Raw genomic sequence first — 60948 nt, 5'->3', positions numbered from 1 at the left:
GATAATTTTCTTTTGCTTTCTGAGTTTTTTATATGGAGCCGAGGTCAGGGGAATGTTTCCTTTTAAGAGGTTTAAGGAGAGCTCGCACAGAGACTGAAGAAAGTCTGATGAACAATGGTCGAGAATATCTTGACGTTTCCGAAGCGTGGCGTGACATGAAGCACATAGTAAAGCCGCGTTTCTTTTTAAACGACATGCTGGATCAGGACTTGGATTTAGGTAGATAGATGATGGGCCACTGATGGGGGAGTCTGTATTGTTCTGGGCAGCTGGGTATGAGACTGATGATTAAAAACCTGATGATCTTTGGTAGCATCTTCAAAACTTTCTAATTGAAAGGCTTTTCATCTGGGAAACATTTGTTGAGCCAATATATTTATCTGTAATCTGTCTTGAGGGTTTTTAAACAGTACCAGATAATTACCGTTTAAACTGATGGTGCGGCTGTGTTTACCTTGATGGAAAAGATTTTGAGTCAGCATTATGACGGACAATGTCTGCATTGTGTAAAAATTCTGACTACATCGGGATGGTCAGAGGCCTGCAAAATAACATTGTCCAAAATAATCAAATGATTTTGATCAGGGGGAAACAGATTTTCATCATCAAATGAAGGAGGCAGGTCCTTAACAAATTGAATCTTTTTCTTCTTCTTTTGCAGTTCAGCATACAACAGTTGAAACAATGTAAAAATCTATACAATGTTATCATGCAGTATATCCATCACATGATTATGTTATGGTGCATGATTTGAAAACTCAAATGCAGAACACAAGAAAGTGGTACTAGCAACAGTTTTTATTATATACTGCAAGCAATCACTGGGGGATTTGAGCTCTTCCAGAGTGGCAAGGCTCCGGGGATCGAGACGGGGAATGTAGATTTTGGCTTGGCTTGTGTAGCGGGGCAGGCAGAACAGGGAGGCAGCTTTGCAGACAAGGGAGAGAACACAGAGGCCACGACCAATGGCAGGGAATGACCATGGGCCTAAAGCAGGCAGCGGTCAAAAACAGGGAACAAGTCCAACGAGCAAACAAATCCGACAGGGAGCAGGTAAAAATTCAAAAGTCCACAATACAGGCAAGGTCAAAGGAAACAAAGTCAGTCCAACAAAACTTATAGGTAACCAAAAGCCAGGACGTGTGACACGGGACCAAAGCACAACCAAAATGCACATGACAAAGGCAACAACCCAACAATGTACAAAGGAAAATCCCGGACTAAATACACTGAGGTAAGGGAGACAACGAAACACAGGTGCAAACAATCAAGGTGGGGCCAATACTCTAAACTGGAAGGAAAGCAAACAAAGACAGGAAGTAAATCCACAAGACACGAGGAGAGGAGAACACTACAATATAAAACAGGAAACAGGACAAAACATCAAACTATGACAGATTACAGTTTTCCAAAACAGACTTTACTAAATAAGTCTTGCCACAGCCACTCGGTCCTGTGACCAGACAAGAAAAAGACACTTTCAGTCTGGGGTCAAAGTCAATTTCTTCGGATGAAAAAATGTTCTCCTCAATAACCAAAAGGCAATCCTGAACCAGGAGGAGCTAATCCAGCTCCTTAGACTTTGTCGCATGAGTTAGATGACGAGACGGAGCTACGGCAACAGACAGCATGCACGTTGGCGCATGCACACTACTTGTGTGTAATGTGTGTTGTGTGATGGCCTGTCAGACCACAGTTTTACCACTTTGCATTTCGTCAATGTACAACAGAAGTGCACATTTGTGTTGGTCAGCAATATAATGTGTTCATGTTATCACTAGTCTGTAATAGATTGTATTTTCCTTCATATTTAAACATCAGTCCAGTCGTTCAAATAATATGATGACATATGCATACAGTATTTATGGATGGTTTAAATTCCAATAGCAGGTAACTATTGCTTTTGTCAGATGAAACTGGGTGTTAGTAGATTAGAGCATTTTGCACATGCAAAGCCTCTGTCTGCTAAGATAAAGATAACTAAAGCTCTCCAACATATTTATTTTTGAGTGTATGTACGCATGCATAGCCTACTGATAGCATAAATAATGTAAACACTGGAAACATATTTCCAGAAGAAGAATACCAATTGATAATATACTGAATTATTACAGAGACTTAGTTCCAGCTGAATACCTCAACATTTATGTAGGTAAACTACTAAACTAACCCTTGTAAATGACAATATAGTATTCATCACAACCTAGTAAACAGCTTATTTGCTGGTGCACAGATGTTTCATCACTTAATGTGGGGGTGGTTTAGAGATTACAAAGAAAGCTAAGGTAAAGTTAACATAAGTGCTACACATGACTTTCTGCCTTTTGCTCATCAGTTTATGCCTGCTATTGTTTGCTCTAGGGATGGCAGTGTCAGTCAGTGGGTCAACCACTTTGGTCCAGACTGAAATATCTATATATAATAACTATTGGATGGATTGTGATCAAATGTGGTTCAGACATTCATGTTTCCCTCTGGATGAATTGTAATAATTTTAGTGATCCTCTGACTTTTCATCTAGTGCCATATGCCATAATTGAATAAATGACTATGCTTTGTGTTTAGGGCTAATTAGCAGATGTTAGCACACTAATGTGCAAAACTAAGATGTTGAACATGGTAAACATTACACTTGCTAAGCATCAGCAAGTTAGCATTGTCACTATGAACATTATGATTTTCATAGTGACAATGATTAGGCTATGATTAGGCTAAGATTAGGCTATGCTATTGCATGCTGATGTTAACATAGCCTAATCTTGCTATCTGATACTAAATGTGTTACAAAAAAATGTAAGGCCTTACTATATTAACTGCAATATGACGACTGAAACTACATTTCAATTTTTTTTTACTTTTTTATTTTTTCTACCCTTGCACAACTTAAGTACATGAAGTTTTACATATGAATGTAACAGTGACAATGACAAGATACTGATAATGACAATGGTACAACCCAGATCAAAAACTTGCTGCTCACACTTGGCTTTTCTTTATCTTTTGTTACAACGGCAGCCAACACTTAGTCGCACATTCTCATGTCTGCTTTGTTTTCCCTACCATATACTGACTCTCCTGTCAGCTTGACCCCTTTTTGTATAAATTTGCTTGTTTTCATCTGCCTGCCTGGTTTTGACTTTTGTTTTTGACTAGGGCTGCACAATTAATTCATATATTATCGAAATCGCAATATGGCCAAGTGCAATGTCCAAATCGCAGAAGCAGCAGTTTTTTGATAAAGGTAAAATGTGTGACAAAACAGCATTATAATGAAATACTGCAGCGCTGCAGAGATGCCCTGGCATACAAATCTTGTTCTTCAGATCTAAGAAAATGTTTGTTGGGTACAGACCCCAACAAATGTCACATCATGATGCAAAAATGATCATTCCCATTAATTGTGAATTATATTGCAATTGCAATATCTAAAAATAATCGCAATATTTTTGACCACAAGTAAAGGTTTACTTATCCTCTGTCTCTGAGTCGTGCATCTGGGTTCAAAGCTGTTTCTATGCTAAGTCATTACATCTTTTGAGAATTATCTTATTTTGTGCTTACTGAATTCTTATCTGTTTCACACATATGCCTCTAAAGGAAATTAAGCCAAAATCTATATAAGACAAGTAAACCCAGGGTCAAGAGAAGAAGAGCAGAAGCAGATGACAAAAGATGAAAAAAGATATTTGAAACTCAGAAGTAACACAGAACTGTGTATAGGATATTTAGAACAAACATATTTAGCTATCAATAGGAAAGTAAATATTTGATCTGTGGTCATTTTGTTAGTGACACAAATGTGAGAATTTGAAATAAAACGTCCACTGTATTTTGATATTATGGAGAGTAGTAATATTATATATTATATAGATAATATTATAAAGAGTACGATCTAGACCTGCTCTATAGGAAAAGTGCAATGAGATAACTTGTTATGAATTGGCACTATAGAAATAAATTGAAATTGAATAGATGTGAGAAAATCCACAACTTAGTAAGGGAGCTGGGTTAGAAAATTTTAAAAGTATGAGGAAAATATGACCTCCTAAATGATGTATATTTCTGTATTGTTCTTTTCCTACACACAGAATACTTTGTGTTAATTCTCCTCAGTTGCCTTCCAATTATTTGCTGGCCCTGCTCACACTATCTACATGTGGCCTGACAAAACAAAGGGAAGAAAGATTTTTACCTACATAATTACTTACACAGACATGCTTTTGGACAGTGGTCTCACTGATATTGCTACTGTGTTTAAAAAATAATTTTGCTATCTTCTGGTAACCTATTATTACTTAAAACATACATACAATGCATGATGAAAGCATGTGCAGCTTTACTTCTAACAGCAACTGCAGTGCAGTGGTACAGAACAGTGTTTGTTGGGCCTGATGTTCAGGCGGCCACTGGAGTGAGTGGAAACTCAACCTGTATTTGGACAGTTAACTGTGGCATCACTTTAGACAGCCACCAGGGTGCCTCAGTGTCCTCCCTGGTGTTCTACAAGCTACATTTAAAAAAAAAGAAAACTAGAAAAATGAATACCATTTGTTTTACGTTATCACTGCATCCTTTTTTTCAACAGCAATGTAAAATGAGTAAGTACACTCAAATCTGTAGAACTGAGGGTCAGCATGTGAATAATAATACTGTGGAAGATTTAGAAAAGAGGAGACTAAATCTCCGAAGTTTCAATAAGGTGGGTGAAATATTAAGAAATTAATAGAACGACAAGGCCAGTGAACATAACACTTTAATTCAAAGTTAGGATGAAAAATGTGTCAGATATACAAACCATGTTTTGGGTCAAATGAAGTATTCACTCAAAGCATCAGAGTTAGTCATCCATTTTCACTCACATTTTATTATTATCATTCTTCTTATTATTTCATTTTAACTGTATGGTAATTTTTTGAAGTTGTCAGAGTGAACTGGAATGCAGTACATTGAAAGGTGTCAATGTTTGGCCCCTCGTGTGATATACATCTGTGGTGGCAAGTAACTAGGTACATTTAATCAAATACTGTACCTAGGTACAATTTTGAGGTACTTGTACTTTATTTGAGTATTTCAATTTTCTGCCAATCCAGAAGAGAATTTAAAATCCTTATCCTCACCTACAAAGCTCTTATTGGTCAGGCACCATCATATCTTAAAGATCTCATAATACCATTTTACCCAACTAGAACACTGCGCTCCCAGGATGTAGGGTTACTTGTGGTTCATAGAGTCTCCAAAAGTAGAATGGGAGCCAGAGCCTTCAATTATCAAGCTCCTCTTCTGTGGAATCACATCTCAATTTGGGTTCAGGAGGCAGACTCCATCTCCACATTTAAGAGTAGGCTTAAGACTCTCCTCTTTGATAAAGCTTATAGTTAGGGCTGGCTTGGGTGAGCTCTGAACCATCCCTTAGTTATACTGCTATAGGCCAAGACTGCCGGGAGACTTCCCATGATGCACCTCTTTCCTCTCTCCTTCTCTCACTCACCATCTGTATGCATTCTTATCCCATTACTGCATGTTACTAACTTGACATCTGTCTGCCGTTGTTCTGTGCTTTCTCGTCTCTCTCCTCTCTCCTTCTGTCACATTCAGCAGGTATTTCCGCCTCCGGAGCTGCAGAGACTGGATCTGTGGTTGTGAGCCATTTGTTGCCCGTGTTCCTGCACGACAACTGCTACTACAGTTGTTATTATTATTGGCTCTGTTACTAATACTGTCATTATTATTCCTATAGCTGTCACTCCTATTATTATTAATTTATTAAAATCAACACTACAATTACATTTCTACTATTTTAAAAATTCTATGTGGTATTTTCATTTGCATCTCTCTCTACAAACCTCTCTTTCTCTCTCTTTCTCTCTCTGTCCTTCAGAGCAGCAAATAATATAATCAAAATTAGCTCCACCTTTACCAGCAACATTAAAGTGATGAACACATAATGCATAATTACAATCCAATAACTTAATATATATTATTCTGAAATGGGCCATTTTACTCCTTTTATTTTTAAGGAGTCTTTCACTTCTGGTACTTTAAGCAAATTTTGATGCTGATAGTTTTGTATTTTTACTTAAGTAAAAACTTTTAATTTTAAGCACTTTGTAGTAGTACTTGTACTGATAAATGTGGTAATTGCTTTATTTTCAACATTCTAGTCTGTAATACAGGCCTGTGTGTCAGAGTTGTGAAGTGGAGAATATTGTGTTGCACTGGCAGCCTTTAGCTCAGGCTTAATTGATGGCCCATCAAGGGGAGGGGCACTCCCCCTCTCAGCTGCACTTGCACTGCTGCCATCAGAGCAGTGTTACTGGACAAACGTGGCAGGACCCTGGAGAGATTTAGAAGAAGAATTGAGAGACTCAGACTTCACCATAGTCGATGTGGAAGGCGGCTTCCCCAAGAAGTTTCAGTGCAGGTAAGATTTTATGATGTCTTGCTCTTGAGTTTTGCTTCCACATATCAGCTAACTGTACAATATTATTTTGCCAGGACGAAACTTATCAGACTTAAAACTTTTGGAATAATTGTCAAATAAAGCCAAGTTATAGTAAATTTTAAGTAGAAATTACCCTTAAATGCCTGTGGTTCATAGGAAGTGCTTTTGTGGTGTCCTTAAGTATCACATGTTATAATTGTTAATTATGTGTGTGAAATTTTGGGACATTTCACTGTGTATTTATAACTGTGGAAAAAGAGTGTTATAATGCAACGATTGTGGCAGTAAAGTTTAGCTTCAACTGTGAACAAAACACTTGAGTTAAAATGCTGTTTAAAGATGCGTGAATAATTCGCAATTTATCAGCTACTGTTAAATAGATTTTGTGCCATTCCCATTGCCTCTCTCACTGGCATCCTGGCACAGAGAGATGACCAACAGTTGCCACCATAAAAAAAAAAAAATTGTGGTGTGATTTTTTTAGACCTGACCTAGAAGGAAATGCGATCTTTCAGTTATACTTGTATAGTTATACTATACATGCTGATTACAGTTTGTTCTGAAATTAGTAAGATTTTGCCTGCAGCCTGCAATCGATTTCACAAAGTAACTGAATTAAGCTACAACACTTAACACTTGAACACTTTTTTGGGTACACCTAATACAATACAACTGTGCTGCCATGAAGTCACTTCTGTATAGTTATGTTTCTTTTTTAACACTGTCAAAAATGTGCTAACTAAATTATATGTTGTAGCACTGAGCATAGTTAGTGATGGTGTTGTACTGGATATATTTCTGGTTTTTAATATTCTTACCCCCTTTGTAGTAGGGAGGACAAAAATAGAAACACTTCATTATAATGCAGTCCAGTACAACACCCCCTTTAACTATGACCTCAGTGATAAACAAGAATTGAATTTACACATTTCAGACTATGACAAGAACAACTTAACATGAGCTTTGTAAAGGTAGAGTTTATGGCAGAGCTGTTGTGCTAAATTGCATTTGACTGTACAGGTGTAATAAAGTGGCTACTGAGTGTGTATATCAGTATCTGGAAACAAAGCACAAATAGCACATTGCCTGGTGGGAGACTTGAGATGTCTGGGAATGCATGTTATTCATACAGACCAAACTCACAAAATGCAAATATGCAGACTACAGTGTGTGGACTGTAACTTCTGATGATCTTATGACAGGGTGCCCAATTCAGTTTTTGATTCAGTCATTTATACATTAAATATATGAATGCCTTTTTTAAATGTACTATATAATTAATATATGAAATGTCTTCTCACATGAAAAGATGAAAGCAGCACTAAAGCATCACTGTCTAGCTGTACTCTATAACTTACTATTTACTGTGTCCATTGACTAGAATTTTTTTCTTGAACGGTTTCAGACGATAACATGAAGTAATCATTTCTTCTGTGTTAGGTCCAGGAGGCGATAGCTGTGAGGCCAACACAGGTATGTTACAAAATCTTTCCTCTATCCAGATACAATTTACTGGAATAGTTGGCAGTAGTTGTAAGGAGGAATTTTAAAATAAAACATTATAAACTGAGGACAGATAATACACACAAGGTTCCACATCTTGAGTCCCTAGAAGTTTAGAGATGACGAAAAGAATCAGTTCTTATCCATCATGATTCAATTTAGAAACGTGATTCTGTGTAGAAAGTAATTAATATGATTTACAGTGGGGCAAAAAAGTATTTAGTCAGCCACCAATTTTGCAAGTTCTCCCACTTAAAAAGAGAAAAATTCCTCGGGAAAATAAGTATTTGGTCAATAACAAAAGTTCATTTCAATACTTTGTTATATACCCTCTGGCAATGACAGAGCTCAAATGTTTTCTGTAAGTCTTCACAAGGTTTTCACACACTGTTGCTGGTATTTTGGCCCATTCCTCCATGCAGATCTCCTCTAGAGCAGTGATGTTTTGGGGCTGTCGCTGGGCAACACGGACTTTCAACTCCCTCCAAAGATTTTCTATGGGGTTGAGATCTGGAGACTGGCTAGGCCACTCCAGGAACTTGAAATGCTTCTTACGAAGCCACTCCTTCGTTGTTCAGGCGGTGTGTTTGGGATCATTGTCATACTGAAAGACCCAGCCACGTTTCATCTTCAATGCCCTTGCTAATGGAAGGAGCTTTTCACTCAAAATCTCACAATACATGGCCCCATTCATTCTTTCCTTTACAAAGATCAGTGGCCCTGGTCCCTTTGCAGAAAAACAGCCCCAAAGCATGATGTTTCCACCCCCATGCTTCACAGTAGGTATGGTGTTCTTTGGATGCAACTCAGCATTCTTTCTCCTCCAAACACGACAAGTTGAGTTTTTACCAAAAAGTTCTATTTTGGTTTCATCTGACCATATGGCATTTTCCCAATCCTCTTCTGGATCATCCAAATGCTCTCTAGCAAACTTCAGACGGGCCCGGACATGTACTGGCTTAAGCAGGGGGACACGTCTGGCACTGCAGGATTTTAGTCCCTGGCGGCGTAGTGCGTTACTGATGGTAGCCTTTGTTACTTTGGTCCCAGCTCTCTGCAGGTCATTCACTAGGTCCCCCGTGTGGTTCTGGGATTTTTGCTCACCGTTCTTGTGGTCATTTTGACCCCACGGGGTGAGATCTTGTGTGGAGCCCCAAATTGAGGGAGATTATCAGTGGTCTTGTATGTCTTCCATTTTCTAATACTTGCTCCCACAGTTGATTTCTTCACACCAAGCTGCTTACCTATTGCAGATTCAGTTATCCCAGCTTGGTGCTACCATTTTGTTTCTGGTGTCCTTTGACAGCTCTTTGGTCTTGGCCATAGAGGAGTTTGGAGTGTGACGGTTGTGGACAGGTGTCTTTTATACTGATAACGAGTTCAAACAGGTGCCATTAATACAGGTAACAAGTGGAGGACAGAGGAGCCTCTTAAAGAAGAAGTTACAGGTCTGTGAGAGCCAGAAATCTTGCTTGTTTATAGGTGACCAAATACTTATTTTACCGAGGAATTTACCAATTAATTCATTAAAAATCCTACAATGTGATTTCCTGGATTCTTTCCCCCCATTCTGACTCTCATAGTTGAAGTGTACCTATGATGAAAATTACAGGCCTCTCTCATCTTTTTAAGTGGGAGAACTTGCACAATTGGTGGCTGACTAAATACTTTTTTGCCCCACTGTATCTTGTTCCTGAAGTTCAGGCTGCCGGTTAAATAGATTACTTGTCATGTCAGGTCAGCTACAGTTATGTAGTCTGCAGTGGATGTTGTTGTTATACTGAGCATGAAACTTTTGCAGTGGACTCTAATCAGTGTCTGCTCGTTGTGTACTCACAGATAGTTGCTGATTAAATCAAATTCATATTAAAGTAGAGTCCCGAGCAGTATCTGCAACTTTTTGACCGTGCAGAGGCCAAGGTGTCAGCGGGACTGTAGCCAGTCTGTTGCTGGGTCTTGTCTAATTGCATACATGTAGAGATGATGCATTATTTCATCTCTCTGAGAGGCAGCTAAGGTGTGACAGTCACAATGTGGGTGAAATGGAGAGAAAGTGAGTGACAAAGAAATGGCTTGCTGAAAAATAGGTGGATTCTGTTCAAAGATGTCAGCTGCACCGATTTATTAGTCAACAGGGTGCAAATTAACTTTTTTGTCCACTGGCCAAATGGCTAGGGAATGTTCAAATTTTGCCAGTCACTCAATAGATTACCATTGTTTTTTGGCTTGTAAGTGAAGCAAATCAATCATCCATTTGCATATTTTACCAGCATTTGGCTGGTGCTAATTTTGTGCCCTGTTAGTCAACATTCAATTAAACTCACTTTCTTTACCAGGATAATCCACTCAGTATCAGTACTGTATATCTTATAAACAAACAAAATATTATCAGGATAAAAGACTAATTTGTTTTAATGAATTGCAGAACATGCCATGCTTTGTCAGTGTCAGTTTATGTATTTCAGTGTATTAATAAGTCAAATGGAAATTATGACTGCAGTGTTACATAAAGTAAAAGTATGGAAATTATAACGATAATCTAATCGTAGCACCCTGAATTATGACGGTTAGATTCCTCCTCCTCTTATCACCACTCATATGCAACAACATGGATGACTGGAATGTCCACGTAACCCGATCAAAAAAAGTATCACACTGTTTTGTTACAATACTTCACTCAGAGTGAGTGATATACTCCATCTATAAGATAATGATGGTAAAGTGACTCTTTAAAGTTGTACATGATTGTGGATGTGATGACTGGAAATTGTCTGAAAGCGCTCATGCTATTTTACTTTCACATGACTTTTTCTAATGATGATTATGCTTACATGATGACCCGGGGACTGGCTTGGTGCAGAGCTGAGGACCTTGGGTGGACGACCCGAGGGCTGGCCTTGTGTGGAGCTCACCGCATGAGGTCCGTGACAAAGATCAAAGCCATTTAGATGCCTGACGGAAAGTCGGCAGCGAAGACGGGGACCCCTTGGAGGCCGTAGGCGAAAGCGCAGGCCAGAAAGCCGGCAACAGGGCTGCAGGCCAGGAAGCCGGTGACAGGAAGATTGGTAGAGGAGCGGGCTGGACTAGTGATGTCCGGGAATCCAGAGCCTGACACTCTGGCAGAGACGGAGGGTAATGCTGCTGCAATCCAGCAGACGGTTCCGCGGAGTGCTGTGACCCAGCAGACGGTTCCGTGGCGTGCTGTGACCCAACCGGAAGAGGAGGTGGTTGCAATCCAGCGACGGCTAGGGATTGGTGCTGCTGCGATCCAGCCGGGAAAGGAGGCGACTGCGATTCAGTAGGGAGTCTGGGAGTGCTGTCTGCTGCGATCCAGCAGGGAGTAATGATTGCCGTAGCGCTGGAACTGGAGGCCGCGGCGGCGCTGGAACTGGAGGCCCACGGCAGCGCTGAAACTGGAGATGGCAGTGAAGCTGATGGGTCGTGGAGCAGGCGAGCTGCTGAGCGGCGGTACAGGCGAGCAGCTGGGCAGCTGGGCCTGGGATTTGACCCTGTGGGCTGCTTGTCTAGCACCAATGGACAGAGGCACAGGACGCCGTTGCTATCCACCACTGAATCGAAGAAGGGCGTCGGTCTGGCCCTTGGCATGGTGTAATGGGAGGTGACGGAGTGACAAAGGGAGTGCTGGTATAGTCCTTCGGTATGGATCCGACTTTCTGTTATGGACAGACAGGCAGGAGACACTGATATGGAGACGGATGGGTTATTATTAGGTTAGAGAGGGAGATCGCTGGAGAGGGAGATCACAGGGGATATGCAGAGTTGCATAGGGAGTCCTTGTATTAAACGAGGTCTGACAACTGGCTGAGGTGAGTGCTGGGCTTTTTATGCTGGCTGTGATTAGGAGTTGATGGGGAGCAGGAGTGTGATAGGGAGCAAGTGTGCTTTTTTAACAGACAGTAGAGACTGGCGTATATGTGACAATGAGGTGTCACTTTCTGTTTGCTCTTGTTTTTCAGATGAAAGTTCTGACCTCTTCTCAGAACAAAAAAAAACAGACCTGACCAGAGCGGTGGGGACTCAGATATGGAGGGTAAGTTAAGGACTGTACGAAAATTATTGGGTTAGGAAGGATATTTAATTGTATTATGTTATGATGTAGATACAGTCCAGAGCGCTGCTGTAGGCAAGTGAAAAGTGATGCTCTCTCTGGAGAGATGTCACCAATAACTATAGAGATCCGTGTCTAATCTGTTTCTAGAATCTGACATATTAGTCATACCAACTAGGAAAATTACACCATGAAGTGAGAGGTTTGCTGTCCTCTGTATATGGCCAATGGCATGTAGTTTGGCCAGCATCCTCCTCTCTGACACCACCGACAGAGAGTCCAGCTCCACCCCCACAATGTCACTGGCCTTACGGATCAGTTTGTTGAGTCTGTTAGCGTCCGCTACCCTCAGCCTGCTGCCCCAGCATGCAACAGCATACAGGATAGCACTGGCCATCACAGACTCATAAAACATCCTCAGCATTGTCCAGCAGATGTTGAAGGACCCCAGCCTTCTCAGAAAATAGAGGCAGCTCTGGCCCTTCCTGTGAAGAGCTTGAGTGTTCTTAGCCCTGTCCAGTTTATTGTCCATGTGTACTCCCAGGTACTTGTAATCCTCTACAATGTTCACACTGACCCCCTGTATGGAAACCGGGATCACTGGTGCCTTGGCCCTTCATAGGTCTACAGCCAGCACCTTAGACTTTGTCGCATTGAGCTGCAGATGGTTTTGCTCACACCATGAGACAAAGTTCCCCACCACAGCCCTGTACACCACCGCTGATACATCCCACCACAGCAAAGTCATCAGAAAACTTCTGAAGGTTGCAGGACTCTGTGTGGTGGCTGAAGTCCGTGGTGTAGATGATGAAGAGGAAGGGAGAGAGGACAGTCCCCTGAGGGGCCCCAGTGTTATTTTATTTACAGGGTTTTTTTTATTCCCACGCCTACTTCGCTCCCATTGGCTCCTACTAACCACGCCTGCGTCACGCTTATTGGTCCACGCATAGCGCCACCCACTTCCAGAGGGAGGGACGGTCAAGAGGTCAAGGGGGCGGGGTTTAATTAATGTTTAATCAAAGGTCAAAGGTCACCATCCATCACCCGTCGATTAAAAAGTGACAGACAGTGTTGCATATCACTCTCTCACTGGCTTACGTCAATTCCACAAACAATGTCTTTCAATTCCAAATACACACTTCTTTTAAGTGCCTGGCTGGGCATTTATGTAAAACACATTTTTATAATATCTCATAAAATATATATATATATATATATATAGAACAAAATGGTTATTTATACTGAATTATTATTATTATTGTATTATTATTATTATTATAGTTTGAATTATAAACTTCCTGATTTCTTATTTTTTTGCATGTTTCTCACACTTATATGTTTCAGATCATCAAACAAATTTAAATATTAGTCAAAGATAACACAAGTAAACACAAAATGCAGTTTTTAAATGAAGATTGTTATTATTAAGGAAAAACAAAATCCTGTGTGAAACAGTGATTGCCCCCTAAACCTAAAAACTGGTTGGGCCACCCTTAGCAGCAACAACTGCAATCAAGCGTTTGCAATAGCTAGCAAGGAGTCTTTCACAGCGCTGTGGAGGAATTTTGGCCCACTCATGTTTGCAGAATTGTTGTAATTCAGCCACATTGGAGGGCTTTCGAGCATGAGCTGCCTTTTTAAGGTCATGCCACAGCATCTCAATCGGATTCAGGTCAGGACTTTGACTAGGCCACTCCAAAGGCATCATTTTGTTCTTCTTCAGCCATTTAGCAAACCCACAACAACATCCAAAGAATTGGATTCACTTGCCTCACTTAAGGTCAGCATTCATGACTCCACCATAAGAAAGAGACTGGGCAAAAATGGCCTGCATGGCAGAGTTCCAAGACGGAAACCCATGCTGAGTGTAAAGAACATTAAGGCTCATCTAATTTTTGCCAGAAAACATCTTGATGATCCCCAAGACCTTTTAGAAAATACTCTGTGGACTGACTAGACAAAAGTTGAACTTTTTGTAAGTTGTGTGTCCCATTACATCTGGCGTAAAAGTGACACAGCATTTCAGAAAAAGAACATCATACCAAAAGTAAAATATGGTGGTGGTAGTGTGATGGTCTGGGGCAGTATCTTTCTTATGGTGGAGTCATGAACACTGACCTTAACTGAGGCAAGGGATGCCTGCAGTTCTTTGGATGTTGTTGTGGGGTCTCTGAATGGCTGAAGAAGAAAAAAATGAAGACTTTAGAGTGCCCTAGTCAAAGTCCTGACCTGAATAAGCACAAGATGCCCTCACAAAAACAGAGCAATGTAGTTTATTCAATTCAATGCAGTGAGGAAAACTGCAAAGAACAGTACATAGGTGAGACTAAACAGCCACTTCACAAAAGACTTTATCAGCACAGATGACACGCTAACTCCGGATTGCAAAGCGCTGTGCATTTGCATCTAAAAGCTACAAACCACACATTTGAAAACAGTGAGGTGAAGATTCTAAGTAGAGAGAAGAGTTGGTTTGAAAGAGGAGTCAAAGAAGCCATTTTTGTGAAAAAAGAAAATCCCTCTTTAAACAGAAATGGTAGTCTGAGATTCAACTTGCCAACCGTTTACCACAGTGTATTAACACCATGGTCAAGCCAATCATATGTTAATCAGGTACTTAACAGTGATGAGGGAGGTACAGCCAGAAAACAATAGGCCTGATTACTGGGCCATCATGGAAACAAAAGAAGGTCAGTTTCAGGTGAAACTAAGCAGGGTAAACAGCAGACACTCAGGAAGACTCCTCCCTGAGGGCAGGGCCTAAGCAACACAGAGTAGCTTAAATTTCTGAGTTCTCAGACCATGTTCACAATTGAGAATGACTTCTGGATGGGAGCCGAAACGTCTTGATTCTGAAAACAGTGTCCAGATGACTATGACTGAAACTTTTTCTACGATGGAATGCTCCTGGACGAATGAGGGATTACACCGTCTTGTTTTAAACAAGGGCGATTTCACTGCTTTTTCCCCCCACAGCTAGACCACATTGGACCAAGTCCAGATCAAAAACCACTATACCTAGACTTGTCAAATCTGGACTAGATTATCCCAGAGAGGCTAAAGATTCTTTAAGACACAGTTTCAGATTTGTGAAACCGTTATTCTATTTGTGAAAATGCTAAATATAGTAATGTCACCAAATAGTATTCATATCCACAACATGGCCTTACATTTGTAATTGCTATGTAGAGTTCTTCTTTCTCACTTGAAAACAAAAGTAGAGAAGTTATTTTTACCTTTTGAAAAACAATAATCTCACCTTTACTCCAACTGGCCACTGTCAACCTGCTTATGCCAATGTTTTTTTCCTGACTTTTGCCAAAGCCTGCACAATGGCCTGTGTTAGAATTATCATAATTCAGTCATTAGTGTGCTTGTTCTTCATTTGATCTCTATATGAAGAGATTTTTATGAAAAGCTTTCTTACTTTGTCACAATTATCAACATTTGATTAAGAAAATTATTTAATTCATCTCGTTTATCTGTCCACTAACATCTGCCATCATTTCAGACCCTGTTGTCCTACTGCCCACCAGTTGTCCTCATTGTGTTCCTACCTTTGCCAGTTGCATGCATCTGCCTGCAGACATGATCCTCATTACTCCATTATCCAAAGAGTTTATACTGTAGACTAGTCATTTGCCACACTGTGTATCATGTCTCCCTGTCTTAGTGTTGCAGCCCTTTTGTTCTGAATCTGCCTACCTGCAATTGTGATTTTGAACTATGCTAGTTTTTTTTAGCTTTTTGCCTGCCTTCATTAACCTCTACCTGTTTAACCTGTTGATGTCCTGTGTTATGCCTGCTGACAAAGTAAACTCTGTCTCTGTTTTTAATGCTCCTGCTTTTTGAGTCTCTGAGTCTGCTTTTGGGTCAAAAGCAGTATTTCTCAGTTTCCCATCCTCTTACTATCACTATTGCTAGAAACTACTGCTACAACTTTTGGTGGCATTCCTAATATAAATACTACTACTATTGCTTCAAGTACCTTTAACTACTAAAACCTCCAAAGTCTGTCTTTGTTTCTTCCTGCTATCATCTTGCTCCTCTCTGACCAACTGTCATTTGCTTGTCCCGCTTTTCTCAATTTCCTTCCGTCTTACTGTCTGTCCCTCTTACATTCTGTACATTTCTATCTTACTTTCCTAACTTCTAGTCTAGTTTTTTCCCTTTCCTTCTTTCTATCTCTTTTCCCTATTCCTGCATTTCTGTCACTCACTCACTTTACTTTTCCCTTTCTACTTCTTTTTTCCTTATAATTTCTTTGATTCCCCCCCTAGTTCTGTGCTTTTCCTTTTCACTTGTCTTTTGCTATTGTTTCTCCTTGTCTTTCATTCACTCTTTATGTCCTTCCTTCCTCTCTCCCTTTTTCATCTGCCTTCATCTGACTTTAGCAGAGAGTGTGTCCCAGTTGTTGAGGAAATCTGACAGGTATTTCACCATGCTGTCCAGCTGGGTGTCATCAAAGATAATTGGGACCCACCGTTCCTCAAAAGTAAAGTGGGACAATAGCCTGAAAAGTATGAATTAAATAAACTCAAATCTTAATAATTACTCTGACAGAATCACATTTAAGATCTATTTGACTTGAACGCAGTAATCCTCTGACGTGACCACACATCTACAGCGATGGCTTTCATGAGTTTACCTGGAACTCCCAAACCGTAAGTTAGTCTGTTTCTCTCTGTCGTTGTTTACAGCCACTTAAAACGTGTGTGGGAGTCCAAGACCTTCAGTTTGAATATACCTGTATATTGAGTATATTTGTATACTGAATTATGCACTCCTTTCTACCGCTAATGCACAACCTTTAGCACACCAAATGAACTGGAACCACTTTCTACAGAAGAAATAGTTCCTATGAAAACCCTTGAAAGTGTGTTCTGTACATTTTCCAGAGTAATAGGGATACTGTTTCTGGATATACATGTTGCTATTATATTTTTTAAATGTAATTTTTTTCACAGCTGTGAGCATCACAAATGAAGTTCCATTCACCTCTGCTGTATTGGGATGGAGGCAGAAATTTAAGAGACAGATATCTCAAAACTTGGACCAAGTAAAACAAAAAAACAACTTTTTTACTTAGATCTAGTGATCAATTTATCACATAGAAATCCCATCTTAGAAAATGAAAATGAATGTATGTGCCATTGACAGTTTGTTATCATTATAGCAATATTACATAAAGGATGTATGGAATTATGGACAAGACTAACAAAAAATGTCAGCTTGGCTTTGAAATGTTAACACATACATTTAACTGACTAAGACACAACAATGCACACCTGTATTTGGAAAAAGAAAGTAATAACACACAATAGGCTATTAATTTAAGTGTTTAAGGACACATTTACTGGAAACTTGTGAGAAAACTGAAGTGGTTAAAAAATAAGACAAGATTCCACTTTCATTTTGATTTTATGTATTTTGTCCCAACAGTAGGTGGCGGTAATGAGTATTAACATTTGATAGGTAACCGCACAACACAGAAGAAGGTGCCAAACAAACATGGTGGGAAGAGAAGAGGAAGCCAGCCCTGGTGTTAGCAGGTCAAAGAATAATTGTGATTATGCAGGGGGTACTGTGTCCCCGAAATCACCTGAAGATGAAAGCTCGGAGAGTCCTGCATCTCAGTATGCCCACGACCTCAAAAGCGCCCTGGTCACCAGTGTTTTAAACCTAGAAAAACTCGACGTAGACCTGTACAGGTAACGTTAGTCGGCTGAAGTTTGTCACTTTATCTTAGCATATGGCGACAGTTCAGAAATGTCGCGTTCTTGTTCTACGAGTTTTCTACTTGCAAATAGCACGTCAACGTCCAATTCGTAATTACGATTGGGAAACTCGGATTTTATAAAAAGCTCCAATATACTTGACTTAATAATACGTAAGTGCCTGAAAACCAACTCTAACTATACAACCGTCTTAATGACGTGAACGCTCGCAAGTCGTTAACAAGGGAATCATGGGAAGAGTAACACTAACAAAATCTGAAACCATTTTACTTAACTGTTTTATAGAGAATTAAAGAGAAAGTAATCCTCAAATTCAAAATTCATTGTAACACAATTTCCTTATATTTGAACTGTCTAAATACCTTTTCTTTAGAGGTTTGCTGAAATTTTAAAAAATGAGGGAAGTTTCCCGTGCAATACGATGCGTATTTACAGTGGAGATGATTTTATATTTAGTTTGTTTTTTACAGTAAAATGACATGTATATAATGCCGGTATTGTAATTGCATGAATATGCAATTATGAATAGCTTACTAAATACAGTATGATGCATTATTATACATTAAAGGCCCTGAACACCAAATAGGTGTTTTCAGTTATTGTGGCTCAGGTTGAAATTGGGCAGAGACCTCAAGGATGGTGAGGAACACTGAATGTAAAAAGAAATTCTTGTTTGTTTACAAGAAAACTCCACAGGTCACATTTCAGTCAAAACACCTGTGGGGGTGTACAATGTCTTAAAACTATCCAGAGTACTCAATCAGCTACATTAAAATGTAGCTTACATTTTAATTAATCAATAATTACATCTACTCAACCAGCTACATAGAATATTATGGACAAGAACACCCTCACCTTTTAAAAAAAAAAAAGCTGGAAGTGGGTAAATCATTTTAATTCATTTCAAACTAAAAAAAAATCTGTCCAATTGCTTATGCCTGTACTGGAAGTTTGCGAAGCTTATAATGTTTTGTACACTCCAATTCACATACATGAGTGGATAAGAATATTAGAACAACCTGGTAATGTAATGTCTAATTATACAACAACACCATTAAAGGTTACATTACTACAGCCTACAACACCTCTCTGGTGAACTTTTCACTTAACAAAGCTAGGATCTATTGTATGGCTACTGTATTTGATCGCACGAAATATGGGTATAGGGGTACCCAATAACTCCTGACTCAGTGTAAATATAAAAGACCACTCAAATACTTTGATTACCCTCACTGTAGCTACATAAGTATAATCTAGTGAGACTGCATTACGTATATGTCATATATTTCAATTGTTTCTCTATTTTTCACCAGAGGGACACACCACTGGGTGCCCCGCAGTCAGCGTTTGTTTGGAGGTCAAATAGTCGGTCAGGCGCTTGTGGCTGCTGCCAAATCTGTCAGCGATAATCTCTTTGCCCATTCTCTCCACTGCTACTTTGTACGAGCAGGTAAGATGTAATATAATTACGGTGCTGGCCAGAGATGATCTCTGATGGAATAAATTTAACTACAGAAGACTAGAACAGTAGTTACAGTGGCCCATGTGATTTACCTGACAGTTTTATCAGTATTTGTGAACATAAGGGCTTGCATCACAAATACATAAAAAAGCCCTCATCTACCAATCATAATCTTATCATAATCAATAGAATGATCTGGTAAATTGGCCACAGTCAGTCCCAGTTACTGTACTGTTTCCCCACAGCTGTCTTTTGGGTGTTTTTCAGGGGATCCTAAGGTTCCAGTGCTGTACCAGGTGGACCGCACAAGAGATGGTAACAGTTTCACAGTACGCTCTGTCAAGGCCATCCAGCATGGACAGCCTATACTTATCTTCCAAGCGTCCTTCCACATGCTACAGCCGAGTCCCCTGCAGCACCAGTTCACCATGCCAGTGGTTCCTCAGCCTGAAGACCTCCTCACTGTGGAGGAGCTTATTCATCTTTACCTCAGGTAAAGCTGCTATGATTAATTGATTAGTCAATTTACTGGCCATTAAGTACATTACTTTGCAGATGTGGTCCTCAATCATGATCTGTATTTCCTTCTATTGTTTTTCAGTAAACCAGACCTAGCAGAGAATGCAAAACAAGGCCTTAACAAACTGCTGGCTAATGAGGTCCCCATTGAGATAAAGCCAGTCAACCCACCACACTTTTACAGACATGCTGCAACTGAGCCTAAGAAGCTGTTCTGGGTGCGAGCACGAGGATATATTGGTAAAATGCATTGAATGCACATTTGTATTGCATATATTACAAAAATTGAATAGCATGTACAGTGGTGTGCAAAAATGTGGGCACCCCTAATCAAAATGCCATATACAATGAATATTTAAATGAACAGGAGCTAACCTCACCTCTAAATGGTACAAAGTTAAACATGACACATTTCAACAAATTTTAAAGCAAGATTACCTTTTATTTTGATTTGTTACAGTTTCAGAATAATAAAAAAAGGAAAAAGGCCTTATACAAAAGTTTGGGAACCCAATTAGTACTATGTAACTCCACCTTGGGCCACTATAACAGCTTGCAAACATTTCCTGTAGCCAGCTAAGAGTCTTTCAATTCTTGCTCCATTATTCCTGGTAGAACACCTCTAGCTCAGAGTTATCTCCACAGACAATAATATTCAAGTCTGGGGACTGTCGTGGCCATTCCAAAATTGTCTATCCTGGAGGTACTTCATGGTTGATTATGAAATATGCTTTGGATCATTGTCTTACTGAAATACCCAACCTCTCTTCAGCTTCAATGTCTGACCTTCGAACATTAGCCTCTAGAATTTCTTGATATTTGGTGGAATCCATTCTTCCTTCCACCCACACAATATTTCCCCCAGTGTGCTGCCACACAACCCCAAAGCATAATGGATGCACCTCCATGCGTAACAGTTGGCAAAGTGTTATAATGCTTTGCCCTTTTGTTTCCAAACATACCTTCCTTGGTTGTGACCAAAAAGTTCCATTTTGGTTTCGTCAGTCCAAAGCACATTGTTCCACAATGCTTCTGAAGGGTTTCTTTTACTTCAGACGCTTCATTTTGCGTTGAGGTTGTAGGAAAGGCTTTTTTTCTTGCAACTCTGCCATGTAGGTCTTTGTTGTTTAAAGTATGTTGTATTGCTGTTCTGTGTAACATTAATACCACTTAATAAAGGCTGCAACAGAAATATGTAGCATAGGCCTAACTACAAATTGGTACAAAATGAAGTAGAGTGATGAACTTTGGCTATCAGAAATAATCAGTATTTATACTAAATAACAGATTTTAACTCACAATAAATTCACCTCCGGGCACCACCGTTAGAAAAGAGAAAATGATAGCCAATTAATTAATTCATTCTCAAGTTCTTGACTCGTGTACAGCGACTGTAATACTTAATGCACACAAACTACATAATAATCATTCTTTATAAATGACAGGTTTATTAATCTACACACACAACTATAACTTTTTTTAAACAATGTATTTATTGATTTTCAACAATAGTAAGACAAAGAGACAAACATCAAGATTATATTATATTGAAATATATAATTGACAAAACATTACTGTGGCAAATTATTCTATATATACCGACGCAGGGAGCGACTCTAGAGAGAAGTAAAATATCATTGTTCATAATTGTGCAGCCCAATAGTACTGGTGAAAGTTTGGGGCTTTGAGTCCCCCCCCCAGTCATATGGCCGGTACAGTAGGGTTAAATGGAGCCTGTAGTGTCTGTTATTCAGTTAAAATTTGTACAAATTTGTGTGTGAGTGATGGTGGTGGAGGCAAAGGGATATTTTGAAATAAAGTAGTTTGGGAAGGATATTCATCTAAAGTATATTGAATCAACCAATTGTAGAAATAGGCAAGTTTGACCATCTGTCTATTGAATTAGTAATTGACTGTAGAATGGGGTCATAGTTGGTTGCAACAATTTTATCAACCTCAGGTACAATACAAATGCCAAGGTAGGTGAAGCAGTCTGTTGAGTTGAATGAAGATACAGTATAAGGCCGATAGGCCTTACTGTTTTATTTAACAGCATTATTGAAGATTTGGAATTGTTTATTTTATATCCAGAGAAGCTTCCAAAAGTCTTGATGACATCAAGCAAAGCTGTTAAGTCTGTTAGGAAGGACAGCTTAGGAAGGAGAGCTATTCGATTGTCTAAATGACCAAATCTAATGCCAGAAGTATTACTGTGCGACCTTACAGCTATGGCAAATGGTTCTATGGCCAGAGTGAATACGAGTGGTGACAAAGGGCAGCTTTGATGAGCTCTAGGTAAAATATTGATGGGTTTGGAGACAATATTGTTGGTGGTACGTTGTGTGTAAAGAAGCATTATCCAATTACGGAAAATTTCCCCACAGCCAAAATGGGTCAGAACCTCAAAGAGATAAGGCCACTTACTTCTGTCAAAAGCCTTTTTGGCATCCAGTGACAGAATGGCAGAGTATGGAGAGTCCCTTCTTTCATGTAGGATATTTAATAGTCCTTACATTGTGAAATCCTTGACGTCCTTTAACAAATTGTTTGGCCTGCCTGGCCATGTTATTATAAATGGAAGATTAATCCTCCAATCCATGAGCAAGTGCCTTGCATAGGATTTTTGTATCCGAGGGAAATGGGACGAAACAACTTGGCTTACCTGGGTTTAGAATTAGAGTGATCAGGGCTGCTCTCAATGATGGGGGAAGCAAACCATTCCCATATAATTCCAAATAAATTTCTAAAAGTGGAGCTTGGAGTTAGTGTTTGTATTTTTTATAAATATCTATAGGCAGCTCATCTGTCCAAGTTGTGTTACCTACCTTCATAGAATCGGTTGCCTCTGATATTTCCCTATTACCCTTGGAGTCCTCTGAGATGCAAGGAAATTTAAGATTGTTGTCAGAGCTATATGGAGTTTCGTAAAACTGTTTGAAAGTATCATTTATCTCTAGGGGATCTACAGTCACCTCACTGTTAGCATCTTCACTTGAGCTAATGCCTCTTTCTGATTACATTTGCTTGACACGCCAAGCTAGAAGCCTTCCAGGCTTCTCCCCTTGGTCGTAAAACATTGGTTTAAGTTTCATTAAATGAGCCGCGGCTCATCCCGCAGTCAGTTCATTGTATTGGGCTCTAAGTAGGAGTAATTCTTAATGTGAATTAGTCGATTTGTTGACAAAGACCTCCCTCTCAAGATCTTTAATTTTTGAGTAAAGCAGTTAGATTTTTTTCTGGTGCTAGTAAAGCTTATGATTTGGCCCCTTAAGAAAGCCTTAAAAGCCTCTCATCTTGTAGAGGCTGAAGTCTGTGAAGTGTTCATTTCAAAAAACATATCGATTTGAGTACTGATAAAAGCTGTAAATGCAGGGTCTTGAAGCCATCTTGATTGGAAGTGCTATTCAGGTGGACCAGAAACCAGCTTAATGTCAGAGTAGGTCAGTTACACCGGAACATGATCTGAGATTACTAGAGAACCATTTCACCTTATTGCAACCGCAATTGTGGCACGGGGAATTTGTTTAAATAAATACAAAATCATCTTCCAAGGTGGCTGGGCCCTATACGACCTGCAGTTATCTATTTCAGCACCTAGCAATTAGGCTACTGTAGCATGTTGTTAACACTAGAACCACCAAGGACTAAAATTTATGCGCAGCTGTTTTTTGATTGTATGCAACTTTGTTTCAAGTCTTTGACTTGCCCAAGGACACTTTGACATGTGGGCTGGGGGAAGCCGGGATCGAACCGCCAACCTTCCAATTGGTAGATGACCCGCTCTGCCACCAAGCCACAGCCACCCTATTGTTAAAAATTGTCAAGATAAAGCCAGATTTAAAAAAGGCCATTTATACCTATAAGCGCCAGCAGGTAAAATTTACCACAATAGAGAACGCAGTCATTTTCGCCCTCTTAATTTTGCACATTTAGATAAACATTCAATTTGCAACGCCAGAGCTGCAGCCGCAGTGTAGGCCTATTGTTTAGCAAAAGTGATTATTATACATTTTTTTAAAATCTACTTTGAATTTTGGAATTCATTAGAATTGTTTCTTTTCAATAAATATTTTTATATGCGTAATTGTTTGGATGCAAGCCAGTCCGAAACAAACAAGCAGGAAGAACACCTTAGATTCTTATTCTACATCATTATTATTATTGTTATTATTATTATTATCATCATCATCATCATCATCATCATCATCATCATCATGTAGACCTATAAAAACTGCAGTAGACAATCGTTTTTTCTAAATTGTAGGCTGCATTTAAATTCTGACTATTAAGAATATAACTACAACAGCATGGAGTGGATGACATCAAAAGAGCCACCACACAAGTACTGGGATGCTGTTTGTGGGAATGGTCCTGAATGTCTGCGCAAAGTATGTTAGAGCACCGTGTAGCAGAAATAATCACAAAATCAATGCATCTAACAGCAGATAAATTTTACCCTTTGGCGGTTTTTTATTTATACAGCGACGCCTGGCGGTTTTAGTGTTAAACAGATACAGTATCAACCTCATTTGGATACAGATTGTACTTACTCGCTCCAAGAAAATGAAACGACAGCGCTCATGTTTAGGAAAAACATCACAGTTTTTTTTCTCCACATCGTCTGCGATGTACAGTTCAGTCTTTTGCTACTGGTCGAATCCTCTTGTCTAACCTTTTAACAAAGCGCTCAGTCTCCGATGGATTTTCAAACATGTAGGTGTGTTCTCTGTGCGTGACCCTAATGCGAGCTGGAAAGACTCCGTAGAGAACGTTCTTGGCTCAGAGTTTCTGCTTGACCCTGTCGTAACGTTGCTGGTTGTGACCCTCAGCCGACAAGTCGGGGCAAAACATCACCAGGTGGTTTTTGTAGAGGACTATTCCCTTTCTCCTGGCAGCGTCCTGGATCATCAGTTTGTCTTTCAGGTTGAGAAAATTAATTACGACTGTCATGGGTATGGTGCTGCTGTTTCTGTCGAGCTTTTTTGGACCAGGGAGTCAGTGGCATCTCTTGATAATCAATAGAGATGGAAGCAGCTCGAGCCCCGGTTCTTCAGGGAACCGGCACTCCATGAAAGTGCATGCATCTTTTCCCTCTGCACCTTCTAGAAGGTTTATCAGCCTGGTAGTCGATTTTGGAGGTGAGCTTCTTCACTTCTTTTTCAAGGTTTTTCACTGTGGCTTGAAGGGCTGAAAGACTTTGGGGTTGGAGATGCACTCTTTGGCATATGTTATTGTTAGCGCAACTACTCACATCGGTTCTAATGTCCTGAATTGCCGATAGCACACTGTCAATTTATTTTGAGAATACCATTTTCAGCCCGTTTCATGATATTACTTGAGCTAAATTCGTTAGCTACGTCAGCGCCAACTTTCTCCTCAATGCCTTCATGGCATGGTTTCATTAGCTTCTTCGGCGCCTTCATTTGTTGTTTCCATCACTTTGGAACACCGTGGTTTCTTTGGCATTGTGAACTCTAGGGGCATAATTAACTAAATGTGTTAAGTTTTGGGTAGAATTAGAGCGCTTTGACTAGGATGTGTTTTAATATGCAGCGGAGCGGTTCGTGTATTCGTCCCGAACAGGACGTTCGGTTCGGTATGCAACTTACTTGGATCAGTACACACTGTGACCCAAACTATTACTGTCAAAATAGTCTATTTATGTCTACTACTTGCAGGCGTGGAACAGAAATTCTAGAGCATGAGTCTTACCCGTAACGTTTTGGCAGTGCACCAGTTGCTGTCTGTCAGCTGTAGCATGCTAGTCGTCTTAGCCCGGTTAGTCAAACTCATGTAGTGTCGCTGCCTGGAGGATCCTCCCTGACATTTAGATCCACTGTGTGGGAGCATTAAGGTTTCCCAGTTAGTTACCATGGGCAACTATGAGTGTCAAACCCTAATGTGTTGATTAGCAGAACGAGACAAAAAAGACTGGAAGGCGAGTTCAGGCAGCCTCTCTGCAGATTCAGACCGTGTCAAATCAACAAGTAATGCTATAGGAATATTTATCGCTGTAGATATGCGACCATAATCAAGTTATACTGTATATACAGTTTTTTAGGTCGTAGAGAATACAGAATTTAAGCATATGGTGAAGTGCTTGAGCCCCACTACAATGGGTCTTCACATGTGTATTTCAATCAGGCTGTTGTGCCTGACCTGTATGAACTAGCGCAAGCTGAAATTGTTCAGGAATTATCAATAAAATAAAAAAAACGAGGTACGTACCGAACCGTTTCATTCATCATTCACTCTTCTGACGGTTTCTTTATTTGTGATGCATTTGCAAAGAAACATTACAGCCTGTTGTGCTGCATCCTAAATGCCTGGAGGAAATGAAGGCTTGCTTAGCTACGTTTTCATAGCGAAATATATTAGATGAGCTTGACCTCTGCATGCATTACAGCTTTTCCTCAGAATGGATGTTTCGAATGCGGCTTCATTTGCTCGGCACAAGTAAGTAAATTGAGTCATTCAAAACACAAACTACTTGTGTTCATCTCTAATCTACACACACACCTTCAAGCACACCCCAAGGCTGCCAAAATGGGCCCCACAGCGCTACAGATAAATCTAAAATGTTCGTGTAATCGGTATTTCCTCACCGTGGTCTACCTGGTGGTTCAGATGGCCAGGGAAGAAGTTGCTCTGGAAGGGGAAAGGGCAGCAGATGATCTGGGTTGACTCTCTTGTGGAGCTCCCTGGAGCTCTCAGGCATCCTCGGGCTGTCTCTCTCTCAGCAGGCAACAAGACGATAACATCTCTGCACACCCCACTTGGTGTGTGGGTTCTCACCAGGTCTTGGGCCATTCTATCTGACATTCTTGTTGGTCTTCCAGATCTTGCCTTGACATCAACTGTTCCAGCTGTCTTCCATTTTCCGATAATGTTTCTGACTATGGAAATAGGTAGTTTGAAACATTGAGAGTTTTTTTGTAGCCTTTTCCTTGTTGGTGGAAGTGAACTATCCTGAGTTCAGGTTATCTTCTGTTCTGTGAAATATTCATTGTTAAAGGCATTTTGAATTGGGGTGCCCACATTTTTGCACACCATTGTATACTACACTGTATAATAGTAAGTGTGGAGTTGGTCATGGAGAACGTCAGCTGCAAAGGGAAAGGTGGGGCAGTGGCACAGGTGAGTAGCATCAGGGAGAGGTAATTGTCACAGCTGAAACCGACTGACCAATTACATACAATTGCAATTGTAGCGAGTTGGAGCTACTGTGAGTCCCTTGGCTCTGGAAATACACTCGGATGCCCGGCTTATAGGTAACGTTCTTATTGATTGTTTAACACACACAATGTTTCTACATAATCCGAGCCGCTTCTCCTGACTGCGCCTCTTTCGCTGCCCGGCTCCGGCGCTGGTTCAGCAGCTTCCTTGTCTGTGCTTCTCTGCACAGAGAGACCAGCCACTCTGTTGGCTGAAGTGCCGCTGGTCGGTGTGTGTGAGTTTTTTCCCCAAGGTCTAGCATGCTACTGAGTATTTGGGGAGAGGATAATTAGTCAATTGGTTTCATCTGTGATAATTACCTCACCTCAACTCAGCCACTTCCCCACCTCTCCCTCTGCAGCTGACGCTCTCCATGCCCACCTCCACAGTAAGTTTCATAAACATTCTGTTTGCCCCATACTTGAGATTAAATGAAACCATAAACTGACACTGGGGATATTGAAGCAGCAGTGAAAATAGGAAACAGCATATAACATGATGACATTTACTCAGGATTAGGGCTGGGCGATATATCGATATAAAAAAATATATCGATATATTTTTAGACGCGATAGGGAATTAGACCATATCGCATATATCGATATAGTTCAAATTTGCGCTGCTCCCCGCGCCACCGCCCCTCCTCTTCGAGGGGGGCAGGCACAGAGCCACTCTTCAACAAACATGGAGGAAGCAACTACGTCTGCGGAGCGCGCGGAGGAATTGGTTAGTAAAAGAAAAAGCAGTGGCTCAGTAGTTTGGATATGGTTCGGATTCAAAGTATCAGATGAGCAACAACATCACGTTATTTGTAGGGAGTGCAATAAACAAGTTACAGCCAGGGGTGGAAGCACTACAAATCTTTTTCACCACCTAAAACAGTGGCACAAACTGCAGTACGAAGAGTCTTTGAAACTGCGCGCTGCAGAAGCCACAGCCGCAAGCCATCGACAACCTGAAAAAGCTCCAGCCCCAAAACAAAGCTCACTGCAAACTTCATTTTCCCGCAGTGTGCCTTATGAAAAGAAAAGTGTCAAGTGGTGTACTATAACTAAAGCGGTGTCCTATCACATTGCTAAAGATATGGTCCCCGTTGCAACTGTGGAACAAGTCGGATTCCAAAAGCTACTGAAAACTATGGACCCGAGATATGAGCTTCCCAGTCGCAACTACTTTGCACGAGAAGCACTGCCACAAATGTACACTGAAATCAGACAGAGCCTTGCTGACCGGCTCGCTAACGTGACCCATTTTGCGTTGACCAGCGATATGTGGTCGAGCAGGACGTGTGAGCCTTACATGAGCGTGACAGTTCACTTCATTCAAGACTGGGAGATGAAAACAGCGTGTCTGCAAACAAGTTATTTCCCCCAGGATCACACCGGTGAGCATATAGCTGAGGCCCTGCAGGACGCAATTGCAAGCTGGAAACTCCAAGAAAAGTATCTGGTTGCTATAACAACCGACAACGGGAGCAACATCGTCAAAGCGGTTGAGCTGAACGAGTGGCTGAGGATGCAGTGCTTCGGTCACAGATTGCACTTGGCTATTGGTGAGTGCAGTGTTGTAAGGAGTATTCAGATATTTTACTTTAATCAAAAACATATTAAAATGTTAGTTTTTCCTTATTTTCCTTTGTGTGTCTGTCTGCAACTTTGTGTTTTATGCTGCTGTCTTGGCCAGGTGTCCGTTGAAATGCAGTATGTATTGTTAAATGGTTAATAAAACACAAAACTTAAAGTGCTAAATGTCATCATTTACAATACAGAATGGTAGATTTCAGAACCATATTCATTAGGTTTCCGTTATTGGATAAGAATTAGTGATGCATTGATGTATTTACCACTTTAATGTTACAGCTGGTAAAGGTGAGGTAATTATGACTTTAAAATGCTGGTTAGCCTGTTGTTATCATCAAGGTAACATATATTTAGCTATTATGATAGACTATAGTTTTTTCTCTGGATTGAAAATAGCAAACTGCAAAGTAACTAGAAACTAATGTTGACACATATGCCTAAACAACATTGTGGAGTTTTTAGTGGAGTAGAAATATGAAGTAGCATTAAAAAATAGCATAAATATTAAATACTAAGAACAACAAGAAGAACGGAACACAAGTAAATGTACATACAGTTTAGTCATCATTTATAAATTATACAAAAATAATAATACATAAAAATCACTTACATGATTAAAATTCAGAAAAAAATAATATAATATTTGATATTTATGATTAGTACTGGTGTTGATTAAAAAGATAAACTATGAAACGAGAAAATAATATTAATGTAGAATATTTCTAAAGCTTGATTTTGGATTAGTTGTATGAATGTGTTAAAGTGAAACCAGAGTCAAATTTCTCACATAAGCACATTTGTTTAATAGTTTTTTATGATTCTGGCAGGACATGGCATGAATGACAAGCGTTTCACCCGGGCCATTTCTTTGTGCAAAAGAATTGTAAGCTGTTTTTCGTACAGCTGGAAGAAAAGGAGACATCTTGCTGAAGTCCAGATTCAGCTGGGTCTGCCAAGTCACCAACTCATAACAGAGTCTGCCACACGCTGGGGATCCAGGCAGCAGATGATAGAGAGAGTCCTGGAGCAGGAAGGAGCACTGGCCAAAGTCCTGTCTAATGACAAAAAGACCAGGCACCTTGTCCCTACCTGGCAGGACTTAGAGGTCCTAGAAACAGTCCAAAAGGTCCTGAAACCTCTCCAGGAATTTACTGATGCTTTATCAGGTGAGGAGTACGTCACTCTATCATATGTGAAACCTGTGCTGCACCTTTTTAACGAAAGTCTCCTGGCATGTGAAGAGGGTGATAGCGAGCTTTGTAAATCGATCAAGACCAGCATTGTTGAGTACCTCAACAGCAAATATTCTGACCCAGCCACTACTGACCTTTTGGAGATGGCTTCATTTGTAGATCCCCGGTTCAGGGCCACCTACATCCCAAGTGAAAAAGTCGATGCATTGAAGCACAGAGCTGTCTTGGAGGTGGAGACGCTACTGGCTGATCAGAGCAGCTGTCAACCGCCTTGCCTATGTGTGCCCACTGTGCCTGAGCCTGCAGATGGAGAAGCAGCAGTATCACCAAAAGCTAAGAGACTGGCAAGCTTCTTCAAGAAGCGCACAGCCACCACCACTGCACCAACCAAGAGGGAGGCTATTGAAAATGAACTGTCAAGTTACTTGCAGTCCGCAAGTGTGGAGAGTGACACTGATCCTCTCAAGTGGTGGAAGGATCATGAAGTTTTCTTTCCATCTCTGAGCCACCTGGCAAAAAAGTATCTCTTGGTACCAGCTACCAGTTCACCCTCCGAAAGGGTTTTCAGCTGTAGTGGCAATATCGTGACCTGCCACAGAGCATCTCTGAAGCCGGATGCTGTTGACAGGCTGGTGTTTCTCGCACAAAATCTTTAAACGAAGGAGGATACGCTTGTCTGTCTTCTAATGTCTACCTCAAAACAGCATTACTGTTTATCATAGTAAAAAAAGAGGGGGAAAATGTTTATTGAGTTGATAATCTGTTTCTTGTGCAACTGGTTGAGACTGTTCAGATAAGAAATGGAGTTAACAAAAAGGAAAAGGTAATCTCAAGCTGATGTTTAAAAAAATGTTCTTAAACTGAGCACTTTATTTTGTTCTTTCTTTATATGTAAATGCTGCCCTTAAGTTACCAGGGTTAGTCATATTCTTTTGTAATGTTTGTTATTTGCATCTCTGGATTTGTTAGAAAGGAGAATAAAATCTGTTATTGGATTTTAATAAGCCATTTATAGTTGTAAAACTAAACATTTTTGATATTGTACTTTTCTCATATAAATATTTTTTTTTTTGGAAAAAGATTGGCATATTTTATTTTATAGGCTATTTTTAAGATATTTTTTTTATTTAAATGTGCACCTTATGGAGCTTTGGTTTCAAAAAAGGTACTCCTGTCCTATTGTTATACAGTATTTTTTTTTTTACATTTTATTGTTATTTGAACAGTTGAGCATTTAATTATGAACCAGGTGAAAAAAAACTGTTTACTATTTATTCATTTGATTTTGCAACTGTTCACTGAAATGGCTAGTTTCAATAAAACTACTTGTGACATCATATTTGGCTTTGACTTTGACTGAACATTTGCTCTCACTTTGCTGAAAAAATATCGGGATATATATCGTATATCGATATTCAGCCTAAATATATCGGGATATGACTTTTTGTCCATATCGCCCAGCCCTACTCAGGATATAGAAATAGAGCAAATTGTGAGGGTTTTAAATTAAGTAGCAAATAATATCAATACTAGGCAAATATAAAAAAATGTATGCAATATGAAAATAACTGAAAATTTAAATGTAAGCAAAATATAACATCTATAGTATAGAAGCTAAGTAGTGTTTGTTTATGCATTTTATTTGTGTGGTTATGTAGGTGAAGGCAACATGAAGCTGCATTGCTGTGTTGCTGCTTATGTATCAGACTATGCATTCCTGGGCACAGCTTTGCTGCCTTACCCCAACTACAAGGCCAAGTTCTCGGCCTCCCTGGACCACGCCATGTGGTTCCACAGCACTTTCCGTAGTGATGAGTGGATGTTATACGAATGTGAGAGCCCATGGGCAGGTCAGTATGTTGTTCATTCTCTGTCTGCTGTACTTCATTTGTTCTGGCTGTCACAGCACCACAAATAGGCCTTTTCCACTACAGGAACTTAAAGACCTATAACCTGGTGCTTCCCACAACCAGAACCTGTAAGGTCTAGGTTCTAGGTTCTGCTTTGTTTTCCACTGTGTTTTACAAACCAGAAGGTCGTCATTTTTATGCTCTGCTTGGTAAAGCAAATGTGCTAAGTGCATTTTAGTTGTGTGACAGATAACAATGGAGAAAGAGGAACTAGAATAGATTTTCTTTTACATTTACATGGGATGACTTTTAAATGTCAGTATCGTTAAATTAACAGAAGAGCCCTACATGCAGTAGGAGACTGACAAAGTGGAGCAAAAAGAGTACCAAATTCAGGTGCCGGATAAATGATACATGATACATGATATACCCGAAAGGTACTGGGAAACTTTAAACATACTCCCCAACTATGCAAACAATCTGGTGGTGTTTGCAAACCAGCTGTCGTATTCCTTCCCCATGAGAGTACCTGGAACTTGGATTTAGTACCACATCCTGAGCAGTGCTGAAATTTAGGTTCAGGAAATTGCCCCTTTAGCAGAGGGAGCACAGTGGAAATAAAAGCAGCACCTGTGACAATGGCTACACCCCAAAGTTGTGTGTTGTTAAGTTCCTGTAGTGGAAAAAAAGCTCATGCACAGACAATTTTTATATATATAAATATACAGTATTTATGCAGTGTTTTGGTTGTTGATTTATCTAGCCACAGATGCTTTCACAGTGGTCTGTTGTTGCTTTTGATGCAGTTCAATTTGCTTTCATCCGGATTTAACTAAACCTACAGTTTGATCATTTGCTAAACAATAATAACATTAAGAATGTCAGGTACAGGAAACTTAAAGTGTACACATTTGTGTAAAAATAAATATTTTCAATTCTTAGTGTGGATGCATTAATCATGAAATATTAAACAGAAAAGCATTTTTTAAGAGATATTTTTACCCATTTGCACTTGGGTTAGAACCAATTGGTTATAACTTTCAAACATTTGTGCCTCTTGACTTGTATTTGCTCAATAAGGAATGATCGTTTCTGTGTATTTCTGAATATTATGTATTTTTTGTATGCTACTGTTGTGGCTTATCGCCTATTTCCCATTTCAGTCACCCTTGTCAAAAGCTTGGAAGCAAATTACACTTTCCTGCATTCCTGTTTTAAGCATAATGTGGTTTGTGTTGTCCCACAGGGGGGAGCAGGGGACTGGTTCAAGGCCGATTGTGGAGAAGAGATGGGGTGCTGGCTGCCTCGTGTTCCCAGGAGGGTGTCCTAAGAGTGAAACCAGTCACAGAGCCCAGCAAACTATAAGCACATTCTTAAGATTTTGTTTTTGGTTTTATTTATTTGTACTTGTATTAATGATTGTTTTATTGTTTAGGAACATGAAAAGATTTATTTTATTTCCAGTCTATAAAAAATTTAAAGGTTATAATGGATTTATACTTTGTCATTTGTTAGATGAGACATGTTTAGTATATAGAAAAACGTTGCACAAAAGTGATCCATTACTTGCTTGAACTACTTGTTTCAACATCAAGACTTGGCTGTCATTTTTGATGTGCCACAGTTCTGAAATATAAAGCATGGGATTTTGTTTGATCACACTTTTGGAAAGGCATCACACAAATATAATGTTAAAATTGTCATTATTAGTAGGCTAATAATGGAAAACCTGCTGGCCAGTGAGCTTAGTTCTGAAAAGCGGTGACCAAAAAATTTTAATATATTAAAGTTCCACATAGTAGACGCTTAGATGGCATAACATTTGTATGCCTGTCTAGCACATGAAACTACCAGCAGCTGTCCCATGGGTTTTCTTAATGGCAAGTAAAGATATGCCTGTTGAAGAGAATAAAGCAAGTGAATGGAATATAGAGTGGGACAGCCTGATCCAGTGGAGAGTGAAAAAAGGGAAATTATTGTGGAATAGATAGACAGTCAAGGAAATGAATATGGAAGACGATTAGGGCCACATGTGACAATGCAACAGTCAGAATTCAGTTTAAAGGTTATATTGATAACATTTTTATGTAGATGAATATTTAAAAAACTAATAATATCCACAGATCTTTTAGAAAGGTGCAGAATAAAAGTATCACTTTTCCTAAAAAAAAAAAAATACAATTGTGAATTAATCATTTGACGAGTCCAAAATGAATGTTTATAATTCTGTGTGAGATGTCTGATGTTTGGGTCCTGCTTCTAATAAGGCTTGTGAGCCAATAGTATAACGACGTTGGTATCACGTGGTATACGAACGGACACTGACATTAGCTCATATTAGCTATCATAACTTAATCAAGTGGATGTGGGATCCCAATATATTACCAGTGTGTTATGTCAAAGGTAAATGTTCAGAAATACTGTAATTCTGCTCATTAATAGTGTTCAGACCCAAAACGTGACTGTTATTGAGAATGTCATCTTGTATAGCAGTCTAACGTTAGCCCTATTATGAGACACTTAGCTGAGATACATGTGGCTAGCTAGCCACGTAGCCAGCTGCACTGCAATAAATGCAGTACTCATGTTAATATAAAAATCGGAAAATACTTCTATGATCATACAGTCGTCATTTCTCCCTGTAGCCATTGTTACTGTGTGGCACTCAGCTGTTTTTTATAATCCACTATGAGATTTGTTGTCAGCAAGAAAACACTTTGTCTAATGTTAGGTCAACACTATGCCCTAGTTAGCAGTTAACTCAACTTTTACTGTAACTGTCTAATGCCGAGCGCTGTGGGTTTTAATAACATTGGGATTCAGGTAGGGTAGGTTTGGTTATTAGCAAAAATATCAGATATTTCTGAATATTAATAAAGTTATTAATATGGATTAATAATTACTACAATAGAGAGGGGGGTGCAAGGAGGGCGACGACTTTCAGTGGGGAGAGAGTGAGGCTCTTTCTCTCCGTGAAGAAGCGGTAAAACTTGAATCTTCCTTCTGCAGGTACGGGATCGTTAAGAGATAACAATCAGGATCCAACAATGTGTTCAGCAAACACAATGCAGTCTGTTGCTCGTCCGGCAAATTGAGACTTTTCCTAGGGCGTTGATGTTCATGTGACGTGTCTCCTGAAACAACAATGTAAAAACGTCAAGCAGCATGGCGCTCTCGGCTTTATGGAAGTGATGATGTCATAGCTGTGCGCCAGGATTCCCGGCGCTGTGGCTCATCTAGTAGAAATCCAGTGTTTGGATTCAAGCTGAAAAATCGCGTCTAGGTGTGAATTAGCGTGTGGTGGTGACTTGTTGCCGTTTCACTCTTTGGCCTTTGTTTCCCATTCAGTCCTCGGGTCAAGGCTTTGCCTTTCCGAACTAGGCTGCTGTCTTTTGTTCTCCACACGTGGTGCGGCCCAACAATAGCATCCCTACAATGTACTGTACTGATTGATTGGATTAAAATGTAAATATTTACCTAATGTCTTATAGTGGAAGGATGATTAAAATGTCATGTTGCAATATAGGGCCCCTATAATTATTAAATGATAGGGAAAAACGGTTACCTAAAACTAGCTAGCCATATCCTAAAGCCCATGGCACACCAAACAAACATTCTCCAACAATAGGGAACATTCTAATGTTGTCAAAAATGACCACAACCTTTGAAACTGATGGCCTCTCTTTTTAGGAAACTCCGTTCACCGGCTGGTTCAGAGTTAATCAGGAACGACTCATGTAGTAAAGTGGTCAGTATGATCTATTCACAGATATTCATGAACTAATCATTACCTAATGATTCATTACTGTAGGATCTCTCAGTCTGTTCTCTAGTAACTCTTTATCTACTAAATAGTCCTCCATTAGGAATTATTAGGGAAGTACTTATTAACGATTCATCAATAATCAAGTCGTTCCTGATTCTTTCCTCATTAGTTTCTTAATTAACTAATCATTAGCTACTCTATAAAATTTGAGAAGGAATTACTCATTAACTAATGGTTCATTAGCAGCTAATTCCTCATTCGTTCCTTATTTGTTCCCTGGTAACTACTTTTGTGCCCCTTTTTGTAACCACTGTAATAATTGGTCATAACACATGTAGCCAATTTTTCACTTGAACATTATGTTACTGTTAACCATTATTTATAGCATTTTTGTCATTAGCTTAAGGTTGCTACAATTTTGTACAGCTCACCCCACTAAGCAATTTTCCATTGATTTGACGTCCAAGAGACGTTTAAATGGTACATATCCGTCTAGTCTAAAATGTGGTTAAAGTTTTATAGACGTCTAACCATAGTCTAGCCATCAATTTGACAGCTGTTAAACAATTTTAATGTGCATGCGCGTTACACCAGTAAGTGCAATTTCTTATTTTACATTAATATAAAGAACTTCTCCCATTACAATGACCTGGAAGCTTCTTGTTGGCAGCACACAGCCTATATAGTTCCATATTTATAACATTTTATATGAAACATTAAAGGCATTGAAATTACGTCTTCACCTAGACCAAAAACTACAATGAAACTATTTTGTCTAGAAGTGGGCTACAAATAGCCGGTCCAATTGGGAGCTAAATCACGGCTACGCATAGACCATGTCAAAGAAATGAAACTACCCTATTAGATGTATATTAATCGTGCATTCAACGTAACATTGCATTGTGGCATAAGTAAACAGAATCTCTTTATATGAAAATAAACAGTTATACTGTAAACACGGGGTGTGCAGTGCTAATGTTACATATTTACAGGTTTGTATGCATTTTCAAAATATGTAATTATGTTTTTAAAATGTTGTCAAACTGGGCTATACGTAGCCCAAAAAATCCTGGTCTATATCAGAGCTAAAGCAGAGATGCGATGTTGACGTCTATTGCTCCGTGGGAGAGTTCAAGTAACTAACGTGGAGCTAGCCCACTTCCAGTAGTCCCAAGTTTTTCAGCAATCTCTTCGATTGCTTTTATCCAGCTGTTTCGGTTGGAAAATTGCTGAGATGACACATCATACAGCTCTTTTTTTCATTGCAACAGCTCTACCAAGAGTTCCTATCTTTCCAAGGTCCAAAACGAAGCCATATCAGATAAATCACCTCACCCAACACAAGAACGACAACAAATACACAGCTGGTCCAGTGACTTTACTGCTAATACGGATGGATACATGTACTATATGTGTACTTTCGGGGTAATTGTCCATTTGAAAGCATGGCAGAATGACCACTAACTTCATCAAACTGGGACAAACAGGGATTGACCATGTTGAATCTGACCAAACAAGGACAGACTGCCATGGCACACCAAACAAATATCTGTTTGTGTCTGTGTTTGTTGGAGAATGTTTGATTGGTGTGCCATGGCCTTAAGATTACCATAGATAACGTTACATGAAACACCACCCCACAAAGTAACCTAAATCTATAGTTAATGTATAGCTATATGTTGCAAAATTAATTCATTACTCTATCCCGAAAGATTTACTCACTCTGACCAGTTGCCAGTTCATGCAGGTTGTGCAACGAACTGGCAACCACTGGAATGGAATGGAAGGCGGAGGGGGAGGGTGTCATCTAGTGGCTGGATGTTATCAACATTATCAATAGCACCTTTAAAGTCAGAATTCTGGGTTTAAAGTCAGAATTCTGACTTTATTTACATTCTGACTTTAAACTCAGAACTACATTTTTCACATGGCCCTAATCTTCTCCTGTAAAATTTACAACCTGATCCACCAATGGAAAATGAAATAAGTGCAATCATTGTATAGCAGGACAGGATATAGCAGGATATCATATACCTAACCTGTCTTCTGTGTCAATATACTAACGTTGCATGTTTAGACACATTATGCTGATATATAGAGTAGAATCCACCAGAGTAGGAGGGAAGTTTTGGGCTTGTGAAAGAATAAACTCTATTGCTTTGGACTCTGACCATCTCCAGTGAATTATTTGAGTGCCTTGAGACTGAGTTATTGGAAAAGTGTTGGAAACGGAATCCAGACCCACTCATTGGCCCGGATCTGGACTTCTGATCCCCAATAGTGGCAGACCTGATAAGTGCATAATGCATTAAAGGCTGTACACAAAATATTAGCCGGGAACTTTTACAATGTTGTACAGAATGGCTGAATTTGAGGGCCTGCAGGTTTTTCTTACACAGCTACAGATTAAATGACAGTGTGAGGATAGCATGCATGCAAAGAGGAGTGTACGATATACACCCTCTGAAATGTGTGCAGTTTATGTGCCAAAGTATGTCTTTGTTAAATTTTGTGGACATGACGGTTTTATTCTTTGTATTTGTATTGTATTTGTCCGGAAGTTGAACACCTTATGTTTCCTGGGCATTCTGGGCCCAAAGAAAGAATCTTTCTACGGGTCTACCTCAGTGTTGCCAACTCTCGCGAGACAAATAAGCAACCGCAACTTTAAAAAACAAGCCCAATATTAATATAGCCTGTTACAGCCTCAATGTAAACAGGCTCTATATGTGCCTGCAACATATTAAAATGAAACCACTCAGAGTTTCAAAAGCCAAAACATAATTTATTTATATTAGATTTGGTGGTTACTCTTGTATTTTACGGTGATGCTGACAACTTGGAAACATTATCCAGTAATGATTATAATTTAGATTGACAGAATATGTGATTACTCACAAAGCATGATGTAATCTGATTACATCTAGTCTGTATAGCCAGGCAGAAAATAAAAAGCTTGTAAGAAGAAGAATCATTCAATTCATAACATAATTAATAACAAATATAACAGAAGTTACCTCATTGCACTTTTCCTATAGAGCAGGTCTAGACCTTACTCTTTATATTATTTACAGAGACCCAACAAATCCTACCATGAGCAATCACTTGGCGACAGTGGCAAGGAAAAACTTCCTTTAAGAGGCAGAAACCTCGGGCAGAACCAGACTCAAATGTGGGCGGCCATCCGCTGCTGCCGGATGGGTTGAGAGGGGAGGGGGGGCGAGAGAAGATGTCGAGTTAATAACATGCATTAGTGGGATAAAAATGCATACAGAGGGAGAGGAGGAAATAGGTGCATCATGGGAAGTCTCCCAGCAGTCTAGGCCTATAGCAGCATAACTAAAGGATTGTTCAGGACTCACCTGAGCCAGCCCTAACTATAAGCTTTATCATAGAGGAAAGTCTTAAGCCTACTCTTAAATGTGGAGATGGTGTCTACCTTCCCAAACCCAAACTGCGACCTGATTCCACAGGAGAGGAGCTTGACAACTGAAGGCTCTGGCTCCCGTTCTACTTTTGGAGACTCTAGGAACCACAAGGAAACCTGCATTCTGGGAGCGCAGTGTTCTTGTCGGGTAATACTAGTGGTATGAGCTCTTTAACATATGATGGTGCCTGACCATTAAGAGCTTTGTAGGTGAGGAGAAGGATTTAAAATTTTATTCTGGATTTTACAGGGAGCCAGTGCAGAGAAGCTAATATTGGATAAATATGATCTCTTTTCCTACTTCTTGTCAGTACACGTGCCGCAGCATTCTGGATCAACTGGAGAGTCTTAAGGGACTTATTCAGGCAGCCTGATAATAAGGAATTGTCTAGAAGTAATAAATGCATGGACAGAGGTTCCTTACGGTGGTGCTGGAGGCCAGCGCAATGCCATCTAGAGCAACTATATCTTTAGATAATGTGTCTCGGAGGTGTTTGGGGCCAAGTACAATAACTTCAATTTTGAGTTTAACATCAGAAAATTGCAGGTCATCCAGGTTTTTATGTCTTTAAGGCATGCTTGAAGTTTAGCTAACTGATTAGTTTCATCTGGCTTGATCGATAGATATAATTGGGTCATCCACATAACAATGAAAGTTTATGGAGTCTTTCCTAATAGTATTGCCTAAAGGAAGCATACATAAGGTCAATAGAATCGGTCCAAGCACAGAACCTTTTGGAACTCTGTGACTAACTTTGGCGTGCACGGAGCACTCACCATTAACATATACAAACTGAGATCGATCTGATACATAGGATTTAAACCAGCTTAGTGCGGTTCCTTTAATGCCAAAATGTTCCAGTCTCTGTAATAGGATGTGATGGACAATGGTGTCGAATGCAGCACTAAGATCTAACAAGACAAGTACAGAGACAAGTCCATTGTCTGATGCAATTAAAACGTAATTTGTAATTTTCACCAGTGCTGTCTCTGTGCTATGATGCACTCTAAATCCTGACTGAAAATTCTCATAACTATTGTTATTTAGAAAGTCATACAAGTGATTTGAGACTGTTTTCTAAAGGATCTTAGAGAGAAAGGGAAGTTTAGATATACAGTGGTGTGAAAAAGTGTTTGCCCCCTTCCTGATTTTTTATTTTTTTGCATGTTTGTCACACTTAAATGTTTCAGATCATCAAACAAATTTAAATATTAGTCAAAGATAACACAAGTAACCACAAAATGCAGTTTTTAAATGAAGATTGTTATTATTAAGGAAAAACAAAATCCAAACCTACATGGCCCTGTGTGAAAAAGTGACCTAAACCTAATAACTGATTGGGCCACCCTTAGCAGCAACAACTGCAATCAAGCGTTTGCAATAACTTGCAATGAGTCATTTATAGCGCTGTGGAGGAATTTTGGCCCACTCATCTTTGCAGAATTGTTGTAATTCAGCCACATTGGAGGGTTTTCGAGCATGAACTGCCTTTTTAAGGTCATGCCACAGCATCTCAATAGGATTCAGGTCAGGACTTTGACTAGGCCACTCCAAAGTATTCATTTTGTTTCTAAGGTTCCTGTGTTTGAAGATAAATCGTTGCCGGTTGAGGGCAGGATGTGATGAATTTTTTCTCTAATAGTTCAAATTTTATCATTAAAGAAGCTCATGAAGTTGTTACTACTGAGAGCTATACGAATACATGGCTCAATAGAGCTGTGACTCTATGTCAGCCTGGCTACAGTGCTGAAAACAAACCTGGGGTTGTTTTTATTTTCCTCTATTAAGGATGAGTAGTAGGCTGCTTTGGCATTACGCAGGGCTTTCCTATATGTTTTAAGATCTTGCCAGACTAAACGAGATTCTTCCAGGTTCTTCGAATGCCATTTCCTTTCAAGTTTTTGTGATGTTTGCTTTAATTTTGCAAAACGGGTTTGGGAGTTTTACCATGGAGCTAACCTTTGTTTTATTTTCTTCTTTTTTAGAGGGGCAATAGAATTGAGTGTCGTTCGCAGTGATTCTGCATCACTTACATTTAGCTACAGCACTATCAGATAGACATCTAGAATAAGAGTTTTTGCCTAAAGGCATTTAGTCGAGTAGTAGAAGTTCAAAAGTTATTAAATAATGGTCCCATGAGGAAGGATACTGTGTAAAGACTATTAAATGTTTAATTTCAATGCCATATACCAGAACAACGTCAAGGGTGTGGTTGAAACAGTGAGTGGGTTTATGTACACTCTGACAAAGCCATTTGAATCTAATAATGAGATAAACGCAGTACTAAGGCTATCATTTTCAACATCCACATGAATATTGAAATCACCTACAATAATTACTTTATCTGTTTTAAGGACTAAACTTGATAAAAACTCAGAGAATTCAGATAAAAATTCAGAATAAGGATCAGGAGCGTAGTACACTAAAACAAGATTTGGCTGTCATGTTTTCCAGGTTGGGTGTGAAAGACTAAGAACAAGGCTTTGGAATGAGTTATAATTTCGTTTAGGTTTAGGGGTTGATTAATAGGCTTGAGTCGTAGATGGCTGCAACTCCACCTCCTCGGCCGGTGCCTTGAGGAATGTCAGTATTAATGACTGGGCGGAGTGGATTCATTTAGGCTAACATATTCTTTAGGCTAATATATTCTTCAGGTTTCAGTAAGACAAAATAAGTCCATATGATATTCGTAATCGTTCACTAGTACAGCTTTAGATGACAGAGATCTGATGTTTAAGAGTCCACATTTAATTCTCCTATTTTGTTGTGGTATTTCAGCTGTGGTAACTTTGTTTAGGTTTTTATGTATAACTCCTCCTCTGTTAACTTTTGATTTCATGTGCTCCATTAACTTCTTTTATCATCTATAAAAAAGAATAAATCAGAGTAGTCAATATTATTTGGTACAAATGAAATGCAAATCACCACTATAATGTCCGGGATAATGCATTAATTCTAAAATGAAAGATGTGTTTAAATTTAGAAGCAACCAACCTATAAACTACTGTATTAACGTATTGTTTAATTACAAAGAGTACATATTTCTGAGAGCAATGTCAAAATTCATAAGAATGGTGCACTCTAAAAATAAAACTAGAAACCTATGAAATCTGGCTCGTAACTAGGTATCCACAATAAAACCAGATCGGTTAGGCTACAACATGATTGACATGACTATTCTCTGGGGAGGGGGTGGGATAGGTCCACGTGGGTATTCGTGGGAGGGCGGATTACACTACAGCACTGATATTATTTGTGAAGCTATGAGCAGACAGTGTCAATCATTGGGGAAAATAGCGACCAGAAATGTAAAAAAAGTGAGGATGCTTGTCAGATTTTCCTAACAAGCAACCATATTTTTTAAAACAGGCCCAAAAAACTGCAACCCGTGCTTTTTTCAAGCAACTTTAAAAAAAAAAGAAGCCCAAAGTTGCGTATTATAAGCGGACTTGTGCAACTCTCGTCTACCTCAGTCTATCTGTTGCTCAACACAAGTTCTGTCTCAACTTGTAGAGAAGTCCTTCCCTGGTATATTTCGGCAAGCTTAGCTATCATGTTCGAGAGAAAGACATTCAAAGATTTTTTAGCGGTTATAATAAATTACTAGAGATTAACCTGTAGCAAAACTAGGAAGATAACGCCCCGTTGTTGTCCTCTATTGTGCACACAATCACACACATTTTTGCAAGAGAATGTTATCTTTAGCTAACGTTGACAGTTTTTAAATGAAGGTTATTATTAAGGGAAAACAAAATCCAAACCTACATGGCCCTGTGTGAAATAGTGATTGCCCCCTAAACCTAATAACTATGGTTGGGTCACCCTTAGCAGCAACAACTGCAATCAAGCGTTTGCGATAACTTGCAATGAGTCTTTTACAGCGCTAAAAATAAAACGTCTGGATTTGCATTAATACATTTTTAATCACAAATTAATTTTACTTGCAGTAAAAAACAAATGATTGCAGTGCAGAAAGTTTTGCTCTCAAACCTATTCTGTTTGATTGCATAATAAAGACACAAATGTAGCCCATATTTTGTCCCCATTGTTCATCACTGGTAACTCATAATTTCTTCTGATCTCCCCCCCTTCTTCTGATCATGCCCCAGACATCTGGTTCTCTTGAAGTTTCATTCATCTGTTTGCGCTGATCTCTTGGAAAGCATCCCAGTTAGCATTTCCCAATTTCCATCTGTGAATTTTTTTTCCCTTATCATAATAAATCTTTGTGCCAACTTACTAGTCACTACAGGGTAGTGATCACTACCTGCTGCTTGCTGTAGTATGTTTTATCACACTCCATGTGCTTACATCATTAAGAGGATCCAGCCCATGTCTGAGAGAACTGTGTATCTTCATTAAGAATGTCTTTAACTGTTTCCCAGTGCAGCCCTTTTACATCAAGGTAATTCTCAGCTATTTGACATTTATTTTGATTCTTTCATTTTAGCTTTTTGTCTGTGCCGAACAGTTGACTATTTTTGCCATAAAGAGAACAAAGTCCTTCCTACTCATTATTAGAGTTTCCTCCCTCAACTTATCGCATTCCGTGGGCAACCTTGACTCTCTGCACCTCTGCCGTTCTCCTCACACCCACAGTAAGCTGAGCTATGTTCACGTCCACAATTGCAACATTTTGTTTTTGCCCCTTCTGCACATTTTCCATATTCATGGTCTCCACCACATCTACCACACCTTTGCTTTCCCTTGCACACCGCCACCACATGTCCAAATCTCTGACCCTTGAAACATCTGAGTGGTGGGGGAACATACAGCCTCACATCATAACACATGTATCCAATGAAGATCTTCACATCACATTTAATCCCATTTCTGTTTGCTTTCAGACGTTTGACCTCACTCACATTTACATTTCCTTTAACATTTTCTGCTGATACATTTACCAGAATCCCTGTGACAACTCCTCTAACCTACTTTCTGCCCGAGCTCCCCATAGAAAAACAATGGCAAAGCCTGCGCATAGCAGTTTTACCGTTGCTCATGTATGGGGCCTTTAGATTTGTGTCCAACTTGGGCTGCGTTTCAGGTGTTATTTTTCCCCCTTTGCTTTTCGCCAAATCCCGCCCTACTGTGCTGTGATTAGTTAGTACTTGTTACATGCACACATGCTTGTGATTGGATGCTAGCTGTGAGCGTGGCAAGTCCTTTTTTCGACAGTCAGTGTACAAACCACTACTGACGTTAAAGATAATGTAATAATAATGCAAATATAAGCTTGTAAAATAGTAACATGGGGCACAGATGAGCGTTATTGAGTAATGGGAAACGTTAATTCTAAAGGAATTAGTTACCAGTTTCCCCGGTAAATACACTGACATCCGGACCCAGCTCCAGGCCTGAACCCGGACCGCTACCTGCCGAGGGCGGCACTGGCTGGTCTGCCAGGCCTGTGAGCTGGCTGGATCTCTGTCAAGTGACCGGTCTCATAGAAAAGAGGTTTTTATTTCCCTGTTGATGGATGGTTTAAATATCACAACACAAATGTCCATTATAAAATTAATAAAATTAACGGGACCATATGGTTAACTGCTGCCTTGTTCTCCTGTGGGGTGTTTTGACAGCGAGTCAAGTCTCTCCCACACCAAAACAGCAGAGAGAAGCGCGACAAACAGGCGCGACAGCAAGCGCCTGCAGGGGTTGCTAGCTAGCCAGCTGGCCAGTCACACTCACAGACCCTACAGTGAGCTGGCTGCAGCAGGGAGAGACTAAACTGGCTGAGTGAGTGACTCAGTCACGGCAGCTCATGTTTTTGTTCCTGTTTGTTGCATCTACTGGAAGTAACATTATGGTTCATGTGAAATGCCGAAGCAAAAGCTTGTGTTGTGATACTTAAACCATCCTTCACCAGGGGAAAAAAGCCTCTTTTCTATGAGACCAGTCACCTGACACCAGCCAGCTCGCAAGCCTGGCAGACTGACCAGTGGGTACCAGTCCGGGTCCGGGGGCTGGTGTGTTTACCAGGGAAATTGTCAACATAGTCCTTCAGAATTAATGGTTCCCATTACTCAACACTCTGATAAACAGTAAAATCATCATATTCGGCGCCCCATGTCGCTATTTTCCAAGGTAGCGTAGCGATCATATAATGGCGATCATGCTCACAGCTAGCATCTAATCACAAGTACGCATCAAAGTAACGAGTACTAGCCAATCGCAACACAGTAGGGTGGGACTGGGAAAACAAATAACGCGTGATTCAGTAGTTTCACTTCGCATGGAGGCCACTTGGAGAGCAGAGGGGACGTGAGTGGGGGAGGAGCAGGGGATTTAAATGTAACGCACCTGCTTTTGTACACTTTCATCCCAAACTATAATGGATTGACCGCCAGTTGTAGGCTTAGCACTATACTGCTTTTTACAAATCATCAGAAATACCTGCAGACTCACGCGAAGGTATCTTCTGCGCATAATTGCAAAAAGTAGGTACTTTGTAATTACCTGCATCAGTTTCTGATTTAGAAATTTCTGTTTGTGATCAGTATCATATCTATTATTGCTACGGGTTTATGATGATCTTGCAAAACAGCAATTTTTCCATGCATGTATAAATAATGTTGGGAATAAAGAAATCACACAAACTGAATATCAATCTAAGTAAATATTAACTGCAATTAGTTACATCCGTAAAATATCAAGCTATCAATGAGATTTTCTTAAGAAACTAACAACAGGAGTTTTATGTAGGCCCTATTACTGCCACCTAACCATGGATGTATTTTCTTGCACCAAATGCATAACTGCAATGCATTGTGGGTCATATACACCTCTGGAGTGACCATCGTTGTTGACTCTCTCCCTCAGCCCTCTGAGGGTTAATCTCACCAAGTTCACTTAAGTTTTTCAGACAAATGGAATGACACTTAAGACAGCAGCAGGGATTCCCCCTCACCTTTTTGTAATTTTATATTCTTTCTGCTCCAATACAGATTTAGTGCATCAGATTTGTTTACAATGTATGCGTGCGCGTGCATGTATGTCTGTAAAGGTGAGCACTTACCTGAGGCCAGGTTGTTGAGAGTCAGGGACGGGTATGCATCTGGTTTTCATGTCCATCCTCTGTCTGCCGTGCTTTGATGGGTCATGTGCAATAAACTTACAAAACGCATGTTGGATCTCAGAACATTTGTAAAGTACAGACTTCAAGCGCATCACAAATGTTCAAACCCAGGACCCACCTCTGACCCTCACCGCAGCTGCAAGGTTGGTTAAGGAAGCAGATACAGACAGACTTTGGAAGTTTTAGTAGTTAAATCCAGCTCCTTAGGTACTTGAAACAATAGTAACAGCAGTATTTATATTAGGAATGCCAGGCAGATTCAGGCAAAACAAAAGGGCTGCAACACTAAGACAGGGAGACACAATACAGTGTGGCAAATGACTATGCTACTGTGCAGGTCTACAGGCAGCCCTTTTGCCCTTTTGTCATGTCTGCAGGCAGGTGCAAGGTCAGGCAACTGGCAAAGGTAGGAACACAATGAGGACTATGGGGGACCACAAGTGTCACGGAAATAGCATTTAATTAATGAATAACTAATTGTACAATAAAAATAGGCATTAATAAATGTATTTACAAATTTGTTTATTAATATATAAATTACAAAGTAATTCCTTATTTGATATTTTAATGGGCAATAAAAAGAGGAATTATAAAAAATTTGTACAAATGAAATATTAATCCATCAATAAATAGTTCAATTTAGAAAAGGATTTAAAAGGGCAACTTCCTTTCCATTTGCATTTCCCCACTGCTTTTCCTTATCTTATTAGCTATTCGATATACTTCATCGTCATTTAGCTTCTCCATTTAGCCGTTAGTAATAGTGCAATGGTAGTGGTAATATTAATATTAATAAGTTAATAATAATAGGAATGACAGCTATAGGAATAATAATGATAATAATAGTAACAAAGCCAATAACAACAACTGTAGTAGCAAGTAGTAACAGTTGTCGAGCAAGAACACAGGGGCAGTAGGTGGCCCACAACCACAGATCCAGTCTCTGCAGCTCCGGAGGGAGAAATACCTGCTCAAAGCGAGCGGAGAGAAACAAGAAAGCACAAAACTATGGGAGACAGGAGATGATGAGTAAATAAACAATGAACTGAATAGTTCAAATGTCTTTTTACTTTGTTTCAAACTACTAACCTAAATGTGATTAACATTAGAAAAAGTTATTGTTTAATTGTAAATCCTGACATTGACTCATTTACTATCCTTAGAACATTGGTATTGAACCTTTCTTTCAGTCGGTCTTCAGAAATCTTGATAAAAACATCTGCACTTTCAACCAGCTGGCTGGACCAGAAATTTTGGCCAAATTCAACAGCACACCATAGGATATCGATACAGACAAAATGACAACACATATTGAAAGATGAAGTATTAAAGATTATTTTCCACTATAGTTTTGATTTTGTTGGTAAATAGTTTTTAATAGCTACATTCCAAAGAAGACATGTTGTAAGTTTAGCTTCTGCGTTTACAACACAGCAAAAAGGCTGGTCACACCTATTTCAAATGTCATTTACAGGCCATAGGATAGGAGTGGAGACAAAATTAGCTATTATAGCTATAATAGCTATTGAGAGCTAAGAGATTACACATTTTAATAGAAAAGTTTGTATTGTTAAGATTTTTTAAATATATATATTTATTTATCAACAAATCATGAAGTGGACTTATTTGGAACACCCATGGACTTAAAGGGTATGCCAGACTTTTGATATATTTTGACAAATTAAACAATAAAAACATTAGAAACTGATATAAATGAATTATTGACACTTCAAAGATTAGACTTTCATTTTAACTAAAATGTTACTTAAATTGGGGCAGTATATATTACAAATGTCTGAAAAGTAGATTTGGGGAGCTTAATAGGGTCGTTTACCCTAATAATAATAATAATACTAATAATGATAATCTGTACAAAAACAATAGGTAGGACCATTGGACCCTAATAATACTGCTGAGGCTGGTCTCTGGCTTAGTTTTTACCAGCAGTTTTAGCTTTTAGCCAGCATTCAGTTAGGTAAGGCAAGTGTTTAATATGGTCAGCAGGTCTCCATTGGCTAGCTTTAATCTTCATACTGGATAGGTTGTAACTCAACACAAATGACGTCATGTCCACAGCTGAAAGCCTGGGGAGGAGGTGTGTCCTGTCTGGTCCACTTCAACCGTACTGATGCATATAAACAAAAGACAACCTGGCAGCTGTTCCACCTGCATCACTGAGCGAGGCAGGTAATGTGTGGAGGGCAGTGATGACATGCAGGAGATGCGAGCTGGGTGCTGGTGACCTACTCAGGTCATTCAACTGCAGTGGATGAGGAGGACATCTGGTACTGCTCTTACTGGTAGGGACTGGTCAGAGAAGGTTCTTCACCTCAGAACAACCCAGATATCATCCGCACCAAGGTTGGTCCTCATGGTCTCCACAGCTCTCTAAGCCCCTTGCTGGACTGATGATCCAGACATGGGTTGTGAATGGAAAATACATTGCAATAGTGACTGGTGTATCCTGATGTAGGGTAGTGACAAAAAGTAAAAGTTGGAAAACCCTGACTAGCTAGCTACCATATGTTAATATGACTGCAGTATTCTCCTGTTTCAGAAATACTGAATAGAATTATATCGTCCAAAACAGTCTGCTATAGTGCTTTATGATAATCAGAGGAAAAAAAATAGTACTCACTTGTGTGGTATTGTGTGGGTGCAGCATGGTCCCAGCTGTCAGAAGAATGCATTTCCCTGGAGGGGAGAGATTCAGCATTTATTCAATCCAATAACTCTCTGCCGATCATGATGCTGTCAATCAATACCACTGTAATATGGTGTAAACGTGTCAGATTTAGACAAAAGGATCACGTTCATTTCCATCTGCTGTTCCTGGAATGTACACAGTACGATAACACACTAACACAATATTTGTATTTCACTGTGACTGTTAATGCTTTATGCACCAAGTTAATATTATGTTAGCTAATGTGAATAGTGTGAATTCACAAAACAAAATTTGAATGTATCAACACTATTGCATTATTTCTGACTGCAATCAACATAAATTGCTAAATGCCTTTATTGAGACATCTCCCAAGTTTCATCTCACTCCTCCGTGAAAGTGAACCAATGAAACTGGACATCCTAGGGACTGGAATCAAGTGGCCCTTCTTTTTCCACTTGCTGGGCGTGGAGGTCGGTGGGTCACTTTGATCATCCCTGACCCATTATGTTAGTGACTAGTAGCATTTGCTATTCAGGATTAAGGGAGGAGGCAGTGATATGGCCTAACCTTTTTCTAAAGAACACATGTGCCAGCTGTGGTATTGAACTTGTTTATGTATAAATGTGCATCAACATTGTTAAAGTGTATCACCAATGGTCTTTGACAGACTATATTACAGTAACGTTAGGCTGCAGGCTCCCCTGAGTGGCTTATAGCCCTGAAAAGGAACCCCTCGGGCTAGTGGCTTATGTTGTATAAGAAAGTTAGGTTGATAAGGGATTAAAATGCTTGCGTGTTATTCTGCCATCGCTGTTGTTGCTAGCATTGTAAATTAGTGAGCAACCAGCAGTAAACCTAGCTAAAGTTAGCTTACTTTGCTAGCGTTAGCTTAGGTTGTTAGCAAGCTACCAACTTTACCCAAGCCTAGCTAGCATTAGCTTGTAATGCCTCAGCATGAGGATGTAGATAAACACAAAATGCCAACAACGGCCCTGCTGTAATAAACTAATATCTGAACTCTAGGTTGAACATATGGACTTTATCTCAGGAAGACAGTAATTTAGCCATTAAGATGAACACTGCTGGCGTGGTCGAAGTGAAACGCCTGTTACTCAATCACTGAACAACAACATCCTAACTGAAGACCCGCCTTGATAAGAGGACTGACAGATTTCATTTCCATTTGAATTTTGACACCAAAAAAGCATAGTAAGCAAATGTAAATGCAATAAACTGGGGCTTTGTTGAATTGCCAACTGCAAAATGAATTGTCATTTGAATAAAGCATGCAATTCACTGAGCTTTCATTTAAATGTTTAATCAAAATAATTGCACTTTTCCTATAGAGCAGGTCTAGACCTTACTCTTCTCAAATGTCTCAACAATCTCTATTTATGAGTGAGCTTGAATTAAACCTTGATTTATGCATTACCTATGAACATCTGATGCTGCTAATACTTAACAGTAGTTATCCACTTGTGTAATGCAGGCACAACAGTATAGATGGTTTATCTTTTTTTAAATTATATTCTTATATTTATATATATTTATTCTTTGACATTTCCGGCTGCAACTCACAGCCAGACGAGCTGTTAGAGCAGAATTTTGCCATTTATTGTATTTTTATTTCTTATTTTTGGTTCTGTTTGTAAAGATGGACGACATGACAGCTCCCCAAATGTGAAGCCAAAACATCTCGATCGCCTCCTGGTGGCTGACTGCATAAACCTCGCCCCTCCATGTTAGCGGATGGGACATGGGCCAAACTTAAAACTCAAACTTCAGGTCAAATAAATTTTTCCACAGATGGTTTCTGTCGTTTTAGGTAGTTATTATCACGCTGATATATGTTCAAGTGTTCATTTTTCTGATAAGTAGTTCTAATTAGTTATTTGATGCTGTAAAAAGGGGGTTACACGTCATGATTGATAGCTGAGGCCGGCTCGCGATTGAGTCGGCCGGATGTATGGGCGGGACCTCGATACCGCGGCTCCAACCCCCATCACTACTGCGCAGACTCTGGCTCCAATATTGCATTCATGGCTTCATTTTTGTACAGTGGGAGGAAGTGGAGACGCGTCGTCCATCTTTATATACAGTCTATGATTTGAACCCTCTAACTGTCGGTTTACACACACACACACACACTGACACACGACATTAACATACATCAATCCAACCCTGGCTTTGGTTGGTAAGTAGAAATATTGTAACTGAAATTGAAAACAGATCACATTGACTCTCGATAACTTTTTTGGCATCCTTAGATCTTTTCATTTTGTTTAGAAAAATGCCATTCACATGTGATTTACACTAGGCAATGCTTTATTTTATGTTCTGTGCTGTAAAGACTATTGCATATCCTCAAGTCCTAAGAGGCAATAAGACATTTTGAAGGAATAAAATTTTGTCTTGCTGACAACAAAGTCAGTAGTATCACACAATTTAAAGTTTCTTAAGCAACTTAAATTAATTTATTTAAGATATTTTAACTTCCTGGAAAATTCTGAATCTTGAATTAAACTTTGATAATAAATAAGGAAATAAACTGTCCACCATGAAAAGGATTTAAATGAGCTGTGAGGTTGGTTTTCTGAAGTGAACTGAAAATCTCTTTCTTTTTCTCCCTCCCTCACCCTCTTTCCACTCCTCTCAGCCTCCTCCTTCCTGTCTCTGCAGACCATCACTGATCATCACTGACACCATGCTGACTCTGAAGTTTATGTTCACACACATGAATTATAATTTTTACTGCTTAATGTCTCACCCCATTAACAGGAATTGCATAATATTAAGGAATTAAAAAGTAAAGAGGACCTTTCATTATGTCCTTAAAACATTGTTAGGCCTTTTACAAAACACATGTTTTGACATCACTGGTGTTTCCAGAGGTATAACCACAGGTAGCTGCAGTAACATGCATTACAATTAATTTTTAGTATTCAGGTGGCACATCCAAGACTTTGATAAGAAATAAGGAAATAAATGATCCACCCTGAAAAACAGTTAGGATTAAAATGAGCTGTGAGGTGCTGGTTTCTGTAATGAAACTGAAAACGTTTTCTGTCTCTCTCTCTCTCTGTCTCTCCACTCCTTCTGGCCTCCTCCTTCCTGTCTCTAATTGCAGACCATCACTGTTGGTGACTCCATGGCAACTCAACAGTAAGTTTACACACATGAATGAAATGTTAGGCTGAATTAACACAGTATGCCATGAAGATTTCTTATACACAGTAAATAAAGTGGTAGTGAAACACTGAGACCTCTAAAACACCCCCACTGAGTAGATACATTTCATGACACCAGTGTGTTTCACATAAATCTAGCAACAACTGGAAATGCAGTATTATTAGGGGTATTTGGTGGTGATTATGATTTTACACTCTGTTCAAAGACATTTAAACCAGACATCTTTAATTACATTTTAGCTTTGGGTAGAAGTTGCTTAATTGGATTTCTTATATATTGAAACAACTGTCAAATGTATGTTTCCATTTTGTCTTACAGGTGTCTTGCTGTCCAGCTACTCCTCTCCTCTATCAAATTGTCTTTCTGTCTGTCCTATTCCTTGTATCCACTCCAAGGGTGCAAGGCAAAATTCTAACGCTTAACCTGTTAGGGTAAATACTGTATATTTATTTTGAGATTTTCATGTCAATTATTTGTGCTGTTATGGTTATTGAAAATTACACTCACTTATTCACCCACTTCTACACTGCTGCCACTTTTCTTCAAAAAGAGCTAAATCTTGTCTGCTTTACCCAAACATTTTAAGGGGCATAAATTGAAATACTATATTCACAATGCTAATTAATTTAGAGAACATAGATAATAAATCCACAGATGAAAGGAACCTGCCAACATGGTGATAGCTGTATTTTCAAACACAAAGCATAGGAAGCAGCATGAGTACAGATGCTCCATTGCCAATAAAAGTTCAGACTGAGCAGTAGTAATCTATTTCCTAATTGCATTTCAAAAAGGGATTGATGCTCTACTAACCACTTCTGCAACAATACAGTTAAGCTGTAGTCTAAATCTCCTCCAGCATCGATGCGCAACAGAGTCCTGTGTGCATGCGTACCTGCTGCGAATCGATTTCATCCTGCGACTTTTGGAAGAAATCAATACCATAGGGAAAGGGGGTATATGACTTTTTGAGGTATGATCTGACAAAATTAGAAGAAGACGTTTGACACAAAATAAAATTATCATAACTACATATTATAAAACATAATGGTAATAAAATTGTAAAAAATCCAGATATCAAAAGAATGGTGGGGCACTCTTTGCTGAACAAACCTTGTTGAAAACCTTGATATGCTGAAACACTGAGTTCTGAACCTGACTTGCTCCGAGTCCCAAAGGTTACAGCAACTTGTCTGTTTGAACAAAACTCTACTCTCAATCTCTACCTGTCCTCGCAGATATTTAATCTCCAATTTGGAATAAATACATTTTTAGAATAATAAGTGTTTGAAATATACTATTTTGGAAATCTTTTCCACAAAATTAGTTTGAGCATAAAATTGAAAAAGGCACTAACTGAAAAATTATTACACTTTTATCACAAACATTGGAATGTAAAAAGAAACTAATTCAAAATCGAATCTGGTAAATTTCCAAATATATAATTTGTAACAAAGTGCATAATTAAAGATAACACTATTCTTGTCATACATAAGAAATAATTGGAGTGAAAATCCATATTTATACTACAAAAGAACTGTAGTTGTTCCTGAACTTTGATGGTGTGGAGCTCTGTAGGTTTGTACCCAAAGATTTGTTTTGATTACAAATATATTCATTCACATATTCAGTTTTTGTTAACTCGACTAGTGTGTAAGTCGAAAAGTAATACCACTACATACATTGTATTGATTCTCCCTGATTCACATATTCACAAATTGTACCAAATCTATAGAGCCACTCACATTGTTTGAATCAATAAGTGTATATAAGTGCTTTGTCGTTGTTTAAACCTTTATATACTGTAATAAATCAACCATCAGCTGTAAGGAGAAACTATTGTTTGATTCTGATTTTTAGATATGAACCTGAATATATTAAGACGTTTTAAAAAAGTTAATTCAGGTTGTTGTCACTGAATTTGACATTCAAGTCATTTGTATTACAAACACTAAAATATACAAAACCATAGTGTTCAGTTATTGTCAGTCAAGTACAAAATTTCAGCATCAGTACAGATCTCCTGATAGTGCTTTAAAATACTGAACAAACAGCCTTCCTGTCCGTCCCATATCTGAGATTGGACTATTGATTTTCTATTTGTTGAAAATATTGAAACAGTTGAGTATTGTGCATTTAGATCTGTAAGTAATAGTAGCATTGAAATAGTATATACATACAGTGGTGTGAAAAAGTGTTTGCCCCCTTCTTGATTTCTTATTTTTTTGCATGTTTGTCACACTTAAATGTTTCAGATCATCAAACAAATTTAAATGTTAGTCATAGATAACACAAGTAAACACAAAATGCAGTTTTTAAATGAAGGTTGTTATTATTAAGGGAAAACAAAATCCAAACCTGCATGGCCCTGTGTGAAAGAGTGATTGCTCCCTAAACCTAATAACTGGTTGGGCCACGCTTAGCAGCAACAACTGCAATCAAACGTTTGAGTTAACTTGCAACGAGTCTTTTACAGCGCTGTGGAGGAATTTTGGCCCACTCATCTTTGCAGAATTGTTGTAATTCAGCCACATTGGAGGGTTTTTGAGCATGAACTGCCTTTTTAAGGTCATGCGACAGCATCTCAATAGGATTCAGGTCAGGACTTTGACTAGGCCACTCCAAAGTCTTCATTTTGTTCTTCTTCAGCCATTCAGAGGTGGACTTGCTGGTGTGTTTTGGATCATTGTCCTGCTGCAGAATCCAAGTTCGCTTCAGCTTGAGGTCACGAACAGATGGCTGGACATTCTCCTTCAGGAGTTTTTGGTAGACAGCAGAATTCATGGTTCCATTTATCACAGCAAGTCTTCCAGGTCCTGAAACAGCAAAACAGTCCCGGCCCCATCACACTACCACCAACATATTTTACTGATGTTCTTTTTCTGAAATGCGGTGTCACTTTTATGCCAGATGTAATGACACCTTCCAAAAAGTTCAACTTTTGTCTCGTCAGTCCACAGAGTATTTTCCCAAAAGTCTTGGGTATCATCAAGATGTTTTCTGGCAAAAATGAGAAGAGCCTTAATGTTCTTTTTGCTCAGCAGTGGTTTTCGTCTTGGAACTCTGCCATGCAGGCCATTTTTGCTCAGTCTCTTATGGTGGAGTCATGAACACTGACCTTAACTGAAGCAAGTGAGGCCTGCAATTCTTTGGATGTTGTTGAGTCGTCGCTGCGCTCTTGGGGTAATTTTGGTCAGCCGACCACTCCTGGGAAGGTTCACCACTGTTCCACATTTTCGCCATTTGTGGATAATGGCTCTCACTGTGGTTCGCTGGAGTCCCAAAGCTTTAGAAATGGCTTTATATCCTTTTCCAGACTGATAGATCTCAATTACTTTCTTTCTCATTTGTTCCTGAATTTCTTTGGATCTCAGCATGATGTCTAGCTTTTGAAGATCTTTTGGTCTACTTTTAATTTTGTCAGGCAGGTCCTATTTAAGTGATTTCTTGATTGAGAACAGGTGTGGCTGTAATCAGGCCTGGGTGTGGCTAGAGAAATTGAACTCAGGTGTGATAAACCACAGTTAAGTTATGTTTTAACAGGTTTGTTTCCCTTAATAATAACAACCTTCATTTAAAAACTGCATTTTGTGTTTTCTTGTGTTATCTTTGACTAATATTTAAATTTGTTTGATGATCTGAAACATTTAAGTGTGACAAACATGCAAAAAATACGAAATCGGGAAGGGGGCAAACACTTTTGCACACCACTGTATATATAATGATCCTTTCTGGTGTGCCTTAAACTTTAGTTTTACTTTAGATATCTATAATATCTTCACAGGCTTGTCAAGGATCTTCTGGAAAAAAACCTTTGTTTGGTCACTGTTAATAGTCTGTTCCTTTGGTAAATAATTAGAAATTGAATAGTTTTGAAACTTATAAAACATGAACTCTTTTCTGTTTTAATTTAACATTTAATTTTAAGTGCTTTTGATTACTAAAAGCAGACACGGGTTTCAATTATCTTGTGATCCTGCTACCTTTAACAGTAATCTTTTATCATTAATATTGTGTTTAATATATTGGTTGTGTACAATAAAACATTACATTTCGGGGTTTGGAGCACAACAACAAGGACGGCTGCCCGTCTCCTTGGTTACCACCCCCCCCATCATGCATCACTGCTAGAGAGCTTGTGAGGTAACTTCGGCAACGCAAACCTGTTAACATAAGATAACATAGCGTAACGTTAATAGGTGGAAAATAATGATATAGGTGAACAGTTACCATAACTCTTTCTTTAATCAACTGGGTAACTTAGAAAAGAGAATAATTAATGGCAAGCATCGAACGCTGACGTATGGTAACGACGCCTAGCTATTAGCTAACGCTACATGACTAACGTTTATCCATGATAACATATAGCTAGCTGCGTAGCTTTGTTTGCTAACAGTATGATAGCGTACGACTGGCCAACTACTACAACGTTTGCAAGTTAATATTGGCTAATTATTCACGAGAATGTCAAGTATAGCCGGTGCATAACCGTCCTAACTGAATCCATAGTTAGCTAAGATAGTAAAAATGTATTAAGGGCAGCTCATAGCAAATGAAATGGGATCTAACTCGGAGTTACAACTCGTTTCTAGGTGTATGGATGCAAATAAGAGCCGACTTTGCTGAGTGAATTTAATCAAGAATGGACAAGGAACAGCACAACACTGTCGTCTTCAATTTTTCGAAAAGAGAGCTGTTTACTACGAACAATGGATACAAATCCATGCAGAAAAGACTCAGAGCTCAATGGAAAATCCAAAGGTAAGGTCTTAGTGGTGTAACACTAACCCATCTCTGCTGTCTAGGGCTACTTGCTTTGCCTTGAACTACAAAATCTTCCATAGTTTTGCTTTAATTTTGAGAAAATCTTCAGTTGCAAAATTAATGATCTGACCTGTTTTTATAGTTTTTATAGTGTATTGTATTATATTTTTTTGCTAGTACTTTCTCCTGTGTACACTGACGTAAAGGCGAGCTGCTGTAACAAAGAGTTTCCCTTCGGGGATCAATAAAGTATTTCTGATTCTGATTCTGATAATGTTGTTTCCCCTAGTATGAAGGAAGAGCTGTCTTTAGAGAAGCTGAAGGGTGTCAAGTTATGGATAACTGCAGGCCCAAGGGAGAAGTTCACAGCATCTGAGGTATCAAAAGAGGAAAAAAGCGAATATTTTTCAAGTAAAAAATAACATTGTAAACGTGTTTTTGTTATTTCCATATAACAGCTCTTGGTGTGGCAGATGATAGAAATGGCAAGCTTACCAGCTACAACCTTTACTATGCTGCTTTTAAATTCTGCACTCAGGTTTTCTCACAAGCACTTTTTCACACTGTTGTCCCATTTTATTTGAGCTGGAGGTACTGAAGCACTACCTGGATGGAGGAGGAAATGTCCTGGTCATGCTTGGTGAAGGAGGAGAAATGAAATATGACACCAATATCAACTTTCTCCTGGAGGAGTTTGGAATAATGGTCAACAATGGTGCATATTGAAATTTGTTGAAATATCAGTTGACATCATCTATGCAGTTCTAGGTATTTTTTTTAGAATTGTATTGAATTCTGTGGGGTCTTTCTCTCCATCACTGCTGCAGATGCTGTTGTGAGGAATGTGTATTACAAATACTTCCATCCTAAGGAGGCGCTTGTGTCCAATGGTGTATTGAACAGGTTTGTTGTCAAAGCATTTTGACATAGTTTTTCTCACACCCACTTATTTTATACTGTATATTTCAGCAAGTCCCAGAGTGCTTGTAGCCGATATATGCATTCAGATGTTGTTGTAATAAATGTACTATTCTTAAATACGTTTGTAAGCTGATCTGCCTTTTTCTTGTTTAGAGAAATTAGTCGGGCTGCTGGCAAAGTGGTCACAGGAATCATTGAAGATGAAAATGTTGGAAATAATGCACAGTAAGTGATTGACTTTTATATTCCTGTCTTCTACATTAAGTAGTGCATTTAGCATTTTAGGAGTTTTGAACACAAGCTTTTCTGTCTTTATTTGTGTAGGGCTCTCACATTTGTGTACCCATATGGTGCCACACTGAGTGTGATGAAGCCTGCTGTGGCTGTTCTTTCAACTGGCTCAGTCTGCTTCCCCCTCAACAGGCCTGTCCTGGCCTTCCATCAAGGAAAGGTCAGAGGCACAATGCAGTTTTCATACCCATTCCAAGACCAAATAATACTTAGGAATGTATACTTGTTAGATGATGTTTAAAGATGTTGTATGTCTTATGAAGGAGGCTGGCAAACTGGTGGTGGTGGGTTCCTGCCACATGTTCAGTGACCAATACATAGACAAAGAGGAGAACAGTAAAATCATGGTGAGTCCAGTTGACATTTAAAGATTTTGTCAACTAATGTGTATTCTGCTCTCCTGTGGAATTTGTTAAGCGTCAATTTTTGTGCACAGCAGCCCATCATACTTTCATTTCAGGATGTTGTGCTCCAGTGGCTCATGACCGATAATATTCAGCTGAATCAGATTGATGCGGAAGACCCAGAGGTGAGGAAGTAAACTTCAAAGGAGAATCACTAATAGTCTTTTAAATAAGCTAACATCCATCTTGTCCTTTTGTCCCCTAGATTACAGATTACACCATGTTGCCAGATGCAGGGTGCTTGTCAGAACAGCTCAGAGTGTGTTTACAAGAGGGTGATGAAAACCCCAAGGACTTCACCTCTCTCTTTGATGTGTCTTTGTTCAATTTGTCAACTGACACATTACCCCAAGTCATCAGGTGAGAATGAAAAATACACCTCAGAGTGCCCCCGCACCAATCACTGTTCCATTTTTCTTCATAGCTAAAAAAAATAAACGTTTTCTGCAGTGCTTACGAGCAGCTTAATGTCAAAGACGAGCCACTTCAGCTGATCACACCACAGTTTGAGACACCTCTGCCTAAGCTTCAACCTGCTGTAAGTTTTAGTCCTGCATTCCTGTCCCAGCCAATGTTTTTCCATACATATTTAGAACTTATTTCTAGTCATATGCAACTGAAATTTTAAGGGAATAAACATTTTGCTATAAGCCCCACACATTTGAAACCAGAAGTGTGTATTGTCTTACCTTTTAGGTCTTTCCACCTAGCTTAAGTGATTTACCTCCACCCATGCTGGACCTGTTTGATCTAGATGAAACTTTCTCATCTGAGAAAGTGCGCCTAGCACAGCTCACCAATAAATGCAAGTTTACTACTTTACTAAATAAAATGATTAACTGGTTAGGATTGGACTTAATATAGAAAGGTACTGCTGTAGTTTTTTTTTTTTTTATAAATCAGTTCTGTTCACAGGTACGGATGATGATCTTGAATTCTACGTGCGGAAATGTGGTGAAATTCTGGGTGTGACTCCAAAGTTAGATGAAGATCAGAGGGATGCCAAGCACATCTTGGAACACATTTTCTTCCAGGTTGTAGAGTTCAAGAAACTCAATCAGGTGAGAGACCCTTAAAACTCAAATGCAAATAATATTGTGCATTGAAGGCCTGGTCTAAAAAAAAAAAATAAAAAAATTTAAAAAATCTATTTCCTCCTTGCAGGAGCATGATATCAACCCAGAGACACGATTCACTCCGTTGTGATTAGATTCATTTAAAGGCATGTTTAAGATTTTCAACTCTGCCTTTTCCAATATACTATACCATGGCCAAGCAGATGGTAGTATATTCTTTTGTAAAAAAGAAACTGTTAGTAGTTGTGGACTAAACATGATACTGTTGTGTTTAGAAATTTTATATAAAAAGTTATGAATCTTTATACTCTACTATTGTACTTTATTTGGGGGGGGGTAAAATACACATAAAAAGTTACACTTTATTTAAATAGTCAAATCTTTCAGAAATATTAAAAAAAAAAAAAAAAAAAAAAAGCAGCATATGGAGCTCTACATGAATCCTCACACATGGATCCTTGGCCACTTCAGGGAGAAACTTCCACTAGTGAATGTTGTGTAGGCTGGGATTTTGGACTCCATGTTTGCTCCAGAGTGCAGGACTCCATGCAGGGTCTGGGGCTGGTGCTCTCTGGTTTTATCAAAGACACATCCCATGACATTTGAGAGGCAGTGAGATCACTGTATGACTGGTCAAAATAAGCAGCCTTTTTTTGCTTTTGAAGGAGCATGTGGGGAGTGGAGGACTTTCCCTGTAAAGGCACAGCCAGGTGACAGTTGTCAGTCTCTTGAGCATTTAAGCTGTTCATTGAAAAGGCCTGAGAGGGAGAAATGGGGTCCGATGACAGGCAGAGAGAAGCCAGGATGGACAGCTTGGTGTCAGATCCATCAGCCACTGTTTCATTCGACGCTCTTGATGTGGACAGTTGTTCCAATGACAAAGCAGACAGCAAACTCTGTTCCCCAAAAAACTTCCTGTCAAGCTCCGATGGAGATGAACACTCAAAGCTTTTCATATCTAGGAGGTTGAATGTTAGATACCACGTCACATCATCTGATCAGACTTAAATGAATAAATCTAGCTTGAGAATAAAAACAGTTTAATTACCTTTAATGACAAAAGGTTTCTCCATTGTTTCCTTGGGTGAATGAGTATCAACTGAGCTCCAGATGGGTTTTAAACTGTTGAAGCTGCTTGTTAATTGACCCAGCTGTAGGCTGAGCAGGTCATCAGTCTGGCGGAGGTGGGGGGAGCATACAGCCTGGTAGAGATACACATTTTAGTCGTGATCACTGACTGTTTTTGATATATTTTGTTTATTAAAAATGTAAATAAAATGTTATTTTTATCATGTACATTATGATTAAATCTTTTTTCTAAAAAAGTTTAGAAAAAATTGAACTTATTTCCTGAGCACTTCCTTGTGGACAAATAAATAAAACTAGGGCTCAAGCTAATAATTACATTATCGATTAATTTATTTATAAATGTAATAAAATTGTCAAAAATGCCCATCACAATTTCCCAGAGCCCAAAACCAATGAAATGAGAAAAGCAGCAAATCTTCACATTTAACAAGTTGGAACCAGAGAAATTTTATATTTTTGATTGATAATGGACTTATGTGATTGCCAATAAATTTTCTATCGTTTGATCAGCTCTAAATAAAACCATTTCAAGATATTGGAGATTGAGATGAATGTTTTTTAACCATTATAATAATATCAGAATTATCCGATTTAATGTTGCTTTTAATTATTTTCCATTTTGCTCCCAAAACATTTTTAAAGGAACTGTGTGGAGTTTTCAGAAAATCCTTGTCATTTATGACACAGATGGCCGTTAAGTGAA

At 39.1% G+C, this 60948-nt stretch overlaps 3 protein-coding genes and 2 long non-coding RNA genes across 14 annotated transcripts; 4 read left to right on the top strand and 1 right to left on the bottom strand.

Moving 5' to 3' along the window:
• Positions 1 to 6329: 6329 nt before the first annotated feature.
• LOC122863065 lies at positions 6330 to 12301 on the top strand. The gene is made up of 3 exons (XR_006374902.1): positions 6330 to 6421; positions 7883 to 7915; positions 11923 to 12301. It is a non-coding gene; the product is annotated as an uncharacterized LOC122863065 (long non-coding RNA).
• A 5185-nt stretch (positions 12302 to 17486) lies between these two features.
• On the top strand, positions 17487 to 37501 carry acot8 (acyl-CoA thioesterase 8). Of its 4 annotated transcripts, none has more exons than XM_044169084.1 (6): positions 17490 to 17725; positions 19066 to 19202; positions 19482 to 19707; positions 19816 to 19973; positions 29356 to 29694; positions 29881 to 31058. In XM_044169084.1, the coding sequence occupies exons 1-6, from the start codon at positions 17526 to 17528 to the stop codon at positions 30375 to 30377; spliced, it is 1557 nt and encodes a 518-aa protein (XP_044025019.1). In that variant the 5' UTR covers positions 17490 to 17525; the 3' UTR covers positions 30378 to 31058. The 4 variants fall into 4 exon arrangements, with proteins under 4 accessions (XP_044025009.1, XP_044025019.1, XP_044025028.1 ...); XM_044169093.1 differs by lacking the exons at positions 29356 to 29694; positions 29881 to 31058 and adding exons at positions 31380 to 31571; positions 32818 to 37501 and having other exon boundaries at positions 17495 to 17725; XM_044169074.1 differs by having other exon boundaries at positions 17487 to 17725; positions 29356 to 31058.
• A 10740-nt stretch (positions 37502 to 48241) lies between these two features.
• LOC122866233 lies at positions 48242 to 53577 on the top strand. The gene is made up of 3 exons (XR_006375655.1): positions 48242 to 50705; positions 51168 to 51673; positions 52019 to 53577. It is a non-coding gene; the product is annotated as an uncharacterized LOC122866233 (long non-coding RNA).
• A 2141-nt stretch (positions 53578 to 55718) lies between these two features.
• ift52 (intraflagellar transport 52 homolog (Chlamydomonas)) lies at positions 55719 to 59461 on the top strand. 7 transcript variants are annotated; one of them, XM_044170348.1, is made up of 14 exons: positions 55719 to 55843; positions 56293 to 56461; positions 56754 to 56841; positions 57050 to 57179; positions 57292 to 57367; positions 57539 to 57610; positions 57710 to 57836; positions 57940 to 58023; positions 58137 to 58205; positions 58286 to 58440; positions 58531 to 58618; positions 58777 to 58885; positions 58996 to 59141; positions 59245 to 59461. In XM_044170348.1, exons 2-14 carry the CDS (start codon positions 56343 to 56345, stop codon positions 59284 to 59286), a joined length of 1305 nt encoding a protein of 434 aa, XP_044026283.1. In that variant the 5' UTR covers positions 55719 to 55843; positions 56293 to 56342; the 3' UTR covers positions 59287 to 59461. The 7 variants fall into 7 exon arrangements, 6 of the variants coding, with proteins under 6 accessions (XP_044026283.1, XP_044026292.1, XP_044026310.1 ...); XM_044170375.1 differs by having other exon boundaries at positions 55834 to 55918; XM_044170367.1 differs by lacking the exon at positions 55719 to 55843 and adding an exon at positions 55865 to 56006.
• si:ch73-303b9.1 lies at positions 59462 to 60371 on the bottom strand. The gene is made up of 2 exons (XM_044170407.1): positions 60205 to 60371; positions 59462 to 60114 (listed from the first exon to the last, which is right to left on the bottom strand). The coding sequence occupies exons 1-2, from the start codon at positions 60227 to 60229 to the stop codon at positions 59624 to 59626; spliced, it is 516 nt and encodes a 171-aa protein (XP_044026342.1). The 5' UTR covers positions 60230 to 60371; the 3' UTR covers positions 59462 to 59623.
• Positions 60372 to 60948: the final 577 nt, after the last annotated feature.

The sequence above is a fragment of the Siniperca chuatsi genome, linkage group LG2 (assembly GCF_020085105.1).
Source record: "Siniperca chuatsi isolate FFG_IHB_CAS linkage group LG2, ASM2008510v1, whole genome shotgun sequence".
Lineage (NCBI taxonomy): Eukaryota > Metazoa > Chordata > Actinopteri > Centrarchiformes > Sinipercidae > Siniperca > Siniperca chuatsi.
This window is presented reverse-complemented; position numbering and strand designations above follow the sequence as displayed.

What these genes read in the sequence shown, in the direction of transcription:
- acot8 (XM_044169065.1), top strand. Translation starts at nt 27,633, where the DNA reads ATGGAGGAAGCAACTACGTCTGCGGAGCGCGCGGAGGAATTGGTTAGT. An exon ending in CAGATTGCACTTGGCTATTG is followed by an intron (nt 28,501 to 29,355) that starts GTGAGTGCAGTG and finishes TGATTCTGGCAG; the next exon opens with GACATGGCATGAATGACAAG.
- ift52 (XM_044170348.1), top strand. Translation starts at nt 56,343, where the DNA reads ATGGACAAGGAACAGCACAACACTGTCGTCTTCAATTTTTCGAAAAGA. An exon ending in GCTCAATGGAAAATCCAAAG is followed by an intron (nt 56,462 to 56,753) that starts GTAAGGTCTTAG and finishes TGTTTCCCCTAG; the next exon opens with TATGAAGGAAGAGCTGTCTT. An exon ending in TTGATGCGGAAGACCCAGAG is followed by an intron (nt 58,206 to 58,285) that starts GTGAGGAAGTAA and finishes TTTGTCCCCTAG; the next exon opens with ATTACAGATTACACCATGTT.
- si:ch73-303b9.1 (XM_044170407.1), bottom strand. Translation starts at nt 60,229, where the DNA reads ATGGAGAAACCTTTTGTCATTAAAG. An exon ending in GAAACCTTTTGTCATTAAAG is followed by an intron (nt 60,115 to 60,204) that starts GTAATTAAACTG and finishes TCAACCTCCTAG; the next exon opens with ATATGAAAAGCTTTGAGTGT.